This window comes from Oncorhynchus gorbuscha, linkage group LG16 (assembly GCF_021184085.1).
Source record: "Oncorhynchus gorbuscha isolate QuinsamMale2020 ecotype Even-year linkage group LG16, OgorEven_v1.0, whole genome shotgun sequence".
NCBI lineage: Eukaryota > Metazoa > Chordata > Actinopteri > Salmoniformes > Salmonidae > Oncorhynchus > Oncorhynchus gorbuscha.
In genome coordinates this window covers 33,356,611-33,427,597 of record NC_060188.1, presented here as the reverse complement: position 1 = coordinate 33,427,597, position 70,987 = coordinate 33,356,611, and the positions used below count along the sequence as shown (strand labels likewise).

Here is a 70,987-nt window from a genome sequence, read left to right as displayed (position 1 = left end):
GAATCTGAAGAATGAAACATTTTGAGCTGGATTCACTTTGTTTAACTCAAATGCTGGTTGCCCAAAGTCTACATCAGTGTGCATGTATTTATATAATTGAAATTATAATATTGACAATTGTAGGCCAACAGTGACTTCGAGGGTCATAAAATGGGGAAAGGCTGATTTGAGGATTAACGGACACTACCTCTGATGAACACAGAGTGGCGCCATTACCGTATCTTATCACGGTGCCTTAATGCGTGGCCCATAAAACAACCGTCAACTCTAGGGCCATAACGGAGTGAAATGAGAGCCACATTTTCTCGATCAAATGGTGGTCTGTGGAAACGTATGTTACATGCATAATACAATTTAAATATATACATGATAGCAGACATCCTTTGAAATTGCGTATCAATAAGTTGGGCTTTTTACGGTATTCACTGGCTCCCCTCCCACAGTCTGAAGATTAACCATAACACAGGATGACAATAGACCAAGGTGGAAAAAAAGCCCAGACTGACAAATGGCCTTCAAAGTAGTTTTCTATTTCACAGCAATGGGTAGTGTTTTACAGGCATTGCATGAGAGAAATGATAGCCAAACAGATGGGGATGGAAAGATTAATTTGAGTGATGTCGGGTTTTGGCGTTTCACATGCGTTTCGAGAGCGAGTGACCAATGGCTTATAAAGTGGATGATAAATAGTTGGCACAGCGATATTAAGGAAGATTAGCGGACAGGGGGAGGGAGAACGCGACTGAGGGAGGGGGTGGTGCGCAGCGCAACAGTTCTTTCAACACGGAGTCCATAATTCATCGTTAACAAAAGGAAGACGTTTGGGTTTAATTTGGGGATTGCAATCGGGTGAGTTCTGTTGGTGTATGTTCATGGGGTAGCCTATACTCCACACTGCATTTTAAAAGTGTATAATTAGACGGCCTAGAGGTCATTCAAACCTTTGTGCTATGCTCGGTAAATCTGCTAGCGAGCGGCTACGGTGAATGGGACGTCCAGTGTTACGGGTTGATGGGCACAATATTTGCCATATCTGATTAACATATTTGTTAACTGACATACGCTATTGCTGCTTTGAATTACTACTTGAGAGAGTAGCCTACCATTCACATTCTATTTCATATTCTGAGCCATCGCCTATCCAAGATTTTACCCATAAGGTGCTTAAGCCGTTTTCGCTGGGCCAAAGGTGGCGACACTTATTTAATTGGATTGATAATGAATTTTTATCCGTTTACTTTCATTAGGTGAAAAACAACTATTTTAATGTAGCTACCTCACCTCTGATGTTCTGTGTGTGCATATGTCTAATGTCCACCCCTCCCCTCCAAAGCTCCCTGCGTGCGTGACAACCAGCACACATGAAATATCGAAGTTGGCGCTTATTTGGGGCTTTAACAATTTTGGACTGGTACATTTGTGTCTTGGGCCATGATTGCTTGGTAAGCCGTTAAATCCCGTAGTTGTATTTGTTAATGGAGTAAAAAGTATCAAATTGGAGGAGATGTACTTATTTGATGTTGGCTACAGTGTGCACCATGCATGCGCATTGCACAAGGCAGGCTTGACGACGATGACAATGGTGATGATGAAGATGAGACAGTGCACTCCACTCTCAGATGGTCAACTTCCTTTTTTAAAACTGACTCGCACAATAGAGAGGGCCATACAGTCAGCCGTAAGCACCACATAGCTACTAAGCCTTGAACCCTCTCAAAATCCCCCTGCCAGCTGTTCACCTCTCCTGTCATCGCTTTACCACCGCTAGCGCATCACTCTGTCCTCAGTTCCCACGTTTGTACCTACTTGTTTTGCATTGTGTCTGGTCTGTGCTCCCATGGAAATATGAGCCAAATCACCAATCCCAAAACTATAGTCCCCCCCCCTACAGTTTTGGGGCGGCAGGTAGCCTAGTGGTTAGGACTTTGGGCCAGTATAACCGAGAGGTGAGGAATCAGTTTGGGATTGGTTTTAGGATATTACCACCTGTAACAGATGGCCCAGCATAGGCCTTCTGAAGTGTTTCCCAATCGTGTTCCTGGGGACCCCAAGGGGTGCACATTTGTGTTTTTGTCCAAACACCTGGTTCATATAATCAACTCATAATGAAGTTTTGATTATTTGAATCAGGTCACTGTGTAGTGCTAGGGCAAAATCTAAAATGTGCACTGCTTAGGACCCCCAGGACCAGAATTGGGAAACCATGGCCTACATGGTCTTCCTGGTGTCTAGCCCACAAAACAGACAGGTGTGATGATGATGTGTGCCATGATTGTTTCCTACATACTCTTGTTGTTCAGGATATAAACACAGAAGGCAGACACATGGTTCTTGGCAATCTGGTTACCCGACATGTTTTCCAGAGGAAGTCAGAAACATTTCAGATGGTCAAGGTCTCATTTTGTGATGGACACTCTAGAATTTGGGTTGATGAACTCATGTTGGAAAGTTCCGGCCTGGATTCATTTGTTATCTTTTCTCCTTGTCAAATCGTTTCACACCTACTTTACTTGAAGTCCTACTCCAGTCTCATTTTCAGCTAATTTACCACTCAATTTACTTAACAAGAGGCACATCTCAATAGATGGTTCAGGTAAGTCATGACATGGCACATGTTGGGGGGTGGGCCTTTCCTCTTTTGTTCTCTATTGATCCTCTATTGTTCCTCAAGCAAGGGGTGAGGACGATGACATCACAACTTCCCATCAAACCAAATCAAACCTTGAATGCCCGTACTCCTTGAAGTTTTCAGTTGTGTCTAAGAAACACTATTTTGCTCAAAACATGTTTTTTTTTTTTTTTACCTTTAGTGTGTGTACTTTTCAAAAGTTTTTAAAAAATCATTGGAGGACGTCTTTAAGGCTAGGATCGATTGGGGATGGAATACTGATGTTGGGACAAATAAGGAGGGAACTGTCACAGGTTTTGGTCACAGGAAATGCACAATAATGGTATATATACAGAACCAAAATATAAACGCAACATGCAACAGTTTCAAAGATTTTACTGAGTTAAAGTTCATGTAAGGAAATCGGTCAATTGGAATAAATTCATTAGGCCATAATCTATGGATTTCACATGACTGGGAATACAGATGTGCATCTGTTGGTCACAGATACCTTAAAAAATAGTTAGGGGTGTGGATCAGAACACCAATCAGTATCTGGTGTGACCAACATTTGCCTCGTGCAGCGCGACACGTTTCCTTCGCATAGAGTTGATCAGGCTGTTGATTGTGGCCTGTGGAATGTTGTCCCCACTCCTCTTCAATAGCTGTGCGAAGTTACTGGATATTGGCGGGAACTGGAACAAGCTTTCGTACACGGCGATCCAGAGCATCCCAAACATGCTCAACGGGTGACATGTCTGGTGAGTATGCAGGACATTTTCAGTTTCCAGGAATTGTATACAGATCCTTGCGACATTGTCATGCTGAAACGTGAGGTGATGGCGGGCGGATGAATGGCACAACAATGAGCCTCAGGATTTCATCACGGTATCTCTCTGCATTCAAATTACCATCAATAAAATGCAGTTGTGTTCATTGTCTGTAACTTATGCCTGCCCATACAATTAAACCCACTGTTACCATGGGGCACTCTGTTCATAATGTTGACGTCAGAAAACCATTCGTCTTTCACGACGCCATCCATGGAGTGTGCGGTTGTGAGGCAGGTTGGACGTACTGCCAAATTCTCTAAAGCGACGTTAGAGTCGGCCTATGGTAGAGAAATTAACATTCAATTCCAATTCAGTGCCAATTGCACGCCAATTGCACACTCCCTTAAAGCTTGTGACATCTGTGGCATCATGTTGTGTGACAAACTCCACATTTTAGAGTGGCCTTTTATTGTCCCCCAGCACAAGGTGCACCTGTGTAATGATCATGCTGTTTAATCAGCTTCTTGATATGCCACAGGTGGTTGGATTATCTTTGCAAAGGAGAAATGTCTTCTAACAGGGATGTAAACAAATTTGTGCACAACATTTGAGAGAAATAAGCTTTTTGTGCGTATGGAATACTTCTGGGATATTTTATTTCAGCTCATGAAACATGGGATCAACACTGTCCATGTTGCGTTTATATTTTTGTTCTGTTATTTGATTGATTTTTATGTTATTCCAAGGGTTTTATACAGTACCAGTCAAAAGTTTGGACACACCTACCGATTCAAGGGTTTTTCTTTATTTTTACTATTATCTACACAGTAGAATAATAGTGAAGACATCAAAACTATGAAATAACACGTATTGATTTATGTAGTAACCCAAAAATTATTAAACAAATCAAATAAAGAAGCCACCCTTTGCCTTGATGACAGCTTTGCGCACTCTTGGCATTCTGTCAACCAGCTTCACCTGGAATGCTTTTTCAACACTTGAAGGGGTTCCCACATATGCTGAGCATATGCCTTTCCTTTACTCTGCGGTCTAACTCATCCCAAGCCCTCTCAATCGGGTTGAGGTCAGGTGAGTGTGGAGGCCAGGTCATCTGATGCAGCACTCCATCACTCTCCTTCTTGGTCAAATAGCCCTTACACAGCCTGGAGGTGTGTTGGTTCATTATCCTGTTGGAAAACAAATGATCGTCCCACTAAGCACAAACCAGATGGGATGGAGTATCGCTGCAGAATGCTGTGGTAGCCATGCTGGTTAGTGTACCTTGAATTCTGAATAAATCACCAACAGCGTCACCATCACACCTCCTCCTCCATGCTTCACGGTGGGAACCACACATACGGAGATCCGTTCACCTGGCTGTATCACAACCAGCTGTGATTGAGTCCCATAGGGGGTCGCACAATTGGCCCAGCGTCGTTCGGGTTTGCCCGGGGTAGGCAGTCATTGTAAATAAGAATTTGTTCTTAACTGACTTGCCCAGTTATTTAAAAAAGTCCTCGCATCCCTGACCTTTGCGAACTGCACATTTATAACTGAATCTAGATAGGCACTTTCCAACATGAGTTCATCCATCCAAATATCCATCCAAATTCTTAAGGATATTATTTTATCTGGACTTCATTGCAGAATAAATTTAACTGCCCAATAGAATCAACCAGTAGCATGTTTAGCTAGGCCTATTCCAATGACCTTGGCCAGCACAAACCAATCCAAAGGCTTATACTATTATGTGACCATAAAACCCTTGGAATAACAGTGAATATATCCAAGACCGGAAGCGAAAAATGAACCCTAGAACAGAGTGGTCAGTCAGGCATGAAAACCCTAATCACTGACACAGTGATCTACCTGTTAACCAGTATCTAATCAGTAAGGCCCTGCCCTGAATCCCTGCATTCAGCCACCATGACCAGCTTAAGGGAACGTACCATGAGTGAGAAGTGGTGGCCGACCCTATGCTACTCAACCAAGCTAGCCTCCGTCTCACCCGCACTGTGCGTGTGCTTGTGTGTGTGTGTGATCTTGACTGGTGAAGTCACAAGCCCATTAGCCAGCAGTCTATAACCTCTTATGTTTGCCTCCCCTCACTCACCATCACATAGCTGTGCTTACTAATCCTGCGCCCCGTTCACTCTATCTGTTGGGATTTAACGGGTTGATTTGACAAGCCACAAATCAGATATTGTTATGGAAAGTGATTATTGGTATGGATAACTAGGTGGGATCTGTCTGTGTGACAGCAGGTAATGTTGTGGGGGTTAATGGTAGTGGCTTAGGGTGGATAAGGGATAGTAGGGGATAGGACAGGAACGGGAGCAGAGAGCGAACTGACCTGTCCCTAATTTAGTTAAGCTCTGGGATTGGGGGATTACCTTTGGCAATGAATCCTGTTACGTGTCTGTGCGCAGATGTTGGAGGGTTGGAGTGTGTGTGTGTGGCATAATGCAGCCATGCAGGGAGGTATTCATATGCATATGTAACAGAGCTGGTCTTGTTTGCATGTTAGTATGTGTGTGTATGCATGTGTGTGTGTGTGTGTGTGTGTGTGTGTGTGTGTGTGTGTGTGTGTGTGTGTGTGTGTGTGTGTGTGTGTGTGTGTGTGTGTGTGTGTGTGTGTGTGTGTGTGTGTGTGTGTGTGTGTGTGTGTGTGTGTGTGTGTGTGTGTGTGTGTGTGTGTGCATGCATGTGTGTGTCAACAGCCAGCCTGTGATGGAGTCAGGGGGATTAGTGATGGACACTATGAAACAAGAGAGGAAGGAGGGAGGGAGAACGACATAGGGGGATATGGAAGGGAGGAGAGAGATAGAGAAAGGGTTGGGGAGCGGGAGGCAGCGGGTGGGGAGGGAGGGGATACCGGACACAGACGGGACGAGAACCATGCAGTAGATTGAGAAATTAACTGATGAGAGTAGGGGTGGAGTGAGAGGGAGGCAGGGGTTGATGATGGGGGAAGAAAGTATCAAGAGGAGAGTGGGATTGAGAAGAGTCAGGGAGAGAGGGATGAGTCGGAAGTTTAGTATCGGAGGGGGGAGAGAGTGTCTAGGAAGTAAAGGGAGAGCGATTGTAAGGAAACAAGAGGAAAAATAGACATATAGAGAGAGACATATTGATGAACTGGATAATGGGTGCGAGAAAGGGGAAAGCAGACTAAAAAAATCATAGAGGGAGAAGGAGAGAGAGAGAGACAGGGAGATTTTATTTTATTTACGATCTCCATTAGCTGAAGCCAATGGTGAAAGCTGGTCTTACTGGGGTCTGACACAATGAAAAACAAAGACATTACAGACAAAAATACTTTACAATCTAGATACATTTAAAACCATTAAGATGTAGACATTCCAGATGTGTGTGTGTGTGTGTGTGTGTATTTATTAGTTGCACAGACATGTCAGTACATACGCACACAAAGTAGGAGAGAGAGATAGAAAGAGAGCTAGAGGGAGACAGATTGGAAGCCGAGGCAAAGCCTTATCCCTTGAGGCTTTGATTTAAATGAAGGGACAACACGAGAGCCGGTTGCCTTCCAGTTGTACGTTGAATCAACGTCATTGCCATTCTGTTGAGCAATCTCACAATCCTATTGCAGCTGGTTGCCTTACAATTTTACATTGATTCAAACCTCAATGCTGACTTGCAAAGTGATGTGTAATTCCTATTGGAATCCAAAAGTGAGGATATCCAGCAATTGGAACTTTTATTCACCTGCAGCCTGCATTGAGAATGACTGCCGGGGAAGGGAAGACTACCTAAATCATATACACTGGAACAGCCACCTCAGTGACAGGTGCAAAAAGTCCAACTACTAACAGATTGAATTAGATTAGAAAATGTATCTTATTTATGTTTGTGTAGTCAACAAATTAATGTACATGCAAAAAAAAAAATATTGAAACAATTCTGAAAATCAACCTGCAATAGAGCATGCTGGGAAATATAACGATGGCCGTGGTTTTGAGCAAACATTTGTCATCTTGCCTAACAAGCTTATTCAAATTCAGGTCACTCCGAGCAGTTTGTTGATACAACGTATAATTATAAGGAGCCCAGCTGCAGTTGGATTGTGAGTGCACAAACTTTGGGCATACATTTACCCAAGCCTTTTCAAATCAGCTCACTTCGAGAAAAGTTTGTAGAGTGAACAAACGTTCACACATTAGCTACATTTCTTGTCCTTCTGAAGTCCACCTAATTCACATAATAATTCTGGTTATGCTAAATTGGCTTTTTTTACAGTCAAGACAAACATGAATTTGTATTTTGACAAGTTTTTATACATTCAGCTTACTGTGATCAAAGTTTGTTGAGTGAACACATTAGCTCAATTTATTGTCTTTCTTATGTCTACCAAACTCACAGAATAATGCTGATTAAAGGTGCAAGTTGGAACCAAATAAGGTTATTGAGAGCAATTTCATAGGGTAACCATTTTAGGATCTCTAGAGAACCACGAATGGGATGGTCGTTTGAAGAATCATACAAAAATCCTAAACCAGAAATTATTCGGCCCTCCAGGATCGCAATTTAATAGCCCTGCTGTAGAATTTAAGCCTTATTTGCATATTTCCCAGGGTGCCTTTCCAGTTCATTTTAGTTTTATAGTACCACCTATGACTTTGTTTGCTGGTGACAGAGACATGGTTGTTGCATTCATTCATTCATTTTCAATCCTGTGGCAAAGTGAGACTAGGGACAATCAACATTTAGTGAAAAAAATCACCCATAACCTGCATTCAGAATGACTGCCACGGTTCGGAAGACTAAGATATGAGATGAGCTTAAACATCTAAACTGGAACAATTATTTTAGGAACGAGTGAAATAAATCCAATAATACCAACACTGAGGTTCCTTTATACCAATGAGTGCTAATTTAACTCTTGAATCAACACTAGATATGTTACATTGGAAAATAAACAGTTAGCACTGGCCAATTTCCTCTGAATGGGACACATCTGCAGGCTTCCACACATTTCAAGAACCTTTTAGAATTTTGAAGAACCGTAGATGCCAGGTCAAGGACCCCACACTTAACTCAAAGGCTCTCTAACGGGCAAACGTTCTCCAAGGAACCTTAAGAGCTAAGGAAGAACCATTTAAGAACTTCCAGTCTCAGGGAAGACACTCGAACCACAAGGCCACTGAGTTGGTTAACCCTATCTAGTCGACTTACCTACCAGGATGTTTCAAATTCATGGCATATTAAAATATTTCTTACACAGCTCTTAATGATTGCTCTTTTTGTCTCCTCTGCCGTTTAGTTGAGCTGCGATGCGATTGGCCAGTGTGCAAGCGCGGGCTCGTCGGGCGGCTGAGGAGAGAGAAGAGCCGCCCCCAGGCCCCGCCCCTCCCGCCACCCACCACTCTGATCACCAGTTCAAGAACATGAAGAGCAAGTTCTTCAACGAACTCACCCACATGCCAAGTGAGCCCTGAACACAATGAGCACACACACACACACACACACACACACACACACACACACACACACACACACACACACACACACACACACACACACACACACACACACACACACACACACACACACACACACACACACACACACACACACACACACACACACACTCATTGCTAATTCTGCGTGTGTCATTTTGTTTCACATAATGTCCTCTCGTCATCTCTTCTCTTTCATTCCATCCCCTGCTTTTCCTCCACTTATCCCAGATCATAAACTCAAAAGTAAGTTACTATTGTTTTCCCATCGCTTGTGCTCTCCTTTTCCATCCCTCCTCACAATAACATGTCAGATGTTATTATTCCATGGCATAAGGCCGACACGAGGCCTATGAATGTCGTGTTATACACTATGTGCACAAAACATTAAGGACACTTTCCATGACATACACCGACCAGGTGAATCCAGGTGACAGCTAGGATCCCTTAGAATGTTTGTTTTATAAAGTCTTTATATAATGTATAGTCTGTATTCCCCTGACTGTTGTTTGTAATGTTTGGAGAGAAGAAAAAAAAGCCATGATCGCTTATTAATGTAACTTGTTAAATCCACTTCAACCAGTGTAGATTAAGGGGACGAGGCAAATTAGAAAATATATTTTTTTAAGCTTTCAGACAATTGAGACATTGGATTGTGTATGTGTGCCATTCAGAGGGTGAATGGGCAAGACAAAAGATTTAAGTGCCTTTGAACAGGGTATGGTAGTAGGTGCCAGGTGCAACAGTTTGTGTCAAGAACTGCAATGCTGCCGGATTTTTCCACACTTAACAGTTTCCCGTGTGTATGGACAATGGTCCACCACCCAAAAGACATCCGGCCAATTTGACACAACTGTGGGAAGCATTGGCGTCAACATGGGCCAGCATCCCTGTGGAACGCTTTCGACGCCCTGTATAGTCCATGCCCCTGACGGATTGAAGCTGTTCTCAAGGCAAAAGGGGGTGGGTGCAACTCAATATTAGGAAGGTGTCCTTAATGTTCTGTACACTCATTGTATATGTCAAAACCCTACATAAGGCCTATTGTACAGTATGTTGTATAATAGATGTCATAAAGGCTACATAAGTATTTTATGTATGTTATATGTATGTTGTATTATGTATGTCATAAGGCTACATAAGGCCTATGTTTGTCTCTCCTCCAGTGCCCATGTGGGCAATAGGAGCCATAGTGGTGGTGGTGCTGGCTCTGGTGGCCTGTCTTTGTTTCTGTATCTGGAAGAAGTGCATCAACAAGGGCAAGAAGCCCAAGAAAGTACGCGAGAGGAAAGGAGGCCGAGGCAGAAGAAAGAAGGAGGGAGCCGGAGAAGGAGAGGAGGGCAAGGTGAGAGGAGACGGAGGGAGGGAGGGAGGGCAATATAGTGGGTGGTGTAATGGGTTCAAGTACCTCATTTGCAACTGGTTTTGAAATGATCCGAAGTGATTTCCAGATGTAGCGTCAGTAACTGTGTGAAGGGAGAGACTAATGCAGTGACTGTGTGAAGGGAGAGACTAATGCAGGGACTGTGTGAAGGGAGAGACTAATGCAGTGACTGTGTGAAGGGAGAGACTAATGCAGGGACTGTGTGAAGGGAGAGACTAATGCAGGGACTGTGTGAAGGGAGAGACTAATGCAGTGACTGTGTGAAGGGAGAGACTAATGCAGTGACTGTGTGAAGGGAGAGACTAATGCAGGGACTGTGTGAAGGGAGAGACTAATGCAGGGACTGTGTGAAGGGAGAGACTAATGCAGGGACTGTGTGAAGGGAGAGACTAATGCAGTGACTGTGTGAAGGGAGAGACTAATGCAGGGACTGTGTGAAGGGAGAGACTAATGCAGTGACTGTGTGAAGGAGAGACTGCAGGGACTGTGAAGGGAGAGACTAATGCAGGGACTGTGTGAAGGGAGAGACTAATGCAGTGACTGTGTGAAGGGAGAGACTAATGCAGTGACTGTGTGAAGGGAGAGACTAATGCAGGGACTGTGTGAAGGGAGAGACTAATGCAGGGACTGTGTGAAGGGAGAGACTAATGCAGTGACTGTGTGAAGGGAGAGACTAATGCAGTGACTGTGTGAAGGGAGAGACTAATGCAGTGACTGTGTGAAGGGAGAGACTAATGCAGTGACTGTGTGAAGGGAGAGACTAATGCAGGGACTGTGTGAAGGGAGAGACTAATGCAGGGACTGTGTGAAGGAGAGACTAATGCAGGGACTGTGTGAAGGGAGAGACTAATGCAGTGACTGTGTGAAGGGAGAGACTAATGCAGGGACTGTGTGAAGGGAGAGACTAATGCAGTGACTGTGTGAAGGGAGAGACTAATGCAGGGACTGTGTGAAGGGAGAGACTAATGCAGGGACTGTGTGAAGGGAGAGACTAATGCAGTGACTGTGTGAAGGGAGAGACTAATGCAGTGACTGTGTGAAGGGAGAGACTAATGCAGGGACTGTGTGAAGGGAGAGACTAATGCAGGGACTGTGTGAAGGGAGAGACTAATGCAGTGACTGTGTGAAGGGAGAGACTAATGCAGTGACTGTGTGAAGGGAGAGACTAATGCAGGGACTGTGTGAAGGGAGAGACTAATGCAGGGACTGTGTGAAGGGAGAGACTAATGCAGGGACTGTGTAATGATACCTGTGATAAATGATTGATGTGATGTTCTCTGTCTTTAAGGAAGGAGAGGGTAAGGAAGGAGAGGAGGAGGAAAAAGAGAATTTCGGAAAACTGGAGTTCACCCTGGACTACAACTTCACTGACAACCAGGTGTGTGTGTGTCCCTGTGTGTGTTTGTGTGCATGTGTGTCTTGTCCTCCCTGACATTTGACCTCCTTGATGTGAAGTGTCTGACTAATGACACGTCTAAAGAGTCTCTGACCTCTGCTCAGATCTCAGCTTTAACCTCTGACCTCTTATTTGTGTCTTCAGTGACTTATGACCTTTTCCTCTTCACGGCTCAGTATTAAGCTGTGGCCTTTAGAGGGGACATTTTCTATCCGCTAAGCCACTCTTACATTTAAAAGTCAGTTTAAGTGCACGGCTTGAATTGAATCCCGGGTAACATTGCATATATATGACAAATGAGATGTGTACTGCAGAAGCACTCCAAAATAATTTTTGGGACGAAGTGCTGTGCCATTATTTTGAAGTGTTACGTTTGTGTTTGGTCAAATCTCAGGTATGTTATCACAATAGCCCTATATGGATTGAATCCCGACCTAAATCCGCCTAAATCATCACTGCGTTCTTACGGACGTTGTTAAAAATATTTTGACGGCCATTGCTTACCTCTGACCTTTCCCCCTCTCTGCCCCCTCTTCCAGCTGATCGTGGGCATCCTGCAGGCTGAAAACCTGGCAGCCATGGACATGGGCGGCACCTCAGACCCCTATGTCAAGGTATACATGCTACCAGACAAGAAGAAGAAGTTTGAGACCAAAGTCCAGCGCAAGAACCTATGCCCCGTGTTCAATGAGACCTTCATCTTCAAGGTCAGTCTGTGGTGCTGGAGAACAGATGGCGATAGAGAGATGTGGTACTCATTCATGTGTACAGGTATAACCCTTAGAAAAACTCTTACAGTACTGAGGTTTCTGTAGTCGAGAACGCTCTGTCCTGACCGTCTCCTCCCTGTTCTGTGTGTCCCTCCACAGATCCCCTACCAGGAGCTGGGCGGTCAGACTCTGGTCCTGCAGGTCTTTGACTTTGATCGCTTTGGTAAACACGACGTGATTGGGCAGATCTCCATCCCCATGAACAGTGTGGATCTGGCTCAGCCACTCCACGAATGGAGGGATCTGGTTGGAGGAGAGAAAGAGGAGGTGAGGAAGGATGTATACAGTCTGTCTGGGTTTTGGCTGCCTGTTTTCTCTACGTCTACCTGTATGTGTCTGTCTGTCTGTCTGTGCACATCAAACTGTATCGAACTGCCTGTTTTAATACATCTTTCTGTCTTCGTGCCTGTGTGTGTTTGTCTGGTCACACAGGTAGAGAAGCTAGGGGACATCTGTATCTCTCTGCGCTACGTCCCCACGGCCGGTAAATTGACCATCAACATCATGGAGGCCAAGCACCTGAAGGCGATGGACTGTGGAGGCTTGTCAGGTGACCTTCTATTAGTCCTTACACTCTCCTACCCAATACCAGCCATGCTGTGGCTTTACACTCAACTAGTTAATACCAGCCATGCTGTGACTTTACACTCAACTCGTTAATACCAGCCATGCTGTGACTTTACACTCAACTAGTTAATTCAAGCCATGCTGTGACTTTACACTCAACTCGTTAATACCAGCCATGCTGTGACTTTACACTCAACTAGTTAATTCTAGCCATGCTGTGACTTTACACTCAACTCGTTAATACCAGCCATGCTGTGGCTTTACACTCAACTAGTTAATACCAGCCATGCTGTGACTTTATACCCAACTAGTAATACCAGCCATGCTGTGACTTTATACCCAACTAGCAATACCAGCCATGCTGTGACTTTATACCCAACTAGTAATACCAGCCATGCTGTGACTTTATACCCAACTAGCAATACCAGCCATGCTGTGACTTTATACCCAACTAGTAATACCAGCCATGCTGTGGCTTTACACTCTCCTAACCAATATTAGCCAGTTGTGGCCTGTTAATGACATCTGGTTGCCGAAATGTTGTTGAAGTAACTCAACATGAACCACTGGGCAACATTACAGAGTTGCAGACACCACACATTAATCTACTGCACAATCATGTGTCCTCAGGTGTTCTTCATTCTGGCTCACCCTCTGTTTGACCTCTGTTTGACCTCTGTTTGACCTCTGTAACTAACATTCCTACAGATCCCTTCGTTAAAGTGGTGCTGCAGCACCAAGGCAAGCGGCTGAAGAAGAAGAAGACGACGGTCAAACAGAACACTCTGAACCCCTACTTCAACGAAAGCTTCAGCTTCGAGATCCCCTTTGGCCAAATACAGGTCTGTACACCAAACGTCCCGCAAGGAAGACATCTTGGGGTCGTTATGACAGGTTTTCCTGTGTGTTGAACAACACAGTACATGTGGTGGTATTTTGATTTCACCTGACATTTTTTTAAACTTGCCTCTTTTTCTACTCTTCCCTTTCCTCTTGCAGAAAGTCCAAGTGTTGATCACGGTGTACGATTACGACAAGCTGGGCAGCAACGACGCCATCGGGAAGGTTTGGATCGGCTTCGGCGCCTCAGGGGTGGGCCTCCGCCATTGGTCAGACATGCTGGCCAATCCAAGACGTCCCGTGGCCCAGTGGCACGCCCTGTGTCCTGAGGAGGAGGTGGATGAGGCCCTGAAGAAACCCCTCCGCTAAACACACACACACGTACACTGAGCATTCCTGTGCGCGTTCAAAGAAAACACCACAGGACCTGAATATTACACAACGGCGAATAAGCTCAGTAGTGCTGATCATGACACAACGGCACTACTCAAATAGAAACTTCCAAGAAAACCAACTTGAGCTACCACTCAAACACTACAAGCCACCTGTACATCGATGCAACGCTGGATTGCCATTTCGGATCATTTTGTGTACTCTTTCCTTACTTATTATTCTTTCGTAACTTTTTTTGGGTTTTGCGTATTAACTCGTTGTGCTGTATGATGTTAAGTTATTATCGTGTGTACGAACGCGTGTGTCTGTGCGTGTTCGTGTTAAACCGTAGTACATGAAAGCATTCTCTGTTTTTTTTTTCCCGAATGTAATGTGAGTGGTTGTAAAATAACGAAATAAATCATTCCCAAAATGACCAGAGGGATAGTCCGATAGATTTGCCAGATTGAGTATTTATTTATTTAACCTTTATTACAGATGAGCCCCTGAGTTACGTCATTTACAGGAAGTAGACACATCAAAATATCAAATCAAAATGCAAGCAGGTAGAGAAACAGTATGAGTATGAACACACGTTCCTTACGGGAAAACCACATGAATTTCACATGTGATCTTGAGCGACAACATGCAAGCACATGTGAAAAAGATGATCTCATGTGAAATACATGTGAAAACATGGGGACGCAACATTTGAGCATAGGTGAAAACCCAGATGTAAAATATTCTCAATGATATTTGACATTAAAAGGCATAATTTACATTCATTCAACCAGTCATGGTCCCCCATCATATTTTGTCTAGCTCACATTATGTTCCAGGGCTAGAGGCATCACTACAGACCCTGGTTTGATTCCAGTCTGTATCACAACTGGCTGTGATTGAGAGTCTCATAGGGTGGCGCACAACTGGCCCAGCGTCATCCGGGTTTGGCCGGGGTAGGCCATCATTATAATATGTTTTTAACTGACATGCCTAGTTAAATAAAGGTATAAAATGACATTGTGTCATGGTCCCCTAGATTACTTCGGGACAATACCTCATTTGGGATTTGAACTCAGAAGCTTTTGGTTACTAGATATGTGAAGTTCCTGCTGCACCACCAGGTCTAACAGTGATTGGCTATACATATATTGCCAAGAATCTAGAGGCACTGCTGAGACATTAATGCCTGGACCAAAAGGTTACAAGTTCAGATCCCGAGAGCATTTCTGCACAGTTAATATCAAGTCTCCCTGAACACTACTACACTTTTGTTGGTGTTGTCAGATAAACACACAATTATTGTCTTGATTCTGGGCATCTTTTAGAAGTGCAGAAATGTATTCTTGTCAATAAATATGTGGCAGTCATGGCCACAGACCTGGTGGTGTAGTAGGAAATGCAGATGGCTGGCATCCACCTTAAGGAAAAACCACATGATTTCACATGGGAAATTACACATGTGAAATCTTATGAAAATGTGGTTTTGGAACACTTCAAATGTGAAATTTCATATGTGTTTTTGGAATACATCACGTGACATTTCACATGTGAAAACGTGGTTTTGGAGCACTTCACATGTGATGTAATCATGTAAAAGTCATGTAGCTTTTCTGTAAGGATTAGGAACATGTTACCAGACCTCAGGATCTTTCTGCTACGCCACACATTCTGTAGCATTCCCATACACATACATTACCTTAGGTAATATACTTATAATACATCTCAGCGCTTTGCAAAGGAGTGCCATCTGCACTGCTATTTTAGTTATCAATTAATCTGACTCTCATAATTTCATTTACTTGTTATTTCAGCAATTTGAGAGTTTTCTGCGTTATCTAAAGTCAGTGGGGCATATTATTTTGATTAAATGTTACTCCTGAATATATTATATTCGTTTTTCTTGAGTTTATGAGCTGAGATTCACTTTAAAGCCCACAATATAGGAATAAAGGTGTAATCAGTCATTAGCACGGCGTTGTGGTTTAGCAGAAAGATTGGAATGTTGGGAGATCAAATCCCAGGTGAGGACACGTTGAATAAGTATTACTCAATAAATAAACGTACACAATGTATGTCAAATGCGTAAGTTGATAACATTGTATGTTAAAAGCACGTTGTGTATCATAATGACACATTTTTTTCATGTGTAGTGTTCCAAAAACACGTTTTCAGATGTGAAATGTCATATGAAGTGCTCTAAAAACAAGTTAAATAATGTGTTTTTTTTTCTGTACACACCCGCAGCCACATATGAACGCTACACTGACATTGGACCAATCGTTAAAACACGGGGAAATTGCATTTAAAAGAAAATCATGCTGTAACGCTGAATTTCTGCGATTAGAGCCCGAATATTCATGGATGGTTCAATCCGTGTCGCGGAAGATCCGCTTGAACATTTTGAGATCATTTCATATTGAGCCAAGATATGCAGCCTTTACCATGAATGCAATCTCCGCGAATGTGGGAATATTGCCTTTAAATGTCAATCAAACTATAACGCAGATCATCCGTGATACAGTTTGCGATACGGATTGAGAACAATCCCTTAAACACACTGAAGTGGAAATGGCGTTCAAACCTATATTTGATCCAATCCCATATCATCATACTATGACTATGTATCCAAGTAATCCCATTTAGATGAAAAGAGGAGGGATACCTCACCCAAAATGAGCGCATACACATTGATGGTCATTAAAACAATTTAGAAAGTGTGTTCAGTACTGTATCTTGTAGTATTTTATATCTTGTTAAAAATGGGTGGTGAATTTTCCACAGTGGTCGAGTTGTATTTACAATTTAAGCTTATGAGCGGACATCTGTGGGATGGCTGCATGTGAGAGGGAAAAGACTGGATTATTTCTGTGTCCTCTTTCCTCGCTCTCTGTCAGTCTGACGCATTGGACTGGACTGGCCTCAGCAAAACATGTGAGCAGGGATTTAGAGAGAGGGCGAAAGAGAGGAGGGAGGGGGACGAGGAGCTAGGGGACATACATAGGACCAGTCCAAAGTTTGGACACACCTACTCATTGAAGGGTTTTTCTTAATTTTTACTATTTTCTACATTCTAGAATAGTAGTGAAGACATTAAAACTATGAAATAACACATGTGGAATCATATAGTAACCAGAAAAGCGTTAAAGAAATCAAAATATATTTTATATTTGAGATTCTTCAAAGTAGACACCCTTTGCCTTGATGACAGCTTTGGACACTCTTGGCATTCTCTCAACCAGCTTCATGAGGTATTCACCTGGAAGGTATTTCAATGAACAGGTGTGCCTTGTTGAAAGTACATTTGTGGAATTTCTTTCCTTCTTAATGCATTTAAGCTAAGCAGTTGTGTTGTGACAACGTAGGGTTGGTATACATGATGATGGCCCTATCTGGTAAAAGACCAAGTTCATATTATGGCAAGAACAGTTCTATTAAGCGAAGAGAAACGACAGTCCATCATTACTTTAAGACATGAAGGTCAGTCAACCAGGAACATTTCAAGAACTTTTAAAGTTTTTTCAAGTGCAGTCGCAGAAATCATCAAGCGCTACGATGAAACTGGCTCTCATGAGGACCGCCACAGGAAAAGAAGACCCAGAGATACTTCTGCTGTGGAGGATAAATTCATTAGAGTTACCAGCCTCAAAAATTGGCAATTAACTGCACCTCAGATTGCAGCCTAAATAAATGCTTCACAGAGTTCAAGTAACAGACACATCTCAACATCAACTGTTCAGAGGAGACTGCATGAATCAGGGCTTCATGGTCAAATTGCTGCAAAGAAACCACTACTAAAGGACACCAATAAGAAGAGACTTGATTGGGCCAAGAAACACAAGCAATAGACATTAGACTGGTGGAAATCTGTCCTATGGTCTGATGAGTCCAAATTTGAGATTTTTGGGTCCAGCTGTCGTGTCTTTGTGAGACGCAGAGTAGGTGAACGGATGGTCTCCGCATGTGTGGTTCCCACTGTGAAGCATGGAGGAAGAGCTGTGATGGTGTGGTGGTACTTTGCTGGTGACACTGTCTGATTTAACCAGCATGGCTACCACAGCATTCTGCAGCAATACGCCATCCCATCTGGTTTGGTCTTAGTGGGACTATTGTTTGTTTTTCAACAGGTCAATGACCCAACACACCTCCAGGCTGTGTAAGGGCTATTTGACCAAGAAGGAGAGTGATGGAGTGCTGTATCAGATGACCTGTCCTCCACAATCACCCAACCTCAACCCAATTGAGATGGTTTGGGATGAGTTGGACCGCAGAGTGAAGGAAAAACAGCCAACCAGTGCTCAGCATATGTGGGAACTCCTTCAAGCATTCCAGGTGACTACCTCATGAAGCAGGTTGAGAGAATGCCAAGAGTGAGCAAAGCTGTCATTGAGGCAAAGCGTGGCTACTTTGAAGAATCGAAAATATATTTTTTTGGTTTAACACTTTTTTGGTTACTACCTGATTCCATATGTGTTATTTCATAGTTTTGATGTCTTCACTATTATTCTACAATGTAGAAAATAGTTTTTAAAAAATAAAGAAAAACCCTTGAATGAGTAGGTATCCAAACCTTTAACCGGTTGTGTAAGGGCTAGTCAAAAGTCCAAAGTTTGGACACACCTACTCATTCAATCTCGATTTTTTACCATTTTCTACATTGTAGAATAATATATATATATATATATATATATATATATATATATATATATATATATATATATATATATATATATATATATATAGAGAGAGAGAGAGAGAGAGAGAGAGAGAGAGAGAGAGAGAGAGAGAGAGAGAGAGAGAGAGAGAGAGAGAGAGAGAAAAAAAAGTGTGTGTGAGCTCTCTGCAAGTAGATCAGGCCTATAATTCCCTTCTGCCTGTCTAGTAACGTTATGGGTTGATGATTACTAGTATGTGCTGTAATTATGGTTTATAGTGTCAGCTAATATGTGTGTTTAATATGTGTGTTTAATATGTGTGTTTAAACCAATGAGTGTGTCTCATTAGTGGTCACCTACTGTATGTCGCTCTACAGTGGGTGTTACACATCTCTCCAGCAGAGGGCAGCGTTTCTCTAGTTCAGTAATGTGGGAGTAGGAGGAGGTTGGCCAGCCTTGACACTGATCTAAGGTCGATTCTGAGTCATTATACTTTCTCCCACGCTCCCAATAAAGTAATACGTGTGTGTGTGTGTGACCATTTCCAGAGGAACATCAAACTAGCAATCTCAGCGAGTGTGCACCGTCTTATTATCAATACATTTTTATTAGAACTTGTATTTTTTGCAATGAAACACATGAGGACATGCCAAAGAAGAGGCTGGCCACAATAAGAGAGGAAAGATGGAAGAGGGGATGGTGGGATCTCCCTCCTTTCTTGTTCCCTCCAAAGCCGTCTTCTCCCTTCTCCCCTATGAGAGCGGGAGCTTCTTTACTTCCATCGACCGCCAACCTTCCCCTTGCCATGGACCTTTTTACTACAGGGGGGAGAGAGAGAGGAGTTACTTGTCGACAAATGCACATACCATACAAACACGTGTTACTGAGAAAAAAAAAGTGGCTAAAAAGTTCATCTAAAGAAATCAAGAAATTGAATAGGGTTTTTACTGTACTTACAATTTCTGGGCACTCGTGATTCTATTCAAGAGAACAATAATCTGCACACACACACAAAAAAATGAGACGAGATCACATTTGCATCAGTGGTTTCGCGAATACTACACAACCGACGCACACAGTATGCTCACACACGAGCCTAAACATCTGTGGATTCTGCCTTTGGTACATGTGTCCAGGTCTTCCCACCTGATATTTCTGTTTCTTCATGTGGTCAATGAAGTCAAACTTATCCGACTCCAGCGCGTAGATCCAGTTCCACATCTCCTGAGCTTGTTGCCTGGGAGACCAAGAGAAGGTGGGTGGGGGGGGTTTACAGGTGGTAACCATAGCAACACAGTTGGCAGCCAGCTGTGTGGGCTTTAGACGTGAATTGTAGAAAACTCCGATGTGGTGGTTTAAGGAAGATTTTTGGCCCATGTGTATTTGGCTTGGGGATAAGGTGAGGTGTTGCGTGATCGGCTCCGGGACTCACTTCAGGGCGTCCTCTCTCAGGTTGTCGATCTCCAGTGTGGGTCGTCTCTCAGCCAAGGTCTTCTTCTTGATCTCTCTCCCCGTTAGACGCTTCCCTCTCCCACGATGCTCCGCCTGGAACATGTCAAACACGCCTAGAACTTCACAAACTTCAAACTATATAGAATTTTCTGATTCTCTCTGTATGTTCGCAACAGTCCGACAGAACATTTGACCCGCAACTGACCAACATCGTAGATATTTATCTTAAAGAAACACTCTTGCTGTATGAATCTAAAAAAATAATCTGCTCCTAAAGCTAACAAGCGAAGGACAGTGGACATAAGTACCTTTTGCAGGAAGCCCCCAAAGTTGGCCCCCATGTTGGAAAGAACCTTCTTCTTCTTGGCCTCGTCTTCGTTCTTCTTTTTAGCCTCTTCGTCTTCCTTTCTCTGCCGCTCTTCCTGAGAACGAGAGAACGATAAAGTTAGAAGGGGAGAGGACATTCCCGAACACGACACAAGTCTACCTGTTGCTTAAAACCAGGAGTACCACAGCGGTGTCTGTTTGTCCCTACCGCAATCCTGGCCTACCGCAATAGTGTGTTTTGGCCTACCGCAATCCTGGCCTACCGCAATAGTGTGTTTTGGCCTACCGCAATCCTGGCCTACCGCAATAGTGTGTTTGTCCCTACCGCAATCCTGGCCTACCGCAATAGTGTGTTTTGGCCTACCGCAATCCTGGCCTACCGCAATAGTGTGTTTTGGCCTACCGCAATCCTGGCCTACCGCAATAGTGTGTTTTGGCCTACCGCAATCCTGGCCTACCGCAATAGTGTGTTTGTCCCTACCGCAATTCTGGCATACCGCAATAGTGTGTTTGTCCCTACCGCAATCCTGGCCTACCGCAATCCTGGCCTACCGCAATAGTGTGTTTGACCCTACCGCAATCCTGACCTACCGCAATAGTGTGTTTTGGCCTACCGCAATCCTGGCCTACCGCAATAGTGTGTTTGTCCCTACCGCAATCCTGGCCTACCGCAATAGTGTGTTTGACCCTACCGCAATCCTGGCCTACCGCAATAGTGTGTTTTGGCCTACCGCAATCCTGGCCTACCGCAATAGTGTGTTTTGGCCTACCGCAATCCTGGCCTACCGCAATAGTGTGTTTTGGCCTACCGCAATCCTGGCCTACCGCAATAGTGTGTTTGTCCCTACCGCAATCCTGGCCTACCGCAATAGTGTGTTTGTCCCTACCGCAATCCTGGCCTACCGCAATAGTGTGTTTTGGCCTACCGCAATCCTGGTCTACCGCAATAGTGTGTTTGACCCTACCGCAATCCTGGCCTACCGCAATAGTGTGTTTTGGCCTACCGCAATCCTGGCCTACCGCAATAGTGTGTTTGACCCTACCGCAATCCTGGCCTACCGCAATAGTGTGTTTTGGCCTACCGCAATCCTGGCCTACCGCAATAGTGTGTTTGTCCCTACCGCAATCCTGGCCTACCGCAATAGTGTGTTTGTCCCTACCGCAATCCTGGCCTACCGCAATAGTGTGTTTTGGCCTACCGCAATCCTGGCCTACCGCAATAGTGTGTTTGACCCTACCGCAATCCTGGCCTACCGCAATAGTGTGTTTTGGCCTACCGCAATCCTGGCCTACCGCAATAGTGTGTTTGACCCTACCGCAATCCTGGCCTACCGCAATAGTGTGTTTTGGCCTACCGCAATCCTGGCCTACCGCAATAGTGTGTTTTGGCCTACCGCAATCCTGGCCTACCGCAATAGTGTGTTTTGGCCTACCACAATCCTGGCCTACCGCAATAGTGTGTTTGTCCCTACCGCAATCCTGGCCTACCGCAATAGTGTGTTTGTCCCTACCGCAATCCTGGCCTACCGCAATAGTGTGTTTGACCCTACCGCAATCCTGGCCTACCGCAATAGTGTGTTTGGCCTACCGCAATCCTGGCCTACCGCAATAGTGTGTTTGACCCTACCGCAATCCTGGCCTACCGCAATAGTGTGTTTTGGCCTACCGCAATCCTGGCCTACCGCAATAGTGTGTTTTGGCCTACCGCAATCCTGGCCTACCGCAATAGTGTGTTTTGGCCTACCGCAATCCTGGCCTACCGCAATAGTGTGTTTGTCCCTACCGCATTCCTGGCCTACCGCAATAGTGTGTTTGTCCCTACCGCAATCCTGGCCTACCGCAATAGTGTGTTTTGGCCTACCGCAATCCTGGCCTACCGCAATAGTGTGTTTTGGCCTACCGCAATCCTGGCCTACCGCAATAGTGTGTTTGTCCCTACCGCAATCCTGGCCTACCGCAATAGTGTGTTTGTCCCTACCGCAATCCTGGCCTACCGCAATAGTGTGTTTGACCCTACCGCAATCCTGGCCTACCGCAATAGTGTGTTTGGCCTACCGCAATCCTGGCCTACCGCAATAGTGTGTTTGACCCTACCGCAATCCTGGCCTACCGCAATAGTGTGTTTTGGACCTACCGCAATCCTGTTCTGACGGTCCCGCTCCTTCTCCGCTCGAACCCGCTGCACCTCTGCCCTCTCAAACCGACGCTTCTCCTGTGGGGGATGAGAGAGGGAAAGGATGAGAGGAAAGGACATTGGACTTTTTCCCCATATCAACTTTTGCGCTCCTTGACCAGGGACGTGGTCTGTTGTGTTGAAACGTAATAAAAATATATATTTAAAAAACATGAGCATTTTTATTGGACAAGTTCATGTAGTTAAGGTGGTACTTCCTCTGTTCCATTTCAACACTTCAACATAATAATAATAATATAATATGATGTATACAGGAAGTTGACTCACAATTCGGTCCTTCAGCCCAATGAGCTCCTCCTCCTCCTTCTTCCTCTGGTCAAAGTGGACATCAATCAGACTCTGCAACTCAATGAGGTCCTTCTCCATCCTCTTCCTGTGGATGTCCTGAGAGAGGATTGAGATGAAATAGATTCTTATTCAGAGATGTGGTGGTGTTCAGTGTTGAATTTGGACATTGAAGGGGAACAGCCAATCAGGACCCAATAATGGACCAATTCCTTGATATGAGATGACATCACTCACATCAAAGTCCACCCTATCCCCCTCTGGAATCTTGGGAGGGGCTAGCTGGGGCACCATGGGCCTGAGCGGGGGGGAATAAGTGAAATATAGAAATAAATGTTTTAACCTATTTGTCACACAACACAAAGCAAAATTGTCACAAACAAAAGTGAACATACTTGGGCATGGGGAGTTTCTCCTCTGTATAGAGAGAGAGAGAGAAAGAGAGAGAAGAATTAACACATGAAATCACAGAAATGTATATTCTTGCTCTGATTCTGAAGATGTCATATGAAATAGAGGACACAAATCTCAAAAACAGGACTAAAGGTCAAGGCCATATGTTTTGCGTAAATCGTACATTGATTTCAAAAGGGTGTACAACAACAAAAAATATTTGAGTTATGCCTACAGATCTGAAAGTTAGTATTTGACCTCCAGAGTACACACAGGAGCAACAGCATGCACTATCATCATCATCATCATCATCATGTGTCTGTGTGTGTAGCTCCAGCAACAGTACAGCTTTGTTGATGAGGTCATGAGTTAAAGAGTTAGAACATGTGATTCCTTCTTCTTACAGGCATTTCAAATGTAGGTTAGATTTAATGTGATTTAAAAAAAAAAATCAACGTGTGCCTCGGGTGTGTTAGAATCACTCTCACCTTCCTCCTCCTGAGCTTCCTGCTCTGATGTGCCAAAGGCAGAGGGAGCGAGAGAGAGAGAGCGAGAGAGAGAGAAAAGAGAGAGAGATATACAGTAGATATTGAGAGAAAGAGAGAGAGAGAGAGAGAGAGATGGGAATGGTGAGAGAAAGAGAAAGATGGGATAAAAGATTGAAGCAGAAAATTGATAAGAAAGGAGGAAAATATGAAAAACAGAGGGAAGGGAGGTGCAAGAAGAGAGATATGGAACGATTGAAGAGAGCGTAAGTTGAATGCAGTGGTGCCGACAGGCTTAGGAAAACTCACATTTCCCATCATGCACTGAGGGCCACATCATTGACTACAATTGTGTGACCCCAACAGTTACTAGAGGGAAATGTAGTTTTCTGAGACTTGTACTGTACAAGCATTCATAATTACGCATGCACACGTTCACACATGTACATACAAGAAGTAATTGCAAATGTTCTACATATGAGGATGTACACTGAGTGTACAAAACATCAGGAACCCCTACTCTTTCCATGACATAGACTGACCAGGTGAATCCAGGGGAAAGCTATGGTCCCTTATTGATGTCACTTGTTAAATCTACTTCAAGCAGCGTAGATAGAGGGGAGGTTACAGGTTAAAGAAGGATTGTTAAGCCTTGAGACGTGGATTGTGTGTGTGTGCCATTGAGATGGTGAATGGGCAAGACAAAATATTGAAGTGCCTTTGAACGGCGTATGGTAGAAGATGCCAGGCGCACAGGTTTGAGTGTGTCAAGAACTGCAACACTGCTGGGTTTTTCACGCTCAACAGTTTCCTGTGTGTATCAAGAATGGTCGACCACCCAAAGGACAGTCAGCCAACTTCCCTGTGTAACACTTAACCTCTTTGTAAAATGCATGCCCATACGAATGTTTTATTTTTACTTATTTTTATTTATGTCAACTAAGAACAAATTCTCATTTACAATGACAGCCTAGGAACAGTGGGTTAACTGCCTTGCTCAGGTGCAAAATTACAGATTTTTACCTTGTCAGCACAGGGATTTGATCTAGCAACCGAACGTCCAATGCTCTAACCACTAGGCTACCGGCCGCCATAGTCTAAAGTAGTGTTGTGTTGTAGGGGATATATGAATAGAGGCTGTTCTGTGGCCAAAAGGGTTGCAATGCAATATTATGAAGGTGTTCCTAATGTTTTGTTCCATGCTCCATGCATATTGTCCCCACATAAGGAAGTGCAGAGCATTAAAAAAGTCGAAAACTAAGCAGCGAGGGCAACAAAAACAAGCAGTTGAACACTGAAAAGTACCGCAGCGATAACAACAACTGTAAAACCCATACCAAAAATAGATTGAGGCTAAATAGAATGGAATACTCCGTAGATATAGATCATATCATCATTTTTTATTTTATTGGCATTTATTTCTTTTATATTTTTGTTGGGATAATGTGTTCTCACCCTACCTGTGTACTCTTATTTCTCTAGCCAGGACCAGCACAGGGTCAGCCAATGGAAGCGGGACATAAGGGATATTGACAGGTCAGAGGGCATCACCCATTAGTCTGGCATTATACACAGAATACCTTGCTCATTAAGATACTAATGTCGTCCGTATCTCATCTGAGTGACCTCGGCTCTGAAGTCAGTCTGATTGGACAGACAGGTTCTGTCGCTGATGATGACTTGTGAGGTCTGTTCATCTCTAGATTCTGATTGGCTATTTCTACACAGTGGGCTAATCATCATTATGGCATGACATCCTAGGCAATTCCCATGTAATCAAATCAAATCATAGTTGATTGGTCACACACACAGTTTAGCAGATTTTATAGCTGGTGCAGCGAAATGCTTATGTTACTAGCCCCTAACAACGCAGTAAAATGTCAAACAAGCCCACAAATGAACTAATCCAATTAAGAACCCAAAGTCACATAGAGCAAGTCACATGGTTCTAGTCTAAAATGTTATACAGGATATGAGGTGTCTTTTGAGACAGCCATTGTTAAGTAGTGTTGTGTTGTAGGGGATATAGGGTGTAATTTGGGACACAACCAGTCTAAAGTAGTGTTGTGTTGTAGGGGATTTAGGGTGTAATTTGGGACACAGCCAGTCTAAAGTAGTGTTGTGTTGTAGGGGATATAGATTGTCATTTGAGACACAGACAAAAGTAGTGCAGTGTTATTGTACATATAAGGTATCATTCGGGAGACAACTAGTCTCACCTCCTTCATCCTCCTCCTGCGGTTCTTCTTCTGGCTCCTCCTCTTGCTCCTCTTGCTCCTCCTCTGCCTCCTCTGGAGAGAGAGAAAGCGAGAGAGAGAGAGCGAGAGAGAGAGGAGAGAAGAGGGGGGAGCCAAATGGAGAGAGAGAAAGTCAGAGAGCAGTTCAGAGGACACAAGAAGGGACATGGAGCAATGAAGAAATCCAGGCAACGCGGTAGACATGGGGACGACGACTAAGAAAGACAAGTGTGGAGACGAAAAAGACACATATGAGACAAGGGGATGGAGAGAGACATTAGAATGATGATTAAAGAGATAGAAGATGAAAGGAATGGAGGGAGATGAAAAGAGAGACGGAGAGTGTGTGGCTAATAGGGGGTCAGAGGCTTGGGGCTTTAAAAACCATTTGTCAGCGGTGTGCTGAAAGCAAAAGGATCTGAGAGAACAGGCTAATAATAACAGGGCCGTTGACTGCCACATGCAAGGCCAAGTGTGGTCCAGCATGAATGACAACACTAACACCTCAGCTCAGCAACTGACTCACCTTCCGCCTGCTCCCCCCTACCAGAGAGAGAGAGAGAGAGAGAGAGGGAGAGAGAGAGAGAGGGAGAGAGAGCAAATGTGTGTGTGTGTGAAAAACAGAGAGAGAGAGAGAGAGAGAGAGAGTGAGAGATTCAGTTGGCAATACATTCAAAATTTAAACCAGGAAAGTGGCCATCACAGCATTACATCGGTAATGTATATTATTTCCATACTCACTCGTATTCCTCCTCTACATCAGACATGGCTGCACTAGAAGAAAACCGAAAGGATAGTCGATATACGTCTCATACATAATCACCAACCTCTTTACAATACAATTATCTAGTAACTATCACGCAGTTCCACGACACAAAAATAAAATAGGTGCTCTCCCTCCTCTTTTGACAGTCGATTTGACGGCTTTAACCCCCCCCTGCTCGATTAGGTTTCATTCAGTTCAAAATCTTGCATGGAATTCACTACATTCAAAGCAAAAAACAAATAATTTTTTCCCTCATACACAAACGACACCTGTGAAGGGACACCACATGTCTCCCGCTGATCACACGTATGATCGATCCCACCCATATATTCCATTCATGCTCTAAGCTGCCAGAGTATTGGTCATCCTTTTTCCCACAATAAGAGGGGATGGTGGGATCTCCCTCCTCTCCTTTCCCTCCCACGAGCCTCTCTAAAGTTCTTGGTCTTGACCTGTGCCCTTTGACAGCTACGTTTGGAGTTCCAGACAGACGTTACAGCATGCTGAAAGCCCACCGACTGATCTTACTTCACTGGATGTCCTTCAAACCACCCACTATATCAACCCGTGTTGAATGACCGAACGTCCTTTCTTTGTTTGAAAAAGAAAGAAAAATACACCCAGAGGAAGTACTGATAACTTTATCCTGAGAGGTTGACCTTTAAACAGTTTAAAACAATTACCCTCTGTCGGTCAGGAGTAAGAACTTGGGCGTGATATATTTTAATATTGTATGTTTTGTGTGTGTGTGTGTGTGTGTGTGTGTGTGTGTGTGTGTGTGTGTGTGTGTGTGTGTGTGTGTGTGTGTGTGTGTGTGTGTGTGTGTGTGTGTGTGTGTGTGTGTGTGTGTGTGTGTGTGTGTGTGTGTGTGTGTGCCTTTCGTTTGTTTTCACGTTGTCGTTTTGGCTTTGTATGTCCAATGAAAATATCGGAAAAGATTGGTTGTTCACATGAACAGAGAAAGATACACTCATAAGGGGATTGTGCATGTTGGACCAGGGGGGTTTCTGCTATAAATTGTCCCACGGTGCTGACATCTTTCTGGCTGACAAGCAGAGAGATTGACAGTGTGAACAGGTGAGAATGTTACGGCCCTAAACACAGACGGGGAGATACAGTTTCTGTCACTTTCTTCAGTTCCCCTTCTTTATTTCTCTCCTCTATTTTCCATTCCTATCTGTCACCTTGAACAATAGACCAGTAGATGACTTGTGTGAAGGAGTAGAGAGTCAATTTGTGGGTACACAGCAAATTGGCTCGCGTTGATTGTTCAATGTAACATTTCTAGTGTTGATTTAGGAACTAAATGAACGCTGTAAGAGTGAAATTTATACTCAGTGGTGTAAAAGAATCCCAAAGCGTTGGTGTTAATAGCCAAAAGTATTGTTTTACACTTTGAAGAGTCCCATCAAAACCACACCTATCCTCATATTCCCCAGCATGCTTTACTGCAGGTAGATTCTTTTTAGGATTGTTTTTAGTATCTGTGTTTTTGCATGTACATTGATTGATTGATTAATCTTGTGCTGCACAAATATAACTAACATATTTTTTCTGAACTAATCCGATCAGGTAGTAAGATTTATTGCACTCGTTACTGAAACTGGTTTAAATGGTTTACGTAGTCTTTTTTTTAAATCAACGCTGAATGCAGGTTAATAGAATTGACAATGTATGACATCCTACCTCTGGCTGGATTCCAATAGGAATTACTCCTAACTTCACTGTGTTGGAGTAAAACTAGGCCATCAAAGCAAGGCCTTATGATATAATGTAATGCAGTGTCATTAAGTTGAATGATAACATTCACCTAGGTACTCATTTGGTGAAAGCCACAGGCCTTTAAATAGAAATAATTAAACAACCGTGCCTCAGTAAATAACAAATACAGTCATGTGTGGTATCTCTACAATTGTATTTCATTAAAAAATAATAATAATTTAACTACGCAAGTCAGTTAAGAACAAATGTTTATTTACAATGACGGCCTACCCCGGCCCAACCCTAAAGACGCTGGGCCAATTGTGTGCCGCCCTATTGGACTCCCAATCACGGCTGGTTGTGATGCAGCCTGGAATCAAACGGGGGTCTGTAGTGACGCCTCTAGCACTGTGATGCAGTGCCTTAGACCTCTGCACCACTCAGGAGTGGCTTCATTCAAAAAGAAAAGGCACCATGGGAAATATGCAAATGAGGATTTAGACCATAGTGTTAAAACAACACCCAAAAGGACTGTTTAACACTAATAGGACTTAACTCTAGATTAAAACTAGAGTTGAATATAAATAAAACAGTATAAACAGAATATAAAAACAGAATATAAATAAAACAATTAGCCCAGTGTTAAATTTGCATAACACGGGCAAGTGTAATATAGAGTACATTTTTACACTACCAAGTGTTACATTAACACGCAAAATGTAACACTATAATCAGAGTACTTTTTACACTCTGTAGAGTGGGACCATATGTTATCTGTGGCAGTGTTAAAATGTACTTTAAGTGTTGATTTAATACTGAAAAAATGTACTGTGATAGCCGTGGTTGGTTATACTTGGGTTTGTATAATCAAAACCTATAGGTCTCGTCCTCAGCAATACATGTGGTTATTGAATGGAAGGGCTTTATAAAACGTTACACTTGTGGCATGGGGTTGGTTTCAGCACATTAGACAATTAGATGGAGTCCTGGTCCTTCTTTCTCATCTTCCTCTTGTCTATCAACCCGTATTCTTTGTTGTGTCTATAAACCCCTATTCTCTTTTCCCGGTGACGCCTCTCTGCAAATGGTGTCAGCTGAAACAATTTATAGCATAGCATTTGCCCAGGAAATATTTATAGGGCACATAGCTGTCTCTCCCTCACTTGGTTTTGTGCCTGAAACAATGTCGGCCGTCCTAAAATGCCATCAACGCCTCGCAGAGATGAATCCATCCCGCTTTCCAACGGGGTGTCACGGCTAATGAGTTACTCAGTGTGTTTACCTAGCCAACGGAGGGGACAATGAGACGCACTGACGGATGGACGAAGGGACACATGGTGGGTGACAACATCGGTGGAGGTCCTGCGCTGACAGAGTCGGTCCAGCGCTGATAGAGTCGGTCCAGCGCTGATAGAGTCGGTCCAGCGCTGATAGAGTCGGTCCTGTCGTTACCTCGCTTCCAAAGCTCCGCTGTGTTCTGTTTGACTTCTCGTGCTCGTCCGTGGTACTACATTGTCATGAGTTGATTGACGTTTTTTTTTTCTCAGTAGACTGTGTTTATCCAATGTATTTGTTTAGTTAGATGATGTGCTCCTAAAAGCTAGTCCTGGTGCTGCTTCCCTCTCCCTGACCATTACCACATGTTACTTTAAGACAATTATCAGCAGTAGATCAGTTCTCCCTGTTTTTACTGGCCTAACATCTGAAATCCACCATTGATTAAGACCTGACTCTAGGCCTGTACCCAAGCTTATTCCACTCCAACCAGGAACAGGGTCATGGTCATTAGGCACCAAGGTAAATATATAAATATAAATATATATATATATATGAAAACACAGACAAACGGGGAGAGACAACCTGGAATTGTACAATAAGAAACATACATTTTGGTTCTGTTGCAAAACATTAAAACATGCTCCATTGCGTGGCCCCAATGACCGTCCCAGGAGAAGCCAGCATGGATATGGAAAAAGGGTGTGAACTCAAGCTGAGGGAGGGTTAAGAATACCGGCCTAGCAGTAGGCCGACCAGGCGAGGCAGCGGAAGCCCACCATTTGGAGCTAAATGGCAGTTGGTTGGTAAGTGGTCCAGCAAGACAGACGGGATTTGAGGCAAGTGTACATTTTCTACGGGACAGCAGCGGAGGGAGCATTGACGGTGGAATTCTGATGGGTTCATTTTAGTCAAGGACGCCGTGGGATGGGAGGCAGGGTGGGGAGACGGTGGGACATTAGAGTGAGTCACAGCGGCTCATTATCACTGCTATAGGGGAGAGGACAGTATTAATAGTCCTAGGGAGGGAGGGAGAACGGGGATCACTGCCCCTAGCTATCTGTCTGTCAGAGTGTCTATCTAACCCGGTGGGAACGAGAAGGAGGAGGGAGGAAGAAGAGAGTTAGCACAGTATGACGGACTAGCTGACTGGACGTTAGGGCTGGCTACAAGAGCTACAAGGTCAATGAGGGTCCTGGACTTATCCCAGCCGCTGCAATTAAAGTACAATCCATAATCATCCACAGGAGACAAAATACCCAAAACACAAACCATCATACAGTGCCTTGCGAAAGTATTCGGCCCCCTTGAACTTTGCGACCTTTTGCCACATTTCAGGCTTCAAACATAAAGATATAAAACTGTATTTTTTTGTAAAGAATCAACAACAAGTGGGACACAATCATGAAGTGGAACGACATTTATTGGATATTTCAAACTTTTTTAAGAAATCAAAAACTGAAAAATTGGCCGTGCAAAATGATTCAGCCCCCTTAAGTTAATACTTTGTAGCGCCACCTTTTGCTGCGATTACAGCTGTAAGTCGCTTGTGGTATGTCTCTATCAGTTTTGCACATCGAGAGACTGAAATTTTTTCCCATTCCTCCTTGCAAAACAGCTCGAGCTCAGTGAGGTTGGATGGAGAGCATTTGTGAACAGCAGTTTTCAGTTCTTTCCACAGATTCTCGATTTGATTCAGGTCTGGACTTTGACTTGGCCATTAGAACACCTGGATATGTTTATTTTTGAACCATTCCATTGTAGATTTTGCTTTATGTTTTGGATCATTGTCTTGTTGGAAGACAAATCTCCATCCCAGTCTCAGGTCTTTTGCAGACTCCATCAGGTTTTCTTCCAGAATGGTCCTGTATTTGGCTCCATCCATCTTCCCATCAATTTTAACCATCTTCCCTGTCCCTGCTGAAGAAAAGCAGGCCCAAACCATGATGCTGCCACCACCATGTTTGACAGTGGGGATGGTGTGTTCAGGGTGATGAGCTGTGTTGCTTTTACGCCAAACATAACGTTTTGCATTGTTGCCAAAAAGTTCAATTTTGGTTTCATCTGACCAGAGCACCTTCTTCCACATGTTTGATGTGTCTCCCAGGTGGCTTGTGGCAAACTTTAAACAACACTTTTTATGGATATCTTGGCTTTCTTCTTGCCACTCTTCCATAAAGGCCAGATTTGTGCAATATACGACTGATTGTTGTTCTATGGACAGAGTCTCCCACCTCAGCTGTAGATATCTGCAGTTCATCCAGAGTGATCATGGGCCTCTTGGCTGCATCTCTGATCAGTCTTCTCCTTGTATGAGCTGAAAGTTTAGAGGGACGGCCAGGTCTTGGTAGATTTGCAGTGGTCTGATACTCCTTCCATTTCAATATTATCGCTTGCACAGTGCTCCTTGGGATGTTTAAAGCTTGGGAAATCTTTTTGTATCCAAATCCGGCTTTAAACTTCTTCACAACAGTATCTCGGACTTGCCTGGTATGTTCCTTGTTCTTCATGATGCTCTCTGCGCTTTTAACGGACCTCTGAGACTATCACAGTGCAGGTGCATTTATACGGAGACTTGATTACACACAGGTGGATTGTATTTATCATCATTAGTCATTTAGGTCAACATTGGATCATTCAGAGATCCCCACTGAACTTCTGGAGAGAGTTTGCTGCACTGAAAGTAAAGGGGCTGAATAATTTTGCACGCCCAATTTTACAGTTTTTGATTTGTTAAAAAAGTTTGAAATATCCAATAAATGTCGTTCCACTTCATGATTGTGTCCCACTTGTTGTTGATTCTTCACAAAAAAATACAGTTTTATATCTTTATGTTTGAAGCCTGAAATGTGGCAAAAGGTCTGAATACTTTCGCAAGGCACTGTATATGACCAGGCCTACATTGATCAGTACAGGCAATACTTACAGTTGAAGTCAGAAGTTTACATACACCTTACCCAAATACATTTAAACTCAGTTTCACAGTTCCTGACATTTAATCCTAGTATCAATTCCCTGTCTTAGGTCAGTTAGGATCACTACTTTATTTTAAGAATGTGAAATGTCAGAATAATAGTAGAGAGAATGATTTATTTCAGCTTTTATTTCTTTCATCACATTCCCAGTGGGGCAGAAGTTTACATACACTCAATTGGTATTTGGTAGCATTGCCTTTAAATTGTTTCACTTGGGTCAAACGTTTCAGGGAGCCTTCCACAAGCTTCCCACAATAAGTTGGGTGAATTCTGGCCCATTCATCCTGACAGAGCTGGTGTAACTGAGTCAGGTTTGTAGGCATCCTTGCTCGCACACGCTTTTTCAGTTCTGGCCACAAATGTTCTATGGGATTGAGGTCAGGGCTTTGTGACGGCCACTCCAATACCTTGACTTTGTTGTCCTTAAGCCATTTTGCCACAACTTTGGAAGTATGCTTGGGGTCATTGTCCATTTGTAAGATCCCTTTGCGACCAAGTGTTTATACTTGCATACTATTGTTTGTACAGATGGTACCTTCAGACGTTTGGAAATTGCTCCCAAGGATAAACCAGATTTGTGGTCTACAATTTTCTTTCTGAGGTCTTGGCTGATTTCTTTTGATTTTCCCATGATGTCAAGCAAAGAGGCACTGAGTTTGAAGGTAGGCCTTGAAATACATCCACAGGTACACCTTCAATTGACTCAAATTATGTCAATTAGCCTATCAGAAAGGTCTAAAGCCATGACATAATTTTCTGGAATTTTCCAAGCTGTTCAAAGGCACAGTCAACTTAGTGTATGTAAACTTCTGACCCACTGGAATTGTGACACAGTGAATTATAAGTGAAATAATCTGTCTTTAAACAATTGTCCGAAAAATGACTTGTGTCATGCACAAAGTAGATGTCCTAACCGACTTGCCAAAACAAGCGTTTGTTCACAAGAAATTTGTGGAGTGGTTGAAAAACCATTTGTAATGATTCCAACCTAAGTGTATGTAAACCTCCGACTTCAACTGTATATGCACCAACTAAAGACAATGACAGGGTGTCGGTTTGATCTAAAAAGGTACAAAAACTGATGCCACAGACAGATAAGTATATTTTTGTTAGGAATATCTTAAGATGCCAGTTTCCCGGACACAGGTGAAACTGAGTCTTGGATCAAAAAAACTTTAGGCCAAGACTAGGCATAATCTCTGTCTGAGAAACTGACCCTACCTGACCAAAACTGAGCGAGCAGCATCAAGAGGTGAAAGGTCATTCAGCACCTGGATGTACAGGAGGAGTTGGAGAAAGACTTACCGAGAGCAAGGTGAGGATTCAACGGTGTGACAGACCGATAGACAGAGGAGCCCAGGAGAATGACTATTGTCGTGAGACAATGGGAGTTTTATACAGGGGAGGGGTGGTGATGGGCAGTGTGTGTGTGTGTGTGTGTGTGTGTGTGTGTAGGGCAGAGGGCCATGGGCGGATTAGGAGAGAACTTTGGGAGAAAGACAACCGCCTACTGGGATTAAGAGAATGAGGGAATGACCTCACTGAACAAAAGAGGGGCAGGTGGCGAGAGAGACAGAGACACACAGAGAATGAAAGCGGAGAGAGAAAGGGGAGACAAAAGAGGGATGGATGAGAGGAGCATACCAGGGCCAGAAATAAATGGCCAGAAATAGGTGGGATGAGTATTTTCTTCCATCCCTTTCCACAAATAGGGTCTTCCGTTCATAGAGGGACTCCCGGAAACAAGTAGTAAAAAAAGAGTAAAACCCATACTAAAGAGACGGTTGAATGGGGTATTGTTTGGATACATGTCGACTAACTGCAAGAGTGTTTGAAGGATTGTTATGGCTAAATATGACTGGTGTGATAATGAGAATGCAGGGCTAATGTTTCGTGTGATAACAATTTGTTTATCAAAGACGAACTGAAGTGATGTGAACATAAGCGCTCACAGACGGTGATTAAAAATAACAGTTTTATTTTCATATACAACAAAGACGGACAGATATCTGACATTCCGCTTCTTCATGAAGACACCACTGGCATTGTCACCGTGAGAATCTGTGGAGAGAGAAAGGGGAGGCGGAGAGAGCGAGAGAGGAGAACAAAGAGTGTCAATATCAGACACCGTGTGTCAGTGAATAGCTGTACTGTGTTTTAGAATGTGTGTGTGTACCTGTGTGTTGGCGTTGTACTGTGCTACGCTGCCCTCCTGGTCAATGAAGAAGGGAATGAAACAGTCCAGATGAAAGAGGGAGGGCCGGGCATTCAGGACAAGCCTGTCCTCCCCAAGGTCCAGAACGAGGGAGAGAGAGGAGGCCTGGAAAGAGAAGGGAGGGAGTGAAGGAGAGAGGACAAGGGAAACGTTGCTTGCTTACGTATTAATGTCAGAATAAGCACCCAAAGGTAACCAGTAAAAAAAACTCTGGGTCCTATTAAAATCACTGCCACGTATGTTAATTTGATAATTATTTAAAAAAAGGTGTGTTGGTGCTGGGCTGGAACAAAACCCAGCACATCCTGTGGGTCCCCAGGACCAGCTAAGAAGAACACTGGCATAGAGTGTAGGGAGGGAGTGAGGAAGCAGTTTAACACGTTGAGAATATGAAATTAAGAATGGGTTTACAATAGTATATAGATCTACGGGTGAGGAAACGGTTTGAGTATAAGTGGTGAAGGAGTGGGTTTAGGACCTAGTCTATAGGGCAGGGGTGTCGAAACTGTAGAAATGATCATGATAAAATATGGCTTGCGAGGGGGTATAATCCAGCCCCCGGGTTAAATAAAAAACAAACTAAATATACTTTAAAATGACTAAATAATGGACCTACATTCATACAGTTTCTCGACTGTATCCAGCTCACTAATGAATCACTAAATAGTCAGATAGCATTGAAAATTCCCCAAAAACAATGGATAGAGGCCTATTAGTTGCAAATTTTGACTGTGAAGAAATAACCGATTTTTAGTGCGGCCCTCAGAATGCAGCCCCTGGGGCCAAATGACTGACACCCCTGCTATAGGGAAGAAGTTAAACACAGAGTATAGGGAGAGAGAGATGTGTCTAGGACTGGGCTTGTCTCTCACCACTCCAGGCAGCTGTATCTCGGCTATCAGAAACTCTGGATCACCTACAGGGGGCTCCACCAGCAGACAGAACTCTGGCCTGGAGATGGATGGAGAGAAGAGACGAGAGGGAGAGAGAGGTGGGTTAGCGCAAGAGAGTGAGAAAGAAGGAGAAAATTCATATCTGAGAAAACTGAGAAAACTCAGACAGACCTACCGTTTGGCTGGTTCTGGCGCTGTGCGAGTATCCCTGTGGGGGAGGGAGGGAGGGAGAGAGGGAGAGAGGGAGAGAGAGAGAGAGAGAGAGATTGAAGGGGGAGGGAGGGAGAGAGGAGATTGAACTACTCCACATACAGACTGTAGTTAACTCTACACCATCCTCTAGTGGTGAATTAATGATAACAGATGTGAGTTGTGTGGTGTGTGTGTGTCAGAGAGAGTGAGGGCACAAAAAAAAAGAAAGAGAAAGAAAGAAAGAGCAAAAACATACTTGGGTTCTATTTCCTGAATCACAGGTTTGCTCTTAGTGCGGATATTTTGTTCGTTCACAGAGCCCAGAAACTTCCTGTTCTTCAGAACCTTCCAGTCTGGGAGGGAAGGAGAGAAAAACACAGGAAGTAAGATGAAACAGATGGATATTACCTCATCTGGAGCAGAACACACAGAACATGGGTCTGATTAATGCTCACTCACTCACACACACGAAACAAACAAAAAAACAAATCCATAATGAAGCTTACACACACACTGAAGATACAGGCATACATACCTCGGCTGAGCTCCAGGTTGTATTTGTTCTCCAGCCCCTCCAATGACACAGCGATCAGAAACTGCTGGAATAGAGGATCCTTCTACAAACACACAGACAGAAGTTACACACACACCCCTGCAAACAAACAAACGAACGCACGCACGCACGCACACACACACACACACACACACACCTGGCATTTCTGGAAGAACTCTTCACTGATGACCACGTCGTAGGCTGTGCAGCCTTGGGAGTCTGTGGGCACAGGACAGACAGAACCAAGTCACTATTTCTCGAGTCACAAGCAAGTCTTCAGATCCGAGTCTCAAGTCGAGTCCCAATGTAATCTCTCGAGTCAAGCCCAAGTCATGCATTCTATGAGTTAGTCAAGTCACAAGTAAGTCAAGCAAATAAATGATCTATACATGCAATGACTGAAAATCTTTGATTAGCCTATGTAATTGTAAAATAGGGACCTTGGAGCGGTGGTAGGGGAAAGAAATCAGCAGAAGGCAGGTTGACGTGCTCAGAGTGTATATTATTTACAGGTCTTGGTGATCCAATGGTAAAAACGCCATATCATACAAAATATACAACTCGATTGATCAAATATACACGGTCAAAAAAGATTGCTTCTGTATCAGGCGCGACCTGTCCTATCTGAACGGACACAGGTAGAGGGTAAGACTGCACAGCCTCCCCTTGAGAAACCAAATCGAATCTGTCTAACAGGAGCTCAAACAGGTACAGTGCCTTCAGAAATGATTCACACCCCTTGCCTTTTTCTACATTTTGTTGTGTTACAAGGTGGGATTAAAATGGATTTAACTGTAATTTTTTGTCAACGATGTACACACACACAAATATATATACAGTGCCTTGCGAAAGTATTCGGCCCCCTTGAACTTTGCGACCTTTTGCCACATTTCAGGTTTCAAACATAAAGATATAAAATTGTATTTTTTTGTGAAGAATCAACAACAAGTGGGACACAATCATGAAGTGGAACGACATTTATTGGATATTTCAAACTTTTTTAACAAATCAAAAACTGAAAAATTGGGCGTGCAAAATTATTCAGCCCCCTTAAGTTAATACTTTGTAGCGCCACCTTTTGCTGCGATTAGAGCTGTAAGTCGCTTGGGGTATGTCTCTATCAGTTTTGCACATCAAAAGACTGATTTTTTTTCCCATTCCTCCTTGCAAAACAGCTCGAGCTCAGTGAGGTTGGATGGAGAGCATTTGTGAACAGCAGTTTTCAGTTCTTTCCACAGATTCTCGATTGGATTCAGGTCTGGACTTTGACTTGGCCATTCTAACACCTGGATATGTTTATTTTTGAACCATTCCATTGTAGATTTTGCTTTATGTTTTGGATCATTGTCTTGTTGGAAGACAAATCTCCGTCCCAGTCTCAGGTCTTTTGCAGACTCCATCAGGTTTTCTTCCAGAATGGTCCTGTATTTGGCTCCATCCATCTTCCCATCAATTTTAACCATCTTCCCTGTCCCTGCTGAATAATAGCAGGCCCAAACCATGATGCTGCCACCACCATGTTTGACAGTGGGGATGGTGTGTTCAGGGTGATGAGCTGTGTTGCTTTTACGCCAAACATAACGTTTTGCATTGTTGCCAAAAAGTTCAATTTTGGTTTCATCTGACCAGAGCACCTTCTTCCACATGTTTGGTGTGTCTCCCAGGTGGCTTGTGGCAAACTTTAAACGACACTTTTTATGGATATCTTTAAGAAATGGCTTTCTTCTTGCCACTCTTCCATAAAGGCCAGATTTGTGCAATATATGACTGATTGTTGTCCTATGGACAGTCTCCCACCTCAGCTGTAGATCTCTGCAGTTCATCCAGAGTGATCATGGGCCTCTTGGCTGCATCTCTGATCAGTCTTCTCCTTGTATGAGCTGAAAGTTTAGAGGGACGGCCAGGTCTTGGTAGATTTGCAGTGGTCTGATACTCCTTCCATTTCAATATTATCGCTTGCACAGTGCTCCTTGGGATGTTTTAAAGCTTGGGAAATCTTTTTGTATCCAAATCCGGCTTTAAACTTCTTCACAGCAGTATCTCGGTCCTGCCTGGTGTGTTCCTTGTTCTTCATGATGCTCTCTGCGCTTTTAACGGACCTCTGAGACTATCACAGTGCAGGTGCATTTATACGGAGACTTGATTACACACAGGTGGATTGTATTTATCAACATTAGTCATTTAGGTAAACATTGGATCATTCAGAGATCCTCACTGAACTTCTGGAGAGAGTTTGCTGCACTGAAAGTAAAGGGGCTGAATAATTTTGCACGCCCAATTTTTCAGTTTTTGATTTGTTAAAAAAGTTTGAAATATCCAATAAATGTTGTTCCACTTCATGATTGTGTCCCACTTGTTGTTGATTCTTCACAATAAAATACAGTTTTATATCTTTATGTTTGAAGCCTGAAATGTGGCAAAAGGTCGCAAAGTTCAAGGGGGCCGAATACTTTCGCAAGGCACTGTATATATATCCATCTTGATTACATAAGTAGTCAACCCCCAAGTCAATACATGTTACAATCACCATTGGCAGCGATTACAGCTTTGAGTCTTTCTGTCGCTAAGAGCTTTGCACACCTGGATTATACAATATTTGCACATTCTTTAAAAAAATTATTCAAGCTCTGTTAAATTGGTTGTTGATCATTGCTAGACAGCCATTTTCAAGTCTTGCTATATATTTTCAAGACGATTTAATTAAACGTTAATTAGGCCACCCAGGAACATTTTTAACCATAAAAAGAACCCAATTCCTTGCCGATGACAAGCATACCCATAACATGATGCCACCCCCACCATGCTTGAAAATATGAAGAGTGGTACTCATTGATGTGTTTTGTTGGATTTGCCCCAACATAACACTTGGCATTCAGGATATAAAGTTATTTTCTTTGCTACATTTTTTCCAGTTTCACATTAGTGCATTATTGCAAACAGGATGCATGTTTTGGAATATTTTTATTCTGTACAGGCTTCCTTCTGTTCACTGTCACTTAGATTATTATTGTGGAGTAACTACGATGTTGTTGATCCATCCTCAGTTTTCCCCCCATCACCGCCAATAAACTGTTTTTAAAAAAAAAGTTACCATTGGGAACCTTACGTATAATTCTGTGTGTGGTACAGAGATGAGGCAGTCGTTCAAAAAATCATGTTAAACACTATTGCACGCAGTGTGAGCCTGCGCGCAAATGTAGGCCTACAAATGTGCCCATTTGGGGATGTCTAATACTATTAGAATACATTGAGAATTACAATAGTTCCTTAATGTATTTGAATCACTCTCCCTTTCGATAACCATTCGTAATGAAAAGGGAAAAAAAGTAATGCTCTGATCCAGTGGAAATGTCTTAAAATACCTGATATCGCTTGCCCAGAAACTCCGAGGGCCCCAGACAACAATATTGTAAGTTTGTTAGGGCGAGCTTAGGGCCGGATCCATTTGATATTTGATTTTTTTTATATTACGTTTGTTGCAGACAGGCCATGCATAGCCAATTAGATGTATAGGATATTTATTTTTTAAATTAGGATATTCTCTACCTGTAGGATGCAATGTTTCTATTTGTTGGCTTTATGTAGGCTATTTTTATATAGTTGCCAATTGCAATAGAAGTTACTTTTAGATTTGGATCATTTTCATTTAGATATAATTCAGATTGGCATGTGGTTAATGATGGATCATTTTTAAAAAGGAAACGGAAAAAAGATTGCCGACTCCTGGTGTAGCCTATTACCGGCAACTTCAGGAGCATAAAGCAGAATCTGCGAAGACCAGCAGCAGTGGGGTGGGGTCGGTATTTCATCAAACAGTGTGCTTAAAGCATCAGACAAGCTCAGTACATACCGTATAGTTGAAAAATACATATTTTTAAATTTCAACCAAACAATTGGTCAAAAGAACAGACAGCTCTCGGTCGACCAATATATTTTTTAGCAGTGGACAGCCCTACCGCAAAATATTTATATGGCATATATCATTGTTGATATAACCATCATATCAAAGTAAACTTGGAAGTAACGTGATGATATGTTGTGTGGTCCTCCCACTATGACTCAGGAAAACATGCAGTTTATTATGCTACACATTAAATAAGTTATAATAAATATAGAGAGGTCTTACTCTGGTGACATGATGATTGATGCTTGGCTGCCATTTGACAAAAAATATCTCTCACTCTTATCCATAATGATCTCATCATGTAGGTTGACTACCCATGCAAGGACCAGAATGGGCATAACGGTGTATATAACGCAACAGTTTTTGTGACAAAACCATCAGTAGAGTTGAAAACGCGATGGAAAACGATTTAACTTGGATTTTTTATTAGGTACATGATAATTTATATGCAAAATGTCTTACGTGCACCATGAAATCACGCACATCCTTTGATCCGCAATAAGTCAGTTCAGAGCCTGAAACTAACTTTTTGGTCCACCAGCCACAGATTTTTTACTAGCCAAAATATTTGACATAAAAAAGATAAATGCTTTGTTGTTTCTAAAACAATAAATGTGTGACAAGTTAAAAGTGGTATACTGCTAAATTTTATTAACATTTTTGTGACCCGATGAGGCAAACATTTTCAGCTGCCCCTTTAAGGGCAGAAGGTTACCGTGGCAATGAGGCGCACTCGAGTCATCAGTGAAAGTATGCCTGTGAGATTTTGACTAGCAACAGTTTAAGTAAATTCATAACTTGGAAAACAACCTAAGTAATGTACACTGCTCAAAAAATAAAGGGAACACTAAAATAACACATCCTAGATCTGAATGAATGAAATATTCTTATTAAATACTTTTTTCTTTACATAGTTGAATGTGCTGACAACAAAATCACACAAAAATTATCAATGGAAATCAAATTTATCAACCCATGGAGGTCTGGATTTGGAGTCACTCAAAATTAAAGTGGAAAACCACACTACAGGCTGATCCAACTTAGATGTAATGTCCTTAAAACAAGTCAAAATGAGGCTCAGTAGTGTGTGTAGCCTCCACGTGCCTGTATGACCTCCCTACAACGCCTGGGCATGCTCCTGATGAGGTGGCGGATGGTCTCCTGAGGGATCTCCTGCCAGACCTGGACTAAAGCATCCGCCAACTCCTGGACAGTCTGTGGTGCAACGTGGCGTTGGTGGATGGAGCGAGACATGATGTCCCAGATGTGCTCAATTGGATTCAGGTCTGGGGAACGGGCGGGCCAGTCCATAGCATCAATGCCTTCCACTTGCAGGAACTGCTGACACACTCCAGCCACATGAGGTCTAGCATTGTCTTGCATTAGGAGGAACCCAGGGCCAACCGCACCAGCATATGGTCTCACAAGGGGTCTGAGGATCTCATCTCGGTACCTAATGGCGGTCAGGCTACCTCTGGCGAGCACATGGAGGGCTGTGTGGCCCCCCAAAGAAATGCCACCCCACACCATGACTGACCCACCGCCAAACCGGTCATGCTGGAGGATGTTGCAGGCAGCAGAACGTTCTCCACGGCGTCTCCAGACTCTGTCACGTCTGTCACATGTGCTCAGTGTGAACCTTCCTTCATCTGTGAAGAGCACAGGGTGCCAGTGGCGAATTTGCCAATCTTGGTGTTCTTTGGCAAATGCCAAACGTCCTGCACGGTGTTGGGCTGGGCTGTAAGCACAACCCCCACCTGTGGACGTCGGGCCCTCATACCACCCTCATGGAGTCTGTTTCTGACCGTTTGAGCAGACACATGCACATTTGTGGCCTGCTGGAGGTCATTTTGCAGGGCTCTGGCAGTGCTCCTCCTGAAACAAAGGCGGTGGTAGCGCTCCTGCTGTGGGGTTTTGCCCTCCTATGGCCCCTTCCACGTCTCCTGATGTACTGGCCTGTCTCCTGGTAGCGCCTCCATGCTCTGGACACTACGCTGACAGACACAGCAAACCTTCTTGCCACAGCTCGCATTGATGTGCCATCCTGGATGAGCTGCACTACCTGAGCCACTTGTGTGGGTTGTAGACTCCGTCTCATGCTACCACTAGAGTGAAAGCACCGCCAGCATTCAAAAGTGACCAAAACATCAGCCAGGAAGCATAGGAACTGAGAAGTGGTCTGTTGTCACCACCTGCAGAACCACTCCTTTATTGGGGGTGTCTTGCTAATTGCCTATAATTTCCACCTGTTGTCTATTCCATTTGCACAACAGCATGTGAAATTTATGGGTCAATCAGTGTTGCTTCCTAAGTGGACAGTTTGATTTCACAGAAGTGTGATTGACTTGGAGTTACATTGTGTTGTTTAAGTGTTCCCTTTATTTTTTTTGAGCAGTGTATTATTGAACATCTCACTTTAGTAGACTTTCAAGTAAATTAGGCCAACTTTTATGCCTGTGCACAGCGCTTCTAAAAATGTATCTTCAGCACCTCAATCACGGTGCGCATAGCTCCCCTGCCAGGTATTGTGTTGCTGCAGTGGGATATATTGTAGGATTCGTAGTTCTTGTGTGATTATCTACCAACTATGAAACAAAATGACAGAGAAACTTTGAAAACAGCTACCGCAGCATTTATTTTGCTATACTGTACAAAGTGTAGCCGATTGAACACCCCCGATTTAGGGTAAAGGTTTGGGGGGTGTGAAAAAACGAATGGTTGGGAAGAACTGCTCCGGTACAAGTACACACTTCAGGGATAAGTGAAGCGGGTTGAAGGAGAGTATTAAACAAGGAGAGAAATTCATGCAGGAATATTGGGATACATGGCTGCGTTCCAATTCTCTACTGTTCTCCAGAAGTGTGCACTCCTTCGCTCCCTCTCTTGCTTTGAAAGTAAGCATGGCTGGAGATGGTTTCCACCATATTTCTCACACCAGTCCATTCTTAAATCCAAAAGGAGCAGTGTACGAGTGCACACCGAGAGAAGCGTAGAGAATCAGCGCACGTCTACAACTGACACTTAGTTCCTTCAGAAAGTATTCATACTCCTTGGCTTATTCCACATTTTGCTGTGTTACAGCCTGAATTCAAAATGGATTAAATATGTTTTTTTTTCTCACCCACCTACACACAATACACTATAATGACTAAGTGAATACATGTTTTTCGATATTTTTCCTAATTTGTTGAAAATGAAATACAGAAATATCTGCACCCCCCCGCACCCTGTCTTCCGCCGCCGTCTCTTGGCTACAGTTATGCTATCCCTTTTGCAATCCCTTTAGCTTTGCTAGCTAGCAGGCTAGCTACAGAGGTTAGCTGGCTAGCTCCATTAGTTAGCTAATGCTATCAAAATTGTTGTGTTATTAGTGATTTTTGCCTATTCCATCGTTTGCAGAATGCATACTGGCATTTGAACATAGCACGGGGAAAAAGTGAATCCAGACACAATGTGGAGCAGGTGGACACATGTACTGTAAATGTAGGTGTAGATGCACAATGTGTTCGGAACTCCGTGATCAGAATAGAAAAACGGCATTAACTGTCAAGTCAAGAAATCCTCAGAAAGTAGCCATTCACTCACTGTTGTCCACCTCTGTGTGGGCCTCTCCGATGCTCATGGGCACTCTGTATCCTGTGGGGTCTTCTGATTCTAGGAGCTCCACTAGTGCCTCCCTGGAGAGGGGGGGTGGGGGCGGGACGGCAGCAGACTGGCAGATGTTGACAAATACCTTCAGTTTATCAGGCAGGGTGAAAGTCTTCACACACAGACCTACGGATTCAACAAACACACAGCTGTTGTTTATGCGTGTGTCTGTGTGTGTGTGTATGTGTGTGCGTGCCAAAGGGAGACTGACCAGGCTGTGGCCGGATGACTCTAGAATCACGAGGATTTTCACTTTGCATTTTTCCCATTGTCTAAAAGAGAGAGGGAGTAAGATAAGCGAGAGAGAAAGAGAGAGAGAAGGAAATTGATTAAATGTCAGGCACATTCTCATTAGAGATTTATAACAGCTCTTAGCTTTGCGTTGTAGAGGCAGTTGCAGTCAGGTGCATACTTTGGATTGGCATCAAATTCGTGCAGATTGCTTGGCAGAAATGGTATCAGAAGAGGAATATTAATCTTTTCTTGCACACATATCCAGATGATGCCGTGGACCATTTTGCGCAATGACACTGTAGGTTTGACCAGGGCTTAAGGTTGAGGATGGATAGATGCATGCAGGGATAGATGATCACACAGTTGACTTTTGAACAGAAAACTGGATTGACTTTTGAAGTGAAAATTGGATTGGGACCAGGATTATGTGCCAGGGATATGTGTATGATGCTAAAACTACAAAATTATGTTTTTCTCATTTCAAGAGCTACAGCTTAATTACGAAATCTTCATCCTTCCTACGCTCATGGTTGAAGAACAATTCAAATGGCCACAAATGCATTTAACCCTGGCCCTCATATCCAGCTTCATTGAGAGCCAAAGCCAAAATTATAATCTTGATAGAAGCTGTCAAAACAACATCAGAAATGGCAATATATACAGGGCCATCAGAAAGTATTCACATCCCTTGACTTTTTCCAAATTTTAAATTAACCAAAAGCTGAAATGTCTTGAGTCAATAAGTACTCAATCCCTTTGTTATGGCAAGCCTAAATAAATGCAATAATAGTGTTTAACATGACTACCTCATCTCTGTAACCCACACACAATTATCTGTAAGGTCCCTCAGTTGAGCAGTGCATTTCAAACAAGAGATTCAATCCAAAACCTAGCAAAGAAGAGCACCTATTGGGAGATGGATAAAAGCAAGAAAAAAAGAGAATACATTGAATATTCCTTTGAGCGTCGTGAAGTTATTAATTCCACTTTGGATGGTGTATCACTACACCCAGTCACTACAAAGATACAGGCATCCTTTCTAACTCAGTTGCCAGAGGAAGGAAACCACTCAGGGATTTCACCATGAGCCCAATGGTGACTTTAAAACAGTTACACAATTGAATTGGTGTGATAGGAGATAACTGGGGATGGATCTACAACGTTGTAGTTACTCCACAATACTAACCTAAATGACAATGAAAAGAAGAAAGCCTGTACAGAATAAAAATGTGTTATGGGTATGCTTGTCATTGGCAAGGACGCTGGAGTTTTTTTTTACGATAAAAATAAACGGAAAAGAGCTAAGCACAGGCTAAATCCTAGAGGAAAACCTTCCGTCTGCTTTGCAACAGGATTCACCTTTCAGCAGGACAATTTTTATTTTTTTATAATAACCTAAAACACAAGGACAAATATACACTGGAGTTGCTTACCAATATGACATTGGATGTTCCCGAGTGGCCTGTTTAGTTAAATCTATGGAAAGACTTAAATGGCTGTCTAGCAATGGTCAACAACCAACTTCACAGAGCTTGAATATTTTTTTAAGACTAATGTGCAAATATTGTACAATCAGGGTGTGCGTCGCTCTTAAAAGACTTACCCAGAAAGACTCAATGCTGTAATCGCTGCTGAAGGTGATTCAAACGTGTATTGACACAGAGGCTTGAATACTTACAGTTGAACTCAGACGTTTACATACACCTTAGCCAAATACATTTAAACTCCATTTTTCACCATTTCTGACATTTAATTATAGTAAAAATTCCCTGTCTTAGGTCAGTTAGGATCACTACTTTATTTTAAAAATATGAAATGTCAGAATAATAGTTGAGAGAATTATTTATTTCAGCTTTTATTTATTTCATCACATTCCCAGTGGGTTAGAATTTTACATACACTCAATTAGTATTTGGTAGCATTGACTTTAAATTGTTTAACTTGGGTCAAACATTTTGGGAAGCCTTCCACAAGCTTTCCACAATAAGTTGGGTGAATTCTGGCCAATTCCTGACAGAGCTGGTGTAACCTAGTCAGGTTTGTAGGCTTCTTTGCTCGCACACGCTTTTTCATTTCTAACCAACAAATATTATATAGGATTGAGGTCAGGACTTTGTTATGGCCACTCCAATATCTTAACTTTGTTGTCATTAAGCCATTTTGGCACAACTTTGGAAGTATGCTTGTGGTCATTGTCCATTTGGAAGACCCATTTGCGACCTTGCTGAGCGGCCTTTCGGGCTATGTCGATATAGGACTCATTTTACTGTGGCTGTAGATACTTTTGAACCGGTTTCCTCCAGCGTCTTCACAAGTTCCTTTGCTGTTGTTCTGGGATTGATTTGCACTTTTCGCACCAAAGTACATTCATCTCTAGGAGACAGAACGGGTCTCCTTCCTGAGCGGTATGACGACTGCGTGGTCCCATGGTGTTTATACTTGTTTGTACAGACAAACGTGGTACCTTCAGGCGTTTGGAAATGGCTCCCAAGGATGAACCAGAACCTATTTTCTTTCTGAGGTCTTGGCTGATTTCTTTTGATTTTCCCATGATGTCAAGCAAAGAGGCACTGAGTTTGAAGGTAGGCCTTGAAATACATCCACAGGTACACCTCCAATTGACTCAAATTATGTCAATTTACCTATCAGAAGCTTCTAAAGCCATGATATAATTTCCTGGAATTTTCCAAGCTGTTTAAAGGCACAGTCAACTTAGTGTATGTAAACTTCTGACCCACTGGAATTGAAAGTGAAATAATCTGTCTGTTAACAATTGTTGGAAAAAAGTACTTGTGTCATGCACAATGTAGATGTCCTAACTGACTTGCCAAAACTATAGTTTGTTAATTTAACAAGAAATTTGTGGAGTGGTTGAAAAACGAGTTTTAATGACGCCAACATACGTGCACATAAACTTCCGACTTCAACTATATATAATATATATATGTTTTAAATACAGTGGGGCAAAAAGGTATTTAGCCAGCCTCCAATTGTACAAGTTCTCCCACTTAAAAATGAGAGAGGTCTGTAAATTTAGGTACACTTCAACTATGACAGACAAAATGATTTTTAAAAATCCTGAAAATCACATTGTAGAATTTTTTATTAATTTATTTGCAAATTATGGTGGAAAATAAGTATTTGGTCAATAACAAAAGTTTATCTCAATACTTTGTTATATACCCTTTGTTGGCAATGACAGAGGTCAAACGTTTTCTGTAAGTCTTCACAAGGTTTTCACACACTGTTGCTGGTATTTTGGCCCATTCCTCCATGCAGATCTCCTCTAGAGCAGTGATGTTTTGGGGCTGTTGCTGGGCAACACTGACTTTCAACTCCCTCCAAAGATTTTCTATGGGGTTGAGATCTGGAGACTGGCTAGGCCAATCCAGGACCTTGAAATGCTTCTTACGATGCCACTCCTTTGTTGCCCGGGCGGTGTGTTTGGGATCATTGTCATGCTGAAAGACCCAGCCACGTTTCATCTTCAATGCCCTTGCTGATGGAAGGAGGTTTTCACTCAAAATCTCACGATTCATGGCCCCATTCATTCTTTTCTTTACACGGATCAGTCGTCCTGGTCCCTTTGCAGAAAAACAGCCCCAAAGGATGATGTTTCCACCCCCATGCTTCACAGTAGGTATGGTGTTCTTTGGATGCAACTCAGCATTCTTTGTCCTCCAAACACGACGAGTTTTTACCAAAAAGTTATATTTTGGCTTCATCTGAACATATGACATTCTCCCAATCTTCTTCTGGATCATCCAAATGCTCTCTAGCAAACTTCAGACGGGCCTGGACATGTACTGGCTTAAGCAGGGGGACACGTCTGGCACTGCAGGATTTGAGTCCCTGGCGACGTAGTGTGTTATTGATGGTAGGCTTTGTTACTTTGGTCCCAGCTCTCTGCAGGTCATTCACTAGGTCCCCCCATGTGGTTCTGGGATTTTTGCTCACCGTTCTTGTGATCATTTTGACCCCACGGGGTGAGATCTTGCATGGAGCCCCAGATCGAAGGAGATTATCAGTGGTCTTGTATGTCTTCCATTTCCTAATAATTGCTCCCACAGTTGATTTCTTCAAACCAAGCTGCTTACCTATTGCAGATTCAGTCTTCCCAGCCTGGTGCAGGTCTACAATTTTGTTTCTGGTGTCCTTTGACAGCTCTTTGGTCTTGGCCATAGTGGAGTTTGGAGTGTGACTGTTTAAGATTGTGGACAGGTGTCTTTTATACTGATAACAAGTTCAAACAGGTGCCATTAATATAGGTAACGAGTGGAGGACATAGGAGCCTCTTAAAGAAGAAGTTACAGGTCTGTGAGAGCCAGAAATCTTGCTTGTCTGTAGGTGACCAAATACTTACTTTCCACCATAATTTGCAAATAAATTCATTAAAAATCCTACAATGTGATTTTCTGGATATTTTCCCCTCATTTTGTCTGTCATAATTGAAGTGTACCTATGATGAAAATTACAGGCCTCTCATCTTTTTAAGTGGGAGAACTTGCACAATTGTTGGCTGACTAAATACATTTTTTGCCCCACTGTAAATGTTTGAAATTTGCTTCCACTTTGACAGAGTATTTTGTGTAGATCGTTCACAGTTTTTTTTTTTTACAATTAAACATTTTAATCCTATTTCGTAACACAACAAAATGTGGAAAAAGTCAAGGGTTGAGAATACTTTCTGAAGGCACTGTAGGCCAGAGTCAAATGGGCATACCCAATGTGTATGCCCACTTGGCAGCAATTGGATGTCAATGGTGTTCATCTTTAATAAAGTGCACACTTCAAATTTATTTTAACACAATCATCCAAACCTGCATTAAAAACTGTTGGTAGAGCTCCTCTTGCTGCTGCAGTTCCATTTCCGAGCTCAGGAGAGACGAATCTGCCTCCATCTTCTGTTCTACAAAAGAAAGAGCAAGAGATTCATCTGGAAGAATCTTCACCAGATCCCAAAGGCTACATCTTAGGTCCAAACACTGATGCTAGAAGATATGGCATTATATGTACTCTCTGCTATCGCATTGTAAGCAGTACTGGAACACCAAGTCTGGGACCAAAAGGCTCCTGAACAGCCCCCCCCCAAAGCCATAAGACTGCTGAACAGTTAATTAAACGGCTACCCGGACAGGTCATCACCCCCTACCTACATGTACATAGTACTTCAATGAATCACCTTACCAAAACTACAAGCACTTATTACCTCAATCCCCAACTACCTCGTACCCCATTACACTGACCCAGAACCGGTACTCCTTGTATTTAACCTGTATATAGCCTTCACTGGAACTAAGGGACCTAGCCCGAACCATGAAAAACAGCCCCAGACCATTATTCCTCCTCCACCAAACTTTACAGTTAGCACTATGCAATGGTGCAGGTAGCGTTCTCCTGGCACCTGCCAAACCCAGAGTCGTCCGTCGGACTGCCAGATGGTGAAGCGTGATTCATCAATCCAGGTAACGCAATTCCACTGCTCCAGAGTCCAATGGCGGCGAGCTTTACAACACTCCAGCCAACACTTGGCATTGTCGAATGGTGATCTTAGGCTTGTGTTCGGATGTGATACAGCCTGTAATCGAACCAGGGACTGTAGTGACGGCTCTTGCACTGAGATGCATTGCCTTAGACCGCTGTGCCACTCTGGTTACTGACGTAATTACAAATGTCATACCTATGGTATACGGTCTGATATACCACGGCTTTCAGCCAATCAGCACTCAGAGCTCGAACCACTCCGTTTATAATTAAGCAATAATGCCCGAGGGGGTGTGGCATATGGCCAATATACCACTGCTAAGGGCTGTTCCAATACACAAATCAACGCGGAGTGCTTGGATCCAGCTCTTAGCGGTGTCGCATTGGCAATAAACCACAAACACCTAAGGTGCGTTATTGCTGTTATAAACTGGTTACCAACGTAATTACTGTAGAGAAGTAAAAATGCATGTTTTGTCATACCCAGTATGATATACCACAGCTTTCAGCCAATCAGCATTCAGGGCTCGAACCACCCAGTTTATGATTCAGAATGCATTGTTTTGAATTATAAATGACCCAACCGAAACCGGGTGGGCGGTTTGTCACCTTAGACTCCTAAACTCAAAAAGTTTTTGTCATGAGTTCATTTGAAATTGAAGAGTCTGAAGCTTTACCATACATGAATTAGACCAATTCAGCCACTTATGGAAACACAACATCACTATGGGGGTGATGGCTATCGAGGTTCCTGAGGCGCTGGGAGGAGCAGGAATGGACTACCTGGCCTACTCTCTGGCCGTGGAGGAGATCAGTAGGGGCTGTGGCAGTACTGGATGTGTGGTCTCGGTCAACAACTCTTTGTACATAGGGCCAATATTGAAGTTTGGAACACAGAAGCAGAAGGAACAGTGGATCACTCCCTTCACGACTGGAGAGAAAGTTGGCTGCTTCGCTCTGAGTGAACCAGGTAATGGTAGTGATGCAGGCGCAGCGTCTACGTTAGCCAGACAGGAGGGAGAGGAGTGGGTGTTGAACGGGACTAAAGCCTGGATTACCAACAGCTGGGATGCTTCGGCTACTGTTATATTCGCTACCACTGACAAGTCACTCAAACACAAGGGTATCAGTGTATTCCTGGTGCCCATGCCCCATCCTGGCCTGTCCCTGGGGAAGAAGGAGGACAAGCTGGGCATCAGAGCAACCTCCACGGCCAACCTCATCCTGGAGGACTGTAGGATACCCCTGGGCAACATGCTGGGGCCACGAGGATCTGGCTTCAAGATAGCCATGCAAACCCTGGACAGTGGGCGTATAGGTATAGCTTCCCAGGCCCTGGGTATTGCTCAGGCTGCTCTGGACTGTGCTGCGGACTACGCTCACAAACGCACCGCCTTCGGCGCGCCCATTGGCAAGCTGCAGGCTGTACAGTTCAAGCTGGCAGACATGGCTGTAGCTGTTGAAAGTGCTCGTCTCCTCACCTGGAAGGCTGCAATGCTAAAAGATGCCAAGAAACCCTTCACCAAGGAAGCAGCGATGGCCAAACTAGCAGCGTCTGAGGCTGCTACCTTCTGCGGCCACCAGTCAATCCAGGTTCTTGGGGGAATGGGTTACGTGACAGACATGCCAGCGGAGAGGCACTACCGTGACGCGCGAATCACTGAGATCTATGAAGGCACCAGTGAGATCCAGAGACTGGTGATAGCCGGCCAGCTGCTGAAGGAGTACGTGTCATAGAGACTTGTGATTTAAACCCAAATGGTGGCCGTATGTTCCCTACATAGTGCACTACTTCTGGATAGAGTCCAATGGCCAAAAGTGCTGTACTATATAGGGAATAGGGTGCCATTTCAGATTGGTTCATAACAGCTACTACACTCAGGACTGCAGTGTAGTGTTGCACAGTCTCATCAGCGCCGGTCAGCTACTGAACTGGAAGGAATGCCAGGCATGGAGACAGGCTCACACAGCTCTGGGTAGAAGTTGCCCTTAACCACAGATCTTGGACCAGATTGCCCAACGCCCAAATTCTAACCTCAACTGTTATGGAGAGAACATCTTTCCCTGGGCCAATGGGGAGTGACACCTACCTACCACTCCAATGGGACACCATCAGGCCAGGGTTCAGGACAACTTGCACCCCACCTCTTGACTCATATTACTGCAACAATTACTAAACAATCCAAGCAATTTGTTACATTTGATATCAACATGAAGATATGCATCTTCCTTTCTGCCTTTAAACATTATTATCTGCCTTAAACTGATGTTATCTGGTAACATAATAGAAGTTAGTGGACTCATGTCCTCATTGTGGATAACCAGGGTGAAGATGACTAGCTCTGTCCAAATCAGACAAAAAGAAAGGTGCTGTCCTGGGTGGTGATCAGATAGAAATGTATTGTGTAGAACTGACATGTCTCTTAGACATGCTTAGTGAGGAATCGATCCCTGGGACCACCCATACGTAGAATGTATGCACACATGACTGTAAGTCGCTTTGGATAAAAGCGTCTGCTAAATGGCATATATTATTATTATTATTACTATCACGTCTATAAGTTCTCATTATAAACTGGGTGGTTCGAGCCCTGAATGCTGATTGGCTGACAGCCGTGGTATACCACAGGTATGACAAAACTGCTCTAATTACGTTGGTAACCAGTTTATAATAGCAGTAAGGAACCTCTGGGGTTTGTGGTACATTGCAAATATACCTGGGCTAAGAGCTGTGTCCAGGCACTCCGCGTTGCGGTTATGAACATTCCTTGGCAGTGGTATATTGGCCATATACCACACCCACTCGGGCCTTGTTGCTCAAATATTTGTGTGCGTGCAGTCTTTTCAGAAATTGCGCGAGCAGATTACTGTAACATTTACCCAACCGTTATAAATGAGGACCACAGGAGAGCGTTGCTAGGGACAAGTTAGCAATGCACGCTAGCTAGCTAGCCCAGCTATAGAACAACAAGTATTTAAACGTCAGTATATACACATGTGGGTGCCACTAAGAAATGCATTAGGGTTATTTCGCTTTCAATGAGGATAACACGTACCTTATTCCACGTCCTGCTTGATTTCAGCAGCTAGCTACAACTTCTTCTTCGGTGGGGTTTATCGGCGGTTGGCATCCAACGTTATGATGCATTACCGCCACCTACTGTACTGGAGTGTGGGCCAGAGACAGGGACAAACTAAATCCTACCTGTCAGCCCCGTTGCTCTTTAAAAAATATTACATATTTTAGAATATATCTAATGACGTTCTCAATATATTCTAAACTAATTTCCTGTATCCCCTTCTCCCTCATACTAGATTTCAGACTCTCTCTCTTTGCCTCTGATACTGTCCACACTGCAGCAATACATGCTCCATGGTCTCTCTTTCCTGGCAATAATCACATCCTGTTGGATGCTTTCCTATCACATTTAAGGGCATATTCAACTGGCCGTGCCCCACCATTAATCTTCTGTCCCTTTGTGCTGTCCTCCCCGACTTTCCTCTGTACTTGAATTTGTATTTATTTTTTATTTTACCTTTATTTAACCAGGGGCCTGTTGCACAAAACTAGGATAAGGGATTAAGCCAGGATATCTTGGTGATCCTGGCTCAATTGATCCGTAATCCGGTTGCACTAAAGATGGATAGGGGGCAGGAGGATATGTTATGGTATAAATTACCATGGAGATTTATTCTGTGGAGCTAGCCTGCTCCAGACCAGGCTAAATTCCAGGATCTATTTAATCTCATCCCTAATGTCAGTCAGCAGTCACCACAAATGGAAACCAATAGTTATTTCACTGCTCACTATACATTGTTATCACATATAACTAGACCCACTGTCATTATTTAAATGTTTGTGATCATTAATTTCAATGATTTTGGATAAAAAATGATTTTTAGATGTTGCTATCATTAGATAATTTACAGTTTCCCATAGACTATATATAAAATGATAGAATATTAGGGCCACAGAGGGAAAAAAAGACAAGTCATAATATTGTAACCAGTTGTTTTAAAGGAGGACAGTTGTTAAAATGACAGATGCGGGGCATTTCGTGAAATTGTACTTCAGTATGGTTTCATAAACAAAGACATGCTGATGTACCAGAATATTAAGTATCACATTGTCATAAGTATCAAAACTGTAAAAACAATATGTAGCTTTTCTGCAGAAAGAACCAGCCTCATAAATTTATGACTTTATCCTTTTTCTTCAGTGTGGCCCTAGTACTCTGTCATATAAACAAATACACATTCCATATGAATATAAAAACACAATGTGTAACATTATGTTCCTTTATTGAATAAGGACAAAACAAAGCAGGTAAACCATCAGCTCCTTTCGAAACTGAAGTCACAGTGACTCTACAAGATGGAAAGCACAGAATCCAAGCATATTATACAAAATGATACATACACATTCAAAGGTCTGTATATAACACACCCTGCATGTCTGCATACTAAAATAAATGCAGGACAAATCCATACACATCAACTGAACAGACAAATGAATGGATGCAGTAGCCTCCCTGCAGCCTTGTATTACACACAGTATACCGCACAAACATCATAAGAGGCCAAATTCGTAAAAAAACGAACCCAAAAATACCCAAATTCCTCTGCCACCGCAAGACATATTTAACCAAAATTGAAAGCACACATACTAACTAAAATAATTCAAAACATATTGGTCCCTCAGCAGCCGACCACTGTCGTCATCAGGGAAGATTGCCGGATTGTCCCAGTCCATGGCTGGTGGCACTCTGGGGGCCCTCTCCTTCCTCAGGCAGGCCACATTGTGGAGGACAGCACAAGCCACAGTAATATCACATGCCCTAACAGGGCTGACCCTTAATTTGTGAAGGCAGTGAAAGCGTGCCTTCAGGAGACCAAAGGTCATTTCAACTCTGGCCCTGGTCCTGGCATGGGCATGGTTGTAGGCCTGCTGTGCTTCCTGGGGGTCTGTGAAAGGTGTCAGGAGAAAAGGCTGGCAGCCATACCCCCTGTCTCCCAGCAACACACCAGATAATTCACCTGTCAACACAAAATCTCATCATTACTACCTCATAAACACAGTGATATTCTTGACACAGCCATGATGGTTATAAATAGGGGTTGTGTGGCTTACCTTGTGATAGGCACTGATAGATTTCAGAGGCCCGAAAGATTCTGGAGTCATGGACTGAGCCAGGCCATTTTGCCACAACATTGCTGATCACACAGTCAGCATTGCAGACCATCTGAAATCATAAGATGAGGAATATTACACCAATCAATGCACATCACTGGCAATGCAGAGTGTTCGTCAATGGACAATATCAAAAAGTTATGTTCACCTGAACATTAATGCTGTGAAAGGATTTCCTATTCACAAAATCGGCCTCATGGGCACCTGAGGGGCTTTTATCCTTATGTGTGTGCAGTCCACTGCACCAATGACATTGGGGAAACCTGTCACACAAAGTAATGAGTATCCTACTATGTGTTAACAGTTGTCCTGTAATTTGTAGATCCTCTTACCTGCAATCCTATAGAACTCCTCTTTGATGTCACAGAGTCTTCTGTGGCCAGGGAAGGAGATGAAGACATCTGCTAATGCTTTGATAGCCAGACACACACTCCTTATTGTGCGGCAAATTGTGGCCTTGTTCAGCTGTTCTGCATCCCCCACTGAGTACAGGAAGGCTCCACTAGCAAAAAAGCGCAAAGGCCACACAAACCATTTGCTCCACACTCAGTGCATGGCTCCGTGCAGTGCGGTGCTTAATCCTGGGACCCAGTAGTCTGCATAGATACCTGATGCCATCTGCAGAAAACCTGTATCTTTCATATAGATGGTCGTCAGGGAAGGCCAGTGGGTCCAACCGGTCCCTGAAGACCCTTTCTCGCCTGAAGGCTCTCCTCAGCACAAGTGCTTCTTCATCCACCACATCTCGCACGAATGGGCATGCCATTGTCAGAGCAGAAAGGAACACACAATTTTGGGCCTTCATATAGGCTAGTGGCCACACCTGGTGCTGGGGGGGTGGGCAAAAGAGGGCGATGCCTTATAACGATGACTTGGTTGTACTGATTGCTGGGAAAATAAAAAAAACCTTAGAAAGATGCCACCGTCCTGTGTGCTCACAATAAGAGCTCATATGTCATGGCTCACTTGACTTTACGAGAATATACCTAATTTTTATTTTGAGCTGTGTCATCTTCTTGGAGCTGGGGGAGGAAATACAAATAATGATTAATACATTTGTGTTACAGTTAGCATACAGTGTACATTGAAGGCATATCTCACCTCCCTCTCAAGTTTTTTTATTTCAAGGTCCAGTTTCCTAATTGTCCTCTTTTTTATTTCGGACTCCAGTGCAAGATTTTCCATCTTTTTCTTCTTGTACTGAATGTCTATGTCTGCCAGTTCTATTTGGCGCCAGAGGTGGTTGCCATACAACTTTCTGATAGCTTGTGAGCTCTGTGAACACAATACAATTAGCACAGCTGGAATTTGGCAGGATGTGGTGTCCTTTTATTAATACGCACTATGTTGCCAGGCTGGTTTTCCCACTGTATAGCATCTGGGTCCTGTAAAAGAAATTAGATTTTTTGATTTTGATGAGGACTCCTCACCATTGTAGAGTAAATAGTACTTTCACAGTCTTACCATGATACCTCATGCCTTCTGGAATCCAGAGAGATGGTCTCCTCCTCATCGTCTCCATCATGTGCTGTTGCTGCTGCACTGGGGCCTTCACCCTATCACATTTAATCAGATTCATATTGAAGCTAGTAGACAAGACATGCCAGGCCTACAGTATGCCTTTGATGGAGTACTCACTGGATCAGCATCGTCTGGTGCTTGTGCTGGTGGCTCTAACAGGAACACAGTGCTGCCAGACACTGCAAGGCAATAGGTAAACCAAAGTCAGACAGTCCAAATTGATTCAATATGAATGTGGTTGTATCCCATGTAGAGATGGAAGGACATACCTTGAATGAAGCGGGTGGCATCTTGGGAGGAACCTATGCTCGTCTCTTTCCCCCCAGGGATCCCCTCTAAGACGGGCCTGCCTTTATTTAGCTCCAAGGCCATGTCCTCTGCTGGGGTAAGGTCAGCCTTTGGTGACCCACCACCCGTGCCTTGTCTGTGGGTATTCTTTTTCACTGCTAAAACAGTACAGACAATGTGTGAGCAGGCACCTTCTGGGTACAATATATGCTTGTGCTTTGTTAAATATTAGTCAGGGACCATACCATTCTGCAGAATGTTCTTGTATTTGATTTTGACCTGCTGCCATGTCCGTTTTGGCCCGTTCATGTTTAATCTACACACACACACACACATTTAATGGAGTCACACTGCAAAAAATTACTTGGTATTTTTGTCTTGTTTTCAGTAAAAATATCAACAAAAAAAAACTTAAATAAAGATGTATTTTCTTGATTTGCTAAATGACCTAGCAAAATAAGTATAGTTTAGACAAAAAATATAAACTTTAAGTAAATGTGTGCTTAAAACAAGCAAATAAAAAATCTGTCAATATAATAAAAATTATCTTGAAATAAGTTTACTTTTTCCATAAACACTTAATTTTAGAAAAGTTCTCGTTTCACTGGCAGATTTTTTTGCTTATTTTCCTAGGTAATTTTGCTCAAGAAAATATTCAAGATGTTTTTTAGATATTTTTTTTTTACTGAAAACAAGACAAAAATACTAAGTAAGAAAGACATTTTTGCAGTGCAGTGAGCAACCGACCTTGGGTCCTTTGAAAGGCGCTATATAAATTAAAGTGATTATTATTATAGCTCATCTATTTATTCAATTAAATGTTATTTATAAGCACTTTTCACAATTGTTTCATTCTGTCAAAGCAGCTTTACATTAATGAAAGCAGGAGAAACACAAAAAAACGGTGGACAACATAAGAAGCAGAGTACAACGGCTAAGATTAAACCGTACTGAGCGTAGTAACGTTAAATAATAATGTAAGGCTTTAATAATAATTTATCATAGCTTTATACCGTGTGATGGACTTACTTTACACAATTTCACTCATATCTGCAGTGCATTTCAATTAAAAATTTAACCGTTTCATAATTACAGTACAACTGCGTTTTTGGAGATGTGAATTAAATATTTGAATTGTAATTGTGATGTTTCAGCGGAGCGGTGAGTGTGTAATTGTGCACTACTTACGCATTCAGGCGGTCTGCAATACTTTGCCACGCTTTTTCTCTTTGCTTTATCACTGTGGCGGTGTTGCCTTTCTTCTTAATTATATCTTTTACCTCCTCGTATGCCTCCATGAGGATTTGTGCTTCCGACGGGGAAATGCTGGATGGCATAGCAGTTGAGGTATATCAGACCTTTTTAGATGTACTCTGAGGACCGTTATTAGCATTTTTTTTTAACATTTACATTTACATTTAAGTCATTTAGCAGACGCTCTTATCCAGAGCGACTTACAAATTGGTGCATTCACCTTATGACATCCAGTGGAACAGCCACTTTACAATAGTGCATCTACATATTTTAAGGGGGTGAGAAGGATTATTTTATCCTATCCTAGGTATTCCTTAAAGAGGTGGGGTTTCAGGTGTCTCCGGAAGGTGGTGATTGACTCCGCTGTCCTGGCGTCGTGAGGGAGTTTGTTCCACCATTGGGGAGCCAGAGCAGCGAACAGTTTTGACTGGGCTGAGCGGGAACTGTACTTCCTCAGTGGTAGGGAGGCGAGCAGGCCAGAGGTGGATGAACGCAGTGCCCTTATTTGGGTGTAGGGCCTGATCAGAGCCTGGAGGTACTGAGGTGCCGTTCCCCTCACAGCTCCGTAGGCAAGCACCATGGTCTTGTAGCGGATGCGAGCTTCAACTGGATGGAGAGAGCGGAGGAGCGGGGTGAGTGAGAGAACTTGGGAAGGTTGAACACCAGACGGGCTGCGGCGTTCTGGATGAGTTGTAGGGGTTTAATGGCACAGGCAGGGAGCCCAGCCAACAGCGAGTCAGTAATCCAGACGAGATGACAAGTGCCTGGATTTGTGCCGCTTCCTGTGTGAGGCAGGGTCGTACTCTGCGGATGTTGTAGAGCATGAACCTACAGGAACGGGCCACCGCCTTGATGTTAGTTGAGAACGACAGGGTGTTGTCCAGGATCACGCCAAGGTTCTTAAACCACTCCTATAAAAATAGTAGACCATCTAATACTCAACAAGAAGGTCTGATTTCACTATTACTGAAACAGGACCTAGATGGTAAATATAAAGATCCAGTCCATTTAAAAATAATTGGAGGCCCCTTACACTTCAGTGTTGTGATGCAAAAATTCAAGCAAAATGTATAGCGCATTGAATTAATACGATATTGTCGGATATAATTCACCCTAATCATAAAGTTTAAAAAATATATACATTAACAATACATTGGAGATAATATAAGACTGGAACACAATAGAAGACTATGAAAAATCTGAGAAAACAGGCCTGGTATTCATAGCTGATTTTGAAAAGGATTTTGATAAAGTACGACTGTAATTTATATATACATGTCTAGATATTATTTTAATTTTGGGGAATATCTTATACAATGGTTTAAAGTTATGTATAGTAATCCTGGGTGTAAAATAGTAAATAATGGCTACATCTCAGAAAGATTTAAACTGTCAAGAGGAGTAAAACCAGGTTGTCCACTATCTGCATATCTATTTATTATGGCCATCAAAATGTTAGTTATACAAATCAGATCCAACCATAATATCAAGGGGCATAAAATTCCAGGGCTTAAAAACAAAGGTGTCATTGTACCCTACTGATTCATATTTTCCTTTAAAGCCACAATTTGAATCCCTCCACAGCCTCATAGATGATTTTTCTAACCTCTCTGGATTACAACTCAACTGAACTATGATAACTGATCTATGATAATATATTACATATTGGATCACAAAAAATACAACTTTTAAATTACCGTGTAGTTTAATAATTAAAATGGTCTGGTGTTGAAGTGGACATACCAGGTACCAGACCAAATTAAACAGTCCTATTTATATAATGAATGTGAATTCGGAGGGCAGAAATGATTAAATAGTAAAGCATTAGACCTCTCAATAAAGGCCGCAGTCATACAAAAGCTATAATTAAATCCAAACTGGTTCTCTAGCAGATTAGTAACAATGGCTTTTTTCTCTTTATTCAGATTACAATCTCTCACTTTCGGTTATTTGAAAATGAAATCATCTCCAAATTGCTTCTTTTAAAAAAAAAGTTGGTTGCAATTTCAGTTTAAGCTACCAGAAAAATGAATAGAACAAATATTACAAGATATATTGTGGTTAAACTAATATAATAATTGATTTAAAAATAATACAAAATAAAAAACGTTATCAACTTTGTAAATTATATCATGAATAGGACTGGTGGAGTTGTCAAACATGCAGCTAACTAAATATATGGAAATGTCTGTCCTATCCAAAATTACAACCAACCAATTTCAGCATTTCAGCAACAAAAAAAAGAGGCAATGGCGTTAAAGACCAAAACTAGTTAAAGAAAATTGTGATAAATAAAAAAGTATACTAGCTTCATTTAAGGACCAAAAAATGTACAGCTGTGCCATATAGGTTGTAAATAGTTGGGAAGAGATTTTCGAACCACATTGTTTATGAACTGGTACACAAATAAACATCGGTTTCAAAACGTTATATCCTTCAGTTTGCTGCCATATGACTGGTTTCATATTTGTCTCCAGCGATAATCATGTAAAATAGATCGAAAACAAGAGTAATTTGTATTTACAATTCCCTTATCCAAAAGGATTAATCATTTACCTAGCTCTTATCAAGTTGTAAATTACAGTGCATAGAGAATGATGTTATTTCTATCGGGAAAAATAAAGTTCCACTTGAAACCGGTAGGTTCACTAGGCCTTATTCATGGTTTCCTCGCGCGTAAAGGTGGTAGAATTATTATGGTATTAAATAAAGGTCGGAATACTGCATATCTGTGGATACACCTCCGCCACAACTTCATTCATTCGATCGTCACCCAAAACGAGTCGCAGGTGAATAGCACGCTATTCTCATGCTTAAATTCAAGGTCGGAATACGCATGGAGAGAAAAGAGGAAATCGACTGGCACTCTCCTCCGCTGTATTGGCAAATGTCCAGTCACTCGATGGAGAGCTTTGTTCGAGAGTCTCCTATCAGAAAATCTTCTATATTATTTACCTTGCAGAAACTTGGCTGGCTCAATCTATGAACATAGAACTCATATGGTCTATAACCAACACAGTTACAATACCAGAGCTTGTGTTCACATCTTGTAAAATCCCAAGAGTAAACAGTATTGCGAGGAGCACGTTTTTCTATACAGACATTTGTCTATGTAATAGCCTCCACATTGAGATCAAGCAAATAAAAAGTAGAAATAGATTTAAAAAAGGTCATGGTTTTCATTTGGACAAGGCTGAATAGAGCTCTAAACCTAGTCCTGGAGGTAAAAGCATGCTCAATGGAGAATATCCACTGAAGTAAATGTTTAGTCTTGGATTAGACTTCATCTGTGTCAGGGAAACCAGACCAGAAAGTATGTTATCAAACAGATCGTGTGTATAAAACACGTATTAACAAGCTTTTTTAGATGTAAAGATTATTTACAAATTGGATACAGCACAACAATAACATCCCCTTTCAATAAACAATTGTTGGGGCTTTTGAGTCCCGCCTATAAAAATATGTCTTGGGATAACACTGATAAGGAAAAAAACAACATCTCTCACTGTTCACACACACACCCACTCTGTACAGTCTCTGCACCACATATACATGGTACAGACGTTTTATGTTGTCAGTGATGCTCATTACAAGGTGCAGATATCAAAGCAAATAGTGAAAAAAAGTATATATATATATATATACACTACAGTTCAAAAGTTTGGGGTCACTTAGAAATGTCCTTGTTTTTGTCCATTAGAAAAACATAAAATTGATCAGAAATACAGTGTAGACATTAGTAATGTTGTAAATGACTATTGCAGCTGGAAATGGCTGATTTTTAATCGAATATCTACATAGGCGTGTAGAGGTCCATTATCAGCAACCATGGCACGTTGTGTTAGCTAATGCAAGTTTATCATTTTAAAAGGCTAATTGATCATTAGAAAACCCATTTGCAATTATGTTGGCACAGCTGAAAACTGTTGTTCTGATTAAAGAAGCAATAAAAAACTGGCCTTTAGGCTAGTTGAGTATCTGGAGCATCAGCATTTGTGGGTTTGATTACGGGCTCAAAATGGGCAGAAACAAAGAACTTTCTTCTGAAAGTCATCAGTCTACTCTTGTTCTGCGAAATGAAGGCTATTCCATTTCCATGAGAAATTGCCAAGAAACTGACGATCTCATGCAACGCTGTGTACTACTCCCCTTCACAGAACAGCGCAAACTGTCTCTAACCAGAATAGAAAGAGGAGTGGGAGGCCCCGGTGCACAACTGAGCAAGAGGACAAGTACATCAGAGTGTCTAGTTTGAGAAACAGACGCCTCCCAAGTCCTCAACTGCTTCATTAAATATTACCTGCAAAACACTAGTCTCAATGTCAACAGTGAAGAGACGACTCCGGAATGCTGGCCTTCTAGGCAGAGTTGCAAAGAAAAAGCCATATCTCAGACTGGCCAATAAAAATAAAAGATAGATTAAGATGGGCAAAATAACACAGACACTGGACAAGGTAAGATTGAAAAAAAGTATTATGGACAGACGAATCTAAGTATGAGGTGTTCGGATCACAAAGAAGAACATTTGTGAGACGCAGAAAAAATGTAAACATGCTGGAGGAGTGCTTGACGCCATCTGTCAAGCATGGTGGAGGCAATGTGATGGTCTGGGGGTGCTTTGGTGGTGGTAAAGTAGGTGTTTTGTAAAGGGGAAAAGGGTTCTTGAAGAAGGAAAGCTATCACTCCATTTAACAACGCCATGCCATACCCTGTGGACGTCGCTTAGTTGGAGCCAATTTCAATGACTCAAAGCACAGTCACCGGATATCAACCCTATTGAGCTGTTGTGAGAGCAGCTTGACCGTATGGTACGGTAAGTAAGAAGTGCCCATCAACCAGTCCAACTTGTGGGAGATGCTTCAGGAAGCACGGGGTGAAATCTCTTCAGATTGCCTCAACAAATTGACAACTAGAATGCCAAAGGTCTGCAAGGCTGTAATTGCTGCAAATGGAGGGTTCTTTGATGAATGCAAAGAACACAATTATTATTTCAACGAAACATCATTATCTATAATCTTGTCAACGTCTTGACTATATTTCCTATTCATTTTGCAACTCATTTCATGTATGTTTTCATGGAAAATAAGGACATTTCTAAGTGACCCCAAACATTTAAACGGTAGTGTTTTTACAGTACCAGTCAAAAGTTTGAACACCTACTCATTCAAGGTTTTTTCTTTATTTTTACTATTTTCTACATTGTAGAATAACCGTGAAGACATCAAAACTATGAAATAACACTTATGGAATAAATGTAGTAACCAAAAAAGTGTTAAACAAATTCAAAAAGCATTTTATATTTGAGATTCTTCAAAGTAGCCACCCTTGGCCTTAATTACAGCTTCGCACACTCTTGACATTCTCTCACAACCAGCTACATGAGGTAGTCACCTGGAATGCATTTCAATGAAAAGGTGTGCCTTGTTAAAAGTTCATTTGTGGAATTTCTTTCCTTCTTAGCATGTCTGAGACAAGCAGTTGTGTTGTGACAAGGTAGGGGTGGTACACAGATGATAGCCCTATTTGGTAGATAAATTGCTCAAATAAGCAAAGAGAAAAGACATGAAGGTCAGTCAATCCAGGAACATTTCAAGAACTTTTAAAGTTTCTTCAAGTGCTGTCGCAAAAACCATCAGCACTATGATGAAACTGGCTCTCTCAAGGACCGCCACAGGAAAGGAAGACCCAGAGTTACCTCTGCTGCAGAGGATAAGTTAGAGTTAACTGCACCTCAGATTGCAGCCCACAAAAAAATGCTTCACAGAGTTCAAGTAACAGACACATCTCAACATCAACTATTCAGAGTAGACTGCGTAAATCAGGCCTTCATGGTCGAATTGCTGCAAAGAAACACCTACTAAAGGACACCAATAATAAGAAGAGACTTGCTTGTGCCAAGAAACACGAACAATGGACAATAGACTGGTGGTAATCGGTCCTTTGGTCTGATGAGTCCAAATTTGACATTTTTGGTTCCAACCGCCGTGTCTTTGTGAGACGCAGAGTAGGTGAACGGATGATCTCCGCATGTGTGATTCCCACCGTGAAGCATGGAGGAGGTGGTGTGATGGTGCTTTGCTGGTGACACTGCCTGCGATTTATTTAAAATTCAAGGCACCGTTTAACCAGCATGGCTACCACAGCATTCTGCAGCGATACACCATCCAATCTGGTTTGCTCTTAGTGGGACTATCATTTGTTTTTCAACAGGACAATGACCCAACACACCTCCAGGTGGGGTAAGGGATATTGACCAAGGAGAGTGATGGTGTATTGCATCAGATGACCTGGCCTCCACAATCACCAATCTCAACCCAATTGAGATGGTTTGGGATGACTTGGACCTCAGAGTGAAGGAAAATCAGCCAACAAGTGCTCAGCATATGTGAGATCTCCTTCAAGACTGTTGGAAAAGCATTCCTCATGGAGCTGGTTGAGAGAATGCCAAGACTGTACACAGCTGTCATCAAGGCAAAGGGTGTCTACTTTGAAGAATCTCACATACAAAACACATGTCCCTAAAGGGTTCATCTTGTTGTTCATCTCACTGTTTTCTTCCCATTCACATCAACATATTATCTTTGGGCTGAACGGACAGCTGAAGGCAGGGGTGACATTCAAGACCACCGTGTTCCCTTAATCCATGTCTTGTTCTTTAGAGACTCTTGACAGACGGACATTTATTAGTTCTCCCATTCTCCTTATTAAAACACACGGAGGGGAGATTTTATTAATGTCTGCAACAGTAACTCCAGAATCCCAGTGGCAGGAGAAGAAGAGTTGTGGCCTCAGCCCTGGAAGTGTGAAGCGTGTGTGTGAGAGAGAGCGAGAGAGGCAGGACTGTTGGCTCCTTTTCTTTGGCTCAGGATATATATTTGTCCATTGAAAGCGAGGGGCAAATGGAAGAGAGCTGGATTATTCCACTGAACGGGGTCAGTGCTGCAGAGCATCTCCGTTGTCGTTCTGAGAGAGAGTGACAGAGAGACAGAGAGAGACTTTGTTGACTACATGCAAATCCAAACGCTCTTGGATTCGATTGAAGTGTGCTCTAAGTCATCGATCCGTAGCATTCTGAGAACATTACCTGCATCAGATGATTTACCTCTACTCCGTTAAATACTGTCAGTTCAGGCATGGCAAGAGACTGAAAAATACAAGAAGCACTTTAGCCACAGAAAACACACGCACGCACGCACACACACACACACACACACACACACACACACACACACACACACACACACACACACACACACACACACACACACACACACACACACACACACACACACACACACACACACACACACACACACACACACACACACACACACACACACACCACACTCACCACACTCACCACGCCCTCATGCTGGCGTCTCCCCCGGGTCCGCAAGATGACAACACCCAAAAGGAGGATATTAGCTATCAGAGAGATAGCTAACAATGTACTGACTGATATGACCTTCCCTAGGAGAGAACACAGAGGAGAGAGAGGAGTATACAGTATCTATCTAATTATAATATTTTAGTATGTACAGTGCATTTGGAAAGTATTCAGACCCTTTGCTATGAGACTCGTATTTGAGCTCCGGTGCATCCTGTTTCCATTGATCATCCTTAAGATGTTTATACAACTTGATTGGAGTCCACCTGCGGAAAATTCAATTGATTGGACATCATTTGGAAGGGAACACACCTGTCTATATAAGGTCCCACAGTTGACAGTGCATGTCAGAGCAAAAACCCAGCCATGAGGTCAAAGAAATTGCCCATAGAGCTCCGAAACAGGATTGTGTCGAGGCACAGATCTGGGGAAGGGTACCAAGACATTTCTGCATCATTAAAGGTGCCCAATAACACAGTTGCCTCCATCATTCTTAAACGGAAGAAGTTTGGAACCACCAAGACTCTTCCTAGAGCTGGCTGCTTGGCCAAAATGAGCAATCGGGGGAGAAGGGCCTTGGTCAGCGAGGTGACCAAGAACCCGATGGTCACTCTGACAGAGCTCCAGGGTTCCTCTGTGGAGATGGGAGAACCTTCCAGATGGACAATCATCTCTGCAGTACTCCACCAATCAGGCCTATATGGCAGTGGCCAGATGGAAGCCACTCCTCAGCTAATGGCACACGACAGCCTGCTTGGAGTTTGCCAAAAGGCACCTAAAAACTCTCAGACCATGAGGAACAAGATTCTCTGGTTTGATGAAACTATGATTGAAATCTTTGGCCTGAATGCGCCACATCTGGAGGAAACCTGGCAACAACATTTTGCACACCCAATTTTTCAGTTTTTGATTTGTTAAAAAAGTTTGAAATATCCAATAAATGTCGTTCCACTTCATGATTGTGTCCCACTTGTTGTTGATTCTTCACAAAAAAATACAGTTTTATATCTTTATGTTTGAAGCCTGAAATGTGGCAAAAGGTCGCAAAGTTCAAGGGGGCCGAATACTTTCGCAAGGCACTGTATCTACAATATCTATCTCCAGTATCTTAGTATCTATCTACAGTATCTTAGTATCTATCTATAGTATCTTAGTATATATCTACAGTATATATCTATAGTATCTACAGTATCTACCTATAGTATCTATCTACAGTATCTTGGTATCCATCTACAGTATCTATCTATAATATCTTAGTATATATCTACAGTATCTATCTATAGTATCGTAGTATCCATCTACATTATCCATCTACAGTATCTTAGTTTCTATCTACAGTATCTATCTATAGTATCTTAGTATATATCTACATTGTCTATCTACAGTATCTTAGTATCTATCTACAGTATCTTAGTATCTATATATTGTATATTTGTATATATTGACAGTATCTATCTATAGTATCTTAGTAGCTATCTATAGTATCTTAGTATCTATCTATAGTAGCTCAGTATCTATCTACAGTATCTTAGTATCTATCTATAGTATCTATCTATAGTATCTTAGTATCTATCCATAGTATCTTAGTATCTATCTATAGTATCTTAGTATATATCTACAGAATCTTAGTATCTAAGTATCTATCTGCAGAATCTTAGTATCTATCAACAGTATCTATCTATAGTACCTTAGTATATATCTATAGTATTTTAGTATCTATCTATAGTAGCTCAGTATCTATCTACAGTATCTTAGTATCTATCTATAGTATCTATCTATAGTATCTTAGTATCTATCCATAGTATCTTAGTATCTATCTATAGTATCTTAGTATATATCTACAGAATCTTAGTATCTAAGTATCTATCTGCAGAATCTTAGTATCTATCAACAGTATCTATCTATAGTACCTTAGTATATATCTATAGTATCTTAGTATCTATCTACAGTATCTATCTACTGTATCTCGGTACCTATCTACAGTATCTCTCATTAGATCTACACTATATATATATACAAAAGTATGTGGCTGACTGGAAGCATGTCCCCGCAGCAATGTTCCATAGCAGCAGGGGGGGGGGGGTGTCCACATACTTTTGGTAATGTAACGTATCTATAAACAAGGCTAAAACACTTACTTTGTAATTGCTGCTCTTGTGACTCTAGAAAGAAAGGAAAGCGATAATATCATGTCATAATGCACCACATTATTCATTTGGATTCAAAATCTGAGAAGTAGTAAGCGGAGGTTTTAACTTGGCTGGCACAAGGTCAGACATTCTTCATACTAACTGAGCTTAATTAATCATTAAAGGATTAAGCAAACGTTGCAAAGTGTACTACCCATGTTGCTGTTTGATATTGTTGACGATGTTAATGATGATGGTGATGGTGTTGTTGATGATGATGACGTTTTGGGCGGGATCGACGATGTTTCTAAAACAAATGTCCGAAAAAAGATTGACTTTCATCTAAAGAATTAATTTATCAACATTATTAATTCAGATTTTTTATTTTAAAAAGGTACATCATTGTATGACAAAATAGAGAGAGATGCTTACTGTAATTTATGTTGAGTAACGTGGTTGTATATATTGTTGGAGTTTTTGTATCTAAAAAGATGTACAGAAAAAGGTTTGTATATTGAAATAAAAACAAACGCATGCAACAATTTTAATTGAGTTTAATGAGTTAGAGTTCAAACGAGGAAATCAGCCAATTGAAATAAATTTGTTAAGCCCTGATCTATAGATTGCACAACTGGTCGTCTTGGTATGTCTATGCATTCTAATTGCCATCGATAAAAATGCAAATGTGTTCATTGTCCATAGCTTATGCCTGCCTATACCATAACCCCACACGATGCCATACACGTGTCTGCGGTTGTGAAGCCGGTTGGACATACTGTCAAATTCTCTGAAACGACATTGGAAGCGACTTATGGTAGAGAAATGGACATTCAATTCTCTGGCAAAAGCTCTGGTGGAGTCAGCAGGCCAACTGCACGCTCCCTCAAAACTTGAGACATCTTTGGCATTGTGTTGTACGACAAAACTGCACATTTTATTTCAGCTCATGAAACATGGGACCAACACTTGGCATGTTGCGTTTATATTCTGGTTTAGTGAAGTTATTCCCTTGGAGAATGAGATCAGACTTAGCAGGAAATATCAAACAATTGACCTCCACACACACGCACACACACACCCCAATGTCCTCAGATTCCATACCCATTGCTTCCACACACACACACACACACACACACACACACACACACACACACACACACACACACACACACACACACACACACACACACACACACACACACACACACACACACACACACACACACACACACACACACACACACACACACACACACACACACACACACACACACACAGTGGCGGGCCCTCTGGCCACAGAAGCAGTGAAGAATTCCCAGCCCAGCCAAGAGAATACTGTAACTAACCAGAGAGAGAGAGCGATGTATGTGACAGGATGAGGATGGCATGATGGTTAACATTACAGTTCTTTGATAATGTTTGGCCCCTGGATGTCACACACACCCACCCATTGCTTCCATACACACACACAATGACAGAACACACACATAGTGGCGGGCCCTCGCCATGAAAACAGTGAAGAATTCCCAGCCCAGCCAAGAGAATACTGTAACTAACCAGAGAGAGCGAGACAGAGAGAGAGCTAAGAGAGAGAGAGAGCGAGAGAGACAGCAGGAAGACAGACAGACAGAAAGAGAGCAGACAGACAGAGAAAGAAAGAGATAGCAGGCAGACAGAGAGACACAGTGAGCATAGCCTTGCTATTGAGAAAGGCCGCTTTAGGCAGACCTGGCTCTCAAGAGAAGACAGGCTATTTGCAAACTGCCCAACAAAATGTGGTAACTGAGCTGCACTTCCTAACCTCCTGCCTAATGTAGGACCATAATAGAGACACATATTTCCCTCAGATTACACAGGTCCACAAAGAATTCGAAACCCGATGTTGATAAACTCCCAAATCTACTGGGTGATATACCACAGTTTGCCATCACATCAGCAAGATGTGTGACCTATTGCCACAAGAAAAGGTCAACCAGTGAAGAACAAACATCATTGTAAATACAACCCATATTTATGCTTATTTTTCCCCCTTTTGTACTTCAACCATTTGCACATCGTTACAACGCTGGATATATACATAATATGACAGTAATGTCTTTATTCTGCTGTCTTTATTCTGCTGGGTCTGCTGTCCGGACCTCTGGCAGTCTCTATGGGGATGCCACAGGGTTCAATTCTTGGACCGACTCTCTTCTCTGTATACATCAATGAGGTCGCTCTTGCTGCTGGTGAGTCTCTGATCCACCTCTACGCAGACGACACCATTCTGTATACTTCCGGCCCTTCTTTGGACACTGTGTTAACAACCCTCCAGGCAAGCTTCAATGCCATACAACTCTCCTTCCGTGGCCTCCAATTGCTCTTAAATACAAGTAAAACTAAATGCATGCTCTTCAACCGATCGCTACCTGCACCTACCCGCCTGTCCAACATCACTACTCTGGACGGCTCTGACTTAGAATATGTGGACAACTACAAATACTTAGGTGTCTGGTTAGACTGTAAACTCTCCTTCCAGACCCATATCAAACATCTCCAATCCAAAGTTAAATCTAGAATTGGCTTCCTATTTCGCAACAAAGCATCCTTCACTCATGCTGCCAAACATACCCTTGTAAAACTGACCATCCTACCAATCCTCGACTTTGGCGATGTCATTTACAAAATAGCCTCCAATACCCTACTCAACAAATTGAATGCAGTATATCACAGTGCAATCCGTTTTGTCACCAAAGCCCCATATACTACCCACCATTGCGACCTGTACGCTCTCGATGGATGGCCCTCGCTTCATACTCGTCGCCAAACCCACTGGCTCAATGTCATCTACAAGACCCTACTAGGTAAAGTCCCCCTTATCTCAGTTCGCTGGTCACCATAGCATCTCCCACCTGTAGCACACGCTCCAGCAGGTATATCTCTCTAGTCACCCCCAAAACCAATTCTTTCTTTGGACGCCTCTACTTCCAGTTCTCTGCTGCCAATGACTGGAACGAACTACAAAAATCTCTGAAACTGGAAACACTTATCTCCCTCACTAGCTTTAAGCACCAACTGTCAGAGCAGCTCACAGATTACTGCAACTGTACATAGCCCACCTATAATTTAGCCCAAACAACTACCTCTTTCCCAACTGTATTTAAATTTATTTATTTATTTTGCTCC

At 42.6% G+C, this 70,987-nt stretch overlaps 5 protein-coding genes and 1 pseudogene across 11 annotated transcripts in view; 2 read left to right on the top strand and 4 right to left on the bottom strand.

Annotated features, from left to right (window-relative positions):
• Window positions 1–697: 697 nt before the first annotated feature.
• Window positions 698–14,637, top strand: LOC124000863 (synaptotagmin-2-like). 2 transcript variants are annotated; one of them, XM_046307537.1, is made up of 10 exons: window positions 698–849; window positions 8,660–8,823; window positions 9,087–9,101; window positions 10,022–10,200; window positions 11,528–11,617; window positions 12,175–12,342; window positions 12,505–12,672; window positions 12,838–12,955; window positions 13,681–13,814; window positions 13,972–14,637. In XM_046307537.1, exons 2-10 carry the CDS (start codon window positions 8,670–8,672, stop codon window positions 14,179–14,181), a joined length of 1,236 nt encoding a protein of 411 aa, XP_046163493.1. In that variant the 5' UTR covers window positions 698–849; window positions 8,660–8,669; the 3' UTR covers window positions 14,182–14,637. The 2 variants fall into 2 exon arrangements, with proteins under 2 accessions (XP_046163493.1, XP_046163494.1); XM_046307538.1 differs by lacking the exon at window positions 9,087–9,101.
• Window positions 14,638–19,420: 4,783 nt separating this feature from the next.
• On the bottom strand, window positions 19,421–27,319 carry LOC124000666 (troponin T, slow skeletal muscle-like). The gene is made up of 13 exons (XM_046307214.1): window positions 27,237–27,319; window positions 26,954–26,986; window positions 26,739–26,755; window positions 26,195–26,266; window positions 23,493–23,514; window positions 23,335–23,395; window positions 23,080–23,196; window positions 22,753–22,830; window positions 20,600–20,713; window positions 20,272–20,384; window positions 19,986–20,076; window positions 19,797–19,837; window positions 19,421–19,657 (listed from the first exon to the last, which is right to left on the bottom strand). The coding sequence occupies exons 1-13, from the start codon at window positions 27,311–27,313 to the stop codon at window positions 19,612–19,614; spliced, it is 882 nt and encodes a 293-aa protein (XP_046163170.1). The 5' UTR covers window positions 27,314–27,319; the 3' UTR covers window positions 19,421–19,611.
• Window positions 27,320–34,890: 7,571 nt separating this feature from the next.
• pih1d1 (PIH1 domain containing 1) lies at window positions 34,891–53,240 on the bottom strand. Of its 2 annotated transcripts, none has more exons than XM_046306387.1 (11): window positions 53,109–53,240; window positions 49,389–49,477; window positions 44,546–44,606; window positions 44,272–44,460; window positions 36,940–37,001; window positions 36,765–36,846; window positions 36,486–36,582; window positions 36,213–36,245; window positions 36,017–36,095; window positions 35,106–35,249; window positions 34,891–34,990 (listed from the first exon to the last, which is right to left on the bottom strand). In XM_046306387.1, the coding sequence occupies exons 2-11, from the start codon at window positions 49,467–49,469 to the stop codon at window positions 34,955–34,957; spliced, it is 864 nt and encodes a 287-aa protein (XP_046162343.1). In that variant the 5' UTR covers window positions 49,470–49,477; window positions 53,109–53,240; the 3' UTR covers window positions 34,891–34,954. The 2 variants fall into 2 exon arrangements, with proteins under 2 accessions (XP_046162343.1, XP_046162344.1); XM_046306388.1 differs by having other exon boundaries at window positions 49,389–49,472; window positions 53,109–53,232.
• LOC124000186 (short-chain specific acyl-CoA dehydrogenase, mitochondrial-like) lies at window positions 50,779–52,598 on the top strand. The gene has a single exon (XM_046306386.1). The coding sequence runs from the start codon at window positions 50,779–50,781 to the stop codon at window positions 51,787–51,789; it is 1,011 nt and encodes a 336-aa protein (XP_046162342.1). The 3' UTR covers window positions 51,790–52,598.
• Window positions 53,241–54,316: 1,076 nt separating the features above from the next.
• LOC124000008 lies at window positions 54,317–58,433 on the bottom strand (annotated as a pseudogene).
• Window positions 58,434–64,685: 6,252 nt separating this feature from the next.
• LOC123998653 overlaps window positions 64,686–70,987 on the bottom strand; it is a 24,326-nt gene continuing 18,024 nt past the window's right edge. For 3 of the 5 annotated variants that reach the window (XM_046303725.1, XM_046303722.1, XM_046303723.1), the window contains 6 exons: window positions 68,255–68,305; window positions 68,037–68,129; window positions 67,832–67,855; window positions 65,658–65,776; window positions 65,391–65,450; window positions 64,686–65,269 (listed from right to left, as the gene is read on the bottom strand). In XM_046303725.1, the coding sequence (XP_046159681.1) occupies window positions 65,240–65,269; window positions 65,391–65,450; window positions 65,658–65,776; window positions 67,832–67,855; window positions 68,037–68,129; window positions 68,255–68,305 (377 nt within the window). In that variant the 3' untranslated portion in view covers window positions 64,686–65,239. The remainder of the gene's footprint in view (window positions 65,270–65,390; window positions 65,451–65,657; window positions 65,777–67,831; window positions 67,856–68,036; window positions 68,130–68,254; window positions 68,306–70,987) is intronic. The other 2 variants (XM_046303724.1, XM_046303726.1) reach the window with 2 other exon arrangements.

Coding starts and splice junctions, on each gene's coding strand:
- pih1d1 (XM_046306387.1), bottom strand. CDS start 49,469: ATGGAGGCAGATTCGTCTCTCCTGAGCTCGGAAATGGAACTGCAGCAG. Junction 37,002..44,271: donor CCACACAGAGGTGGACAACA/GTGAGTGAATGG, acceptor CTGTGCCCACAG/ACTCCCAAGGCTGCACAGCC. Junction 34,991..35,105: donor AGTACAACGCCAACACACAG/GTACACACACAC, acceptor CTCTCTCCACAG/ATTCTCACGGTGACAATGCC.
- LOC124000186 (XM_046306386.1), top strand. CDS start 50,779: ATGGGGGTGATGGCTATCGAGGTTCCTGAGGCGCTGGGAGGAGCAGGA.
- LOC124000863 (XM_046307537.1), top strand. CDS start 8,670: ATGCGATTGGCCAGTGTGCAAGCGCGGGCTCGTCGGGCGGCTGAGGAG. Junction 12,343..12,504: donor ATGAGACCTTCATCTTCAAG/GTCAGTCTGTGG, acceptor GTCCCTCCACAG/ATCCCCTACCAGGAGCTGGG. Junction 12,673..12,837: donor TTGGAGGAGAGAAAGAGGAG/GTGAGGAAGGAT, acceptor CTGGTCACACAG/GTAGAGAAGCTAGGGGACAT.
- LOC124000666 (XM_046307214.1), bottom strand. CDS start 27,313: ATGGAATATATGGGTGGGATCGATCATACGTGTGATCAGCGGGAGACA. Junction 23,197..23,334: donor GGGATAGGGTGGACTTTGAT/GTGAGTGATGTC, acceptor ATCCTCTCTCAG/GACATCCACAGGAAGAGGAT. Junction 20,077..20,271: donor CTGAGAGAGGACGCCCTGAA/GTGAGTCCCGGA, acceptor TTGGTCTCCCAG/GCAACAAGCTCAGGAGATGT.